General features: G+C 47.1%; 2 protein-coding genes and 1 long non-coding RNA gene across 3 annotated transcripts in view; 1 reads left to right on the top strand and 2 right to left on the bottom strand.

Moving 5' to 3' along the window:
* LOC125759851 (uncharacterized) overlaps positions 1 to 420 on the bottom strand; it is a 1,556-nt gene extending 1,136 nt beyond the window's left edge. Inside the window, exon 1 of the long non-coding RNA XR_007417555.1 lies at positions 196 to 420. This is a non-coding gene — a long non-coding RNA (uncharacterized LOC125759851). The remainder of the gene's footprint in view (positions 1 to 195) is intronic.
* A 16,784-nt stretch (positions 421 to 17,204) lies between these two features.
* Positions 17,205 to 42,307, top strand: LOC119405937 (peroxynitrite isomerase THAP4). The gene is made up of 4 exons (XM_037672762.2): positions 17,205 to 17,403; positions 19,789 to 19,882; positions 39,476 to 39,598; positions 40,721 to 42,307. Exons 1-4 carry the CDS (start codon positions 17,251 to 17,253, stop codon positions 40,774 to 40,776), a joined length of 426 nt encoding a protein of 141 aa, XP_037528690.1. The 5' UTR covers positions 17,205 to 17,250; the 3' UTR covers positions 40,777 to 42,307.
* Positions 42,308 to 49,378: 7,071 nt separating this feature from the next.
* Positions 49,379 to 72,089, bottom strand: part of LOC119405672 (cytochrome P450 3A6) — a 34,105-nt gene continuing 11,394 nt past the window's right edge. Inside the window, exons 3-8 of the mRNA XM_037672515.1 lie at positions 72,051 to 72,089; positions 71,052 to 71,260; positions 65,825 to 65,976; positions 61,317 to 61,443; positions 56,929 to 57,126; positions 49,379 to 50,118 (exon numbers count right to left, since the gene is read on the bottom strand). The exon at positions 72,051 to 72,089 is cut by the window's right edge and continues 151 nt beyond it. Coding sequence (XP_037528443.1) covers positions 49,609 to 50,118; positions 56,929 to 57,126; positions 61,317 to 61,443; positions 65,825 to 65,976; positions 71,052 to 71,260; positions 72,051 to 72,089 — 1,235 coding nt within the window. The 3' untranslated portion in view covers positions 49,379 to 49,608. The remainder of the gene's footprint in view (positions 50,119 to 56,928; positions 57,127 to 61,316; positions 61,444 to 65,824; positions 65,977 to 71,051; positions 71,261 to 72,050) is intronic.

Below are 72,089 nucleotides of genomic sequence, written 5' to 3'. Positions count from 1 at the left end.
GTGTGCAATAATTCAACCTCCATTAAAGCGTCTGAACTGAAGCGTCGCTGGTCTCGCTGTCATCAGATACCAGAGACGGAGGACGAGGGACTTGTTTTCCCGATCTTTCTGCTTCGTCCCACGTTTTTAATACAAAAAATAAGGGCAATATCAAACAAAGACTAAATAAGAGTAAATACCATGCACTCAACTCACCGAACAATCGGAGCACATGGGCCTTGACGTAAGCTTGTTGCTCGTCTTGCCATTATTCTTGGTGCCACTTTGTAGAGTCATAATCCAAGACATTTGTGGCTGAGTTCTTATGGTGCACGTTGAACATAGCCTTCACGTTCTCGTCGCGGAAATACACTAAAGCAAACACCGTGTAAGCAGGCTTACGTGTCGAGATTACACAAAGCGTGCGCCGAGTTAACTATTTGGCTTAGCTTGGCAGGCTTGGCCGCAAGCTCGGCTTGTCTTCGTATCGGGCGAGCGCGGATGGCGCGCCGGACGCACGACGTTTGCACCTGGTTTGCACCACATTATTTTCGCCTGTATTTTTATAGCGCTATTTGTCTTGCTTAGCATAAATTGCTGTAAAATTTAAATATTATTCAAAGCTTCTTTTTAAGGTTAGGACATTCTGTAGAAGCAAGGAACGTGAAAAAAAAAAGTTCATAACAATTACCACGCAGCATCTCTGGCGCCACGTCGCGCACCGGTTCACTTTTTTGGTCAATCGGCTGTTTCTATGCCGGTTGCGGTCTCATGGCAGTTTCTATGTTATTATTCTATGGTGTTTAACAACACCTTCGCTATTTAGGCGCTGCTGTGTTGTCGATTAATTCGCAAGCATCGTGCGTTTGCACATTTTCCTTTAGCGTGCTTTACCAGTGCCTGTTTACCGCAGGGCAGGTACGGAGACACTGTACTGTCGTGGTCGACACGCAGTTTTTCTATAACATTATAGCCGCGCAAGTTGCTGACAGCGTACGTTAACGTGATTAGATTATCAAAGTGGCATGATTAGAAAAGCTACGTGCCAACCACGACGGTATTTCCGAACGGTAAAGCGGCGCTGAAAAACCCTTTCGTTGCGCCACGTGTGTCTCGTCACCCTCGCTCGATCATGATCTTCGTTTCAACATGAGAAGCCGATCGAGTGCTCTGCTCAACCGCGGTTAATTTAATGAAGCGGAATCACTGTTTATTTCGAGCCTGGATATCAGGCCCGTAGCCAGGAATCTTTTTTTTTTGGGGGGGGGGGGGGTACTTGGTGAAGGCCTGACTATTCGAGAAAAACACCTATTTTCATTATTTTCGGTAAAAACACCCCCTTAGGCAGCGTACAATTGGGACCACTTGCTTCCAATATAACTGCTTAGGGTTTCGAACTGGGACCAGCTGCTTGCAGTTCAACTGGTCATGGTTCCCATTGGTGGCCAGTTGAGTTGTAACTGGGACAGCTGCTAACTGGAACCAGTTGCAACTGGAATCAACTGGGACCAGTTGAGTTGTAACTGGGACAGCTGCTAACTGGAACCAGTTGCAGCTGGAATCAACTGGAACCAGTTGAGTTGTAACTGGGACCAGCTGCTAACTGGAACCAGTTGCAACTGGAATCAACTGGGACCCATTGGTTTCCAACTGGGGCCAGTTGGACTGCAACTGGGACCATTTGATCCCAGTTAATACCAGTTGAAACCAGTTGGATTCCCAGTTGCACATTTTCACCTGGGTTGGATTTCCAACCGATGAAGACACGCGGAAGGCATGGATACGTGTTAACCCAAAGGATAATTTCAGTTCGACAAAGCATTCAAAGGTAAATACACACCTTCTCTTTTGATTTTCTTGTATTCCGTTTCATGTAGTATGATGGTATTACGTTTCGTTTTTGTCACGTGCTGCGTTTCGCAGTATGTTAGGGTGAACTGCAGAAACGCGAATCGTAAAGTTGTCACTCTCTTATCACTTGCAGGTGTGCGAGAAACACTTCAGTCCGGACGATATTCTACAAGAACTTTGCAATAAACAGGGCACAAAAGCGGAGCGAGATGTGTATGCTTATTTATGTACTTTGAAGCATGCGTTGTTTTTCATTATTAGAACACTTGGCGCGCAAATAACGGGGGTTCCAATCGAATATAAAAGTCGCCACATGTCACGCACTGTGGGAGTTGATGTAATGCGTAGCAGTCGGCAAGGATCTGCATATATCGCATTATTTGTCTGTGAGGCAAATGAAGGCCTTCATGTCATAACAACGGGTTCACTATTGAATGTTTGTCGTGCATTCATGCATGTACATTTCGTTAAATACCATGCTATAGAACTTACATTCTCGTGTATACAATACATGGCTGCTCATTTATATTCGTCACGCACTTATTTCACGTCCTACCGCTTTTGGTATAAATACGGTTAGCGAAACAGCCGGAAGTTTACTTTGACAATGTCATATAATCCACGCCTTAATTGACAAACATGTCATGATTTGCATGCTAAGACCTGTCACTTATGCTCCTCATACAGCCACGTCACGGCATACCAGTTTTTGATACACATCTTGCTAGCCAAACGGTTGCGAGCCCACCATGAGCGTGGCATGCAAGTCATGCCGCACGTGGCATGAATGTCATGATTTTTACGTTACAACCTGTCATTTATGTTCGTCATATAACCATGTAACGCTATGCCAATTTTAGTATACATACATTTAATGAAACGGCAGCGAGCGCTCCAAAAGTGTGTCATGTAAATCAAGCCTTACATGACATGCATGTCATAATTTACATGTTACAGCCTATGAGTCCTGTTCGCAATACACTCCTGTTCCGCCATACCGATTTCGGTGTACATTAAATGAACTAAACGGCCGCTAAAGCACGCATACCGTAGCTCACGCAGGTCGAGCGTCAGCCCAGTAGTGACACGTCACTCGAACAGCTTCCAGGCCTTGACGAAGTTTGTCTAGGTGGCGTTGCTCCTCCGCGACCGCTTGCGCGCTATTGGTTCTCCTCTTAGGGTCACGTGGCTGGGCACGTGAGAGCGTTTACGAACGCACGCACGCACGGAGTAGTGTTTACGGCTGTTCCATCGTACGGAAGCACCCTCCTCCTAGCCACGCCGCAGATCAGCGTTGCCAGATGGTGAAATTCGGCACCAGATTGGGAAAATCTGGTGAAAATTGGGGGCTGCTGGTGTTGAGGTGCCGGAACAGCTACACCAGACAAAATCTGGTGAAAAGTGGTGAAAAATGTTGAGGAATGGCTTGCCACTACAATTATTCGTATTTACACCGCGTTGTTGCCGACGACTTGTTGGCCCTTCATCTGCATCCCACGGTAGCGCCAGTTTCTTGCTGAAACTAGCACTCAAATCTACAAACCATCAAACCAAAGCCAGCCGAGCCATAGAGTTTTCGTGAGCAGCCCGATCGTGTGGCGAAGGTCGCGGGACAGTTCGCGGGCCTGCTGGACGCCACCGTGTCCCTCTCCGCTTGTTCCTCTTGTCTTCAATAAAGTTTATTTTCTCCTTCTCCTTTTTTATGCATATCCACCTTGATGGCTCTAGAAGGCGACGGGCCCTAAGGAGGTTAAAAAAATTCTAGAGTGGAAGCAATCGAAACTTCTAAGGAGCGAATGTGAAGCCAACGTTCGGGCACACTTTACCTGAAAAACATAGCCTTCCCGTCTTATGTCCGACCGTGACGTAAATGCTATAGTTTAGTCATTGGTCGGTTACTATCCCGAGGAAAGTAATATATCCGAATGAGTACGTATGTGATATGTCTAATAAAGCTTGCCAAGACATTGATAAGGAAGCCAGTAACACAGAGGCTCATTGGGAAGTATCTGTCCGGAACAATTAGCCATCGAATGTCCGTATTCAAAACCAACCTTTTCTTTACCTCTTATTTTCTGTATAGCTTTTGGGCCCTTAACACGCGCGGATAAAAACAGTAAACAGGGCTAAATGACTGAAGTCGGTTTGTGGACACTGGCTTCATCATACGAAGAGAAAACGAGAGCTAAGGGCACGGTGTAAGATATATGTAGAGTATATATCTTACACCGTGGGTAAGGGTAAGGTAATTGGTTTTAAACTAAGAGCACATGTGACAGCTGACTTGCTACTTTTTCTTAGCCGACGTTTTATCGTTCGGCTTTTCCACTCCAGCATCTTTTTAACATCCTTGGTGGCCACCCAAAAACCTCCTTGCCTGTTTCTAGGAGTGCGCGAATTAATATTCGATTCGGCATTCGAATCGAACAGTGCATATCCGAAATACCGAATATTTTTCCACTATACACTATTCAGCATGGACGGAAAACCCCGAAGTAACGATACGTTGGAGCATTGAGGGATCATTTTTGTACACGCTTACATGTCTAACAACAGACCCAACCACGGCGGGCTCGTTTGTAATTTATAGCTTCCAAAGGCATAGCGCATCCAAGACGGGACAAGGCGAATGACACGTAGACAGGCATACACATCAGGGGGTTAGCAGGGGGGGGGGGGGGCCAAGGGCGTAGCCAGAAATTTTTTTCGGGGGGGTTCAACCATGCTTTATGTATGTTCGTGCGTGCGTTTGTATGTGTGCGTGTATATATACGCAAGCAAAATTGAAAAATTTCGGGGGGGGGGTTGAACCCCCCAACCCCCCCCCTTGGCTACGCCCCTGGGGGGGAGGTTGGGAGTGTTCAACCCCCCCCCCTGAAAATGGACAATTTTGCTCACGTATCCATACACGCACATATACAAAGGCACGCACGAACATAAGTAGGTTGACCCCCCCCCCCCCCCCCCCCGAAAAAATTTCTGGCTTCTCTCCTAGCTGATACACATCGCTACATACACAGTGATGTGTGTTTATGCGTCATTCGCCTTGTCCCGTCTTGGATGCGCTATACCTCTGGATGCAAGTGTTATCGTGATGTAAATTTCTTGCAAATGCAGTTTTCAACAATTATATTTATCTGTTTCTGGCGCTAAAGCCCATTACGTGATAAATGGTTGGTTTATCTGTCTCAATAAATGTTTAGCTCGATGTGCGGTGTTCGGTTAAAGAGTGCTTAATTCTTATGCATCAATTTTATTTAAAGGCTGGTGACAAAGAGCCACCTTGAATACCCTCGTCACTGCAAAATAACCCGAATGCTCCAGTCGCTGATGCGTACGCCTACCTCAGTCTACATAATTGTAGTAGTTTTTGTCGATTAAAAGTAATCGTAATGTTCCTTTGTTAAAATTAGTGAATATTTCTTGCAAAGGAAGTGTTATGGAGTCCTGGAGCTGTTCCGAAAATGGTTACCTAACTATTCGTGCGTCACTTCGCGACGGTGGATGCTCCTGTTGAGCGCCACCGTCACGTGCAGACGCGTCTTCGTTTGCGCGCACCCGCCGCGCCGAGGAATTGTGTGCCCCCCTCCCCTCTTCCCCCCTCGCACACACACGTACAAGAGATAGCTACCCCCCCCCTCCTCCCCTCGCTGTTCTCCCCATCTGTACATAGCCCATTTCATCCGTCTTCGGCGTTTGTTTCTTTGCCTGGGGCTCGGAAGAGCCACCTACGGACTATGCAACTATAATGCAACTTCAATGGCGCACCATCCACCCTCTTCTTCCCGTGGTTTCTTTTTTTTTTTCTTCGAGAAGATAACCCTGCTCCCTCTGCCGCCCTCCGTTCACACCACCGTCCCGTTTCTTCTATTTTTATATATCTCGTTTTTCTTCCGTTCTCGTATTTCACTCCGCGGCGCCTCGTTTGTTCGTTCCCGCTCTTTTCGCTGCCCAGAAGTTTGCCCGATACGGGATGTTGTGGGAAGCGCACGCCTGCCTTTTTCAATGGCAGCGGAGGGGCCTTTCGCGAAACAAGCATCGACAAGGGTACTTGAAACGAATGCGTGGCTGAAGCTAATTGCTGCTGCAGTACACACAAAGGATCCACTGAAGAATGCACCGAACGTTGCCGAGTCGGCTGGACTATTCCGGCACCCACAGGTCAGGCGACGCTCCGAAAATCTTTGTTTTTTTGATATACGAATGCGCACAATTTAAAAGTGCAGCAATATCCAAATCACTCTCCTTTGTAATAAGATCATTATAAACAACAAAAATATTTTCTCTGGGGCAGGGCTTTTGCAAAATAAAACGCTAAAAAGAAAAAAAGTGACGTCACAGTCGCCATATTGAAGTGTTGGTGAAATCTGGTGAAATTTTGTTCTAGGGTTGGTGTCGGAGCCCTTTTCCAATCTGGCAACGCTGCCGCAGATTCGCGCCACGCACATGGCGGACGCTCAAGTACGCGCGCCTGTTCCGAGTTGCGCTTGCCCATCTCGCGTTGAGCGGGTTTCAATAAACGTGCTTCCGAGTGACATGTTGGACACGAGTACGCCTACGTGCGAAATAAACGCCAGATCTCATAGCCCATGTAACATCGAGCAGGTTTCGATGACCACGCGGACGTTCACGCGTGAGTTAGATGCAAGTTCTAACTGCCGATCAAACGTGAAGTGCCTTCGCGTCGACCTGTGCACGGACGGCGACGCACACGAGTGGATCGCAAGCTACAGTAGGAAAACGAACACGACATGGATCGTCGACAGGGAAACCCGAAATCCAAAGAGGTAAGTTCACGTGTTCGTTTCTTCTACAAGTGGTGAATAGGCCAGTCTAATAATAACATTTGATGGTATCGACGCCAATTGCGAATATGCTAAATGCGAAAGCGCTGAATGCTCGCTCATCGTATCCTACTGTAGCTGGCGATCCATTCGTGTGCGTCGCCGTCCGTGCACAGGTCGACGCGGAGGCACTTCACGTTGACACTCGGAACCACGTTGCTCATCGGAACTATCGAAACCCGCTTGCAGGCGCCCTCGGCGCGCGTATCTGCGGCGTCTCGGCGTGGCGAGGGGTGCTTCCGAACGATGGAACAGCCGTAAACACTCCGTGCGTGCGGAAACGTGCTCGCCAGCCCAGCCACGTGACCCCGCGAGAAGAACCAATTGGCCGCGAGATCGATCGGAGTCGCCACCTGGCGGCTACTGACTGGAGCGCGTCTAGTGTGGATTGCTCCCTGCGTCGTCTGCTAGCCACGTCGTGTTTGCATGTGCGCGTACGTCCTGCACGTTCTCAAAGGGCGGTTTGTTCTATTATGTTAGCGCGAGTTTAACTTCTCGTACGTATACCTAACATGGTTTACAGAAGCAAATGAACTTGCTGGGCTGCATGCGCATTGTAGTAAGATCGGTATGTCCGACTTTCGAGAGGGCTGTGTATTGGTGACGTACCCTTCGTTCGCCAGAATAATTTCAGTGTTGGTACCGCTCTCTGGTTCAAGCACACCCTAAAGTGCACTTGGCATAGTCCTAAACATGAGGAACATTGAATAGTGTGTGAATGCAGCATTTCAGCGACTCGGTGGTAAACAAAAACGAGGCTCATTCACTTTCGCGTTGTTGTTAGGTGTATAACCGCGGCACTCCAGTTCATGATGGGCTTTAGTTGTGCTTAAGATGCCCTTTTATTGTACGGTCGTGGTCCCGCTACAGCGAAATATTTCCATCAAGTGAAGTGTGAGGCTTCGGTACTCAAACTGTCCCTAAAAAGAAAAGATACAACAGACAGTGGAATGACACGGCAGTGATAAAACGGAGTTGCCGCGCGCAATTTTAACTTGGGGCGACATTTATGCAGAACCACCCGTGTGCTTAGATTTAGGTACGCTTTGAAGGACCCAGATGTTCAAAATTAATCCCGACGGCGTGCCTTACATTTATGTCGTATAATTTCACGTAAAACCTCATCCTTTCTTTTTACATTATCTTGAGCGTTTGTGTGCAGTTGTTATAAATTAATGGAAGGCGGCGGACATTATTAGTTTGAAAGAAAAAGACACTTGTTCCATAAAATAAACGGACCTTTGTTGCATCATTGTCGTGCACGTAATCAATCGATGAAAGCTCTGTGCTAAACTCTTACCTGTGTATATATGCGTATTCGCGTGAACAGTGCTCTTGAACTCATTGCACAGGAATATGGGCTGGTATACAAATGAACAAGAAGTAAACACTTGAGTTGTTCAGCCGTGCTACTGCAGTACGCAAACGCAAGCTAAACACGTACAGAGAAAACAACAAAAAACGTCATGTAGTGCGTAAGCGCAGATTGTCATCCAGGGCAAGCATCCCTTTCATCGGCAGATTGCGCTTCTCTCACTAGTAATAGTAACGTTGGATGATCTTCGTGCATCGATTCAACAATGAAGAGCGTATACATTACCAATAAGCTGCAATCAACGCATTTTATTCGCCGACAATCGGCTCAAACCACTCACAACGAAGCGCCGCTGTGTGCATTTGTATCCGCGCCTCCGACCACCTCTCCACACTAACGCGGCGACGGTGCTGTCACCTGTAGGTCGATCTCGCGGCCAATAGCGCGCAAGCGCTCGTCGAGGGGCCGCTGGCGTCCTCCTCGCTCTCTCTTTTTTCTCTCTCGCGTGCGCTGCCGCGCCAGGAAATCATAATACGCCACCGCGTTGGAGACCTCTGAACCGGCTTCTTGCGTGAAAGGTAGTCACTCGCTCAGTGCAAACTATGTGAAATATCTCGTTAGAGTAGACTGCCTGTATAACCAAACGGAGCATAACAGAAAGAAGCCTCAAGCCAGCGAACGCACGGGTTCGCGACGACTGACGGTGCCTCTGCATGCATGAGCGTCTGCATGTATGTTCATACTGATGGTTTCGCTTTTGCTACGTGCGCGTTTTGGCACCGCGCTGTGAACTTTAGGCCGCAAAATATGAGAATTTGTGAGTAAACAAACAACTACTGTTGCGCGGACGCTATCAGAGCAGTTCAAAAACAATTTCCTTACAACTGCGGCTTCGGTGCGCATGGCAACTTTGTGATCTGCCGTCCCGACGATTCTGTGTTTTTTTATTTTATTTTTCGGTCTAAATTCGGGTACGTTTCAATGTCATTTGACAAGTTGTCTCGCACTGCGTATTGATCGGTCTTCTCAGCGGGCAAATACCGCTGCTTCTGTTTCTTTATTCAACGCATTCGTTTCGTTTGGTGCTCACACAAAACGTGAGCAAATGCGACGCCTTTTTTTAATGCTCCTTAATTATCGTTCCGTTTGCATTCCAGTGAACTTGCCGCTCTCTGCCATCAACAAATTCATAGACTAAAGCTTCACCACTTCGAGATTGCTGGTGGAAGGAGAACCATTCTTCGACACCGAGCATGTAGTAGCATGCAACGCCCAGGAAAAGAAAGAAAATACAGTAATGTTTGCCGGACTTGTTCTGCAAACGTCGGCTGTGAACTAGGACCCACATGAACTTGAAATAGCGGTGAATAAAATAGAAGGTATTGCAGCAACCAGCAGCCGCAAAACAGGATAGTAATTATTTAGCGAGTACCCCAGCAATTTTGGCAGCAGTATCGTGTCTAACGCCAAGAGGGTGGCATCTTTCCCACGTAAATAAATGAGGCTCCAAGAAAATACATGGGTTTGGCCGGTGGGCCGATAATCGGTGGGCCGATCACGGATGCAATGCAAAATTTATGTAGCTCATGAAGCAATGCATGCCTCATCAAATGGGAAGATTGCCCGTCAGCGTCCCGCGTCGACGGCGTCAACACGAGTGATGCAAAAAATAATCGTCACGTGATGGTGTCACCATATGACGTCATCATGACGTCACAGATCGCCAAAATATGTAGCGTCATCATGACGTCACATAATGTGGCGTCACATGATGACGTATTCACACGTCATGGTCGCTTTGCATTGCCTCCGTGATCGGTCACGGAGGCCGTGCAAAACCGCTTTAGGTGCAGAACGCTTTTGGAGGGGTGCACGGGAGAATCAGTACATCGACTGACAAGAAGAAGATGGCTTTCGCCTTCTAGTCATCTTTAACGAATGCATAAAGGACCCTGTGCGTTTTTTAATTCAGCATATCTAAACAATGACTTGCGCATCTGCAGCCGATTTTGTGGACGCTGAGCACGGGCTGACGATCAAGAGGTCGCATTGGAGTGTTCTGAGATGGCATCGCACGTGGTAAAAGGTAGCGCTTTTACCATCCTGTGGCAGATAAGCATCATTTGCCGGCGGGAAGCGCGCTACTCACCGAACATTGCAGGCCCGACGCAGTAACGAAAGTCTTCGTCGCGGAAGTGCTTGTTGCACACAAGACTCGTAGCCGACGGCTACTTGCCGGTTCTTAGCTTTACAACCCATGCTTCACGTAGTTTCTTGTCACGCGGTTACCAGTGCAGGCTGCCACTGGGCTTCTTTGCGTAAGCGCGGCAGTGCGGCACCGAGCAGTAGAGCCCCATGTTCGTCGCCTTCGGAGGCAGCCACTCTACTACAATGGTTTCAATTGAGTAGAAAATGACAGAAAACTTCCGAATTTGAACAGACCGCAGCGCATGTGGGACTTGAAACTCGTTTTCAAAGCGCGCGGCAGTGCGCCACAAGCAGCCGACGCGGCCGCTGAGACCACGTGATCCTGCCAAGCACGTCACGCCGACGGTGGCGCCGGCGTTTCCAGTGGTGGGCCTCGAGGCTAATACACGAAAATTGGCACGGAGGGGCACGAATGTACGTATGCCCAACACGACCAATAGGTCATGGCATCACTAACCTGACGTGCTTGCCGTTTGCGTAACGACTGACAATAATAATATGGTGTGTGGCGCGCAAACCCGCTTTCTGTAGCCAGAAATAATTCTGACGATGTGTGGTCTGACGATTTGTTTACGTCAGGTTATGAAAAACGTGGTGGTCACCGATATCGATGTCAACATGTAAGACTTACCCATACATTTTGAAGAACTGACCGCGTAGGTAAAATGTATGAGAAAAAAATTAAATGAAAAAAAAAAAAAAAACCAAAGAAAATGAAACGGTAACAGTGCAACATCGCGTATGCCTCACATTCATGTTACGAGCGATCGCTCGAAAACAAACGTGATTCTCTGTTCAGAGCAGCTGATTGCACGCGTCTGCGAGACAAAAGAGGCTTGCTTTACCCGTCTGGTCATCTCTTTATATTTATTCAAGAGATGAGCAGACTCGCTCTTTAAGTACTCCGGAGCTTCAGCACGAAATTGTGGTGGACGCTATATTGAGGTCATCAGAAAAAAGCGGGAAAGTGCGGTCGGGTGCCCTGTTGGCGCGCACTCAGCTGCCGCGGAAACAATTGTATTTTATGTAACTACTCGTCCACATCTTTTTGTAAAGTCTCTGAACCGGGCGAACGCTAACCTCCGAGAACCGCGAAAACATCTGAAGTTGAGAATGAGTTGTTTGAAACTGTTTTCATTTCGTATGGTGAAGGCTTGAAGTAATGCATGCATCTCGCGCGAACGTTCCTATTAAGGCTATATATATATATATATATATATATATATATATATATATATATATATATATATATATATATATATATATATATATATATATATATATATTGTACTGAATATGAATGACAGACGCTCCGCTGTTACGGAAGACGACGACGACGATCGGTGGCCGTCGTTGTCGCTCGCGCACGCGCTCGCCAGTAGCCAGACCTGCCTGATAAAGAGCCTTTCGCAAAGCAACGTCTGACCTTTTCTTGACGTACAACACCCCTATTTCAAGTGGTGGAGGAGCCGGGGTTCCCGTCAACCTGGAACTTCGCAATCGGACGCTACCATCGCCTTTCACCATGACTGCTCCTGGCCCTTCGCAAGCTGCCGCAACCACGACAGTCTTCTGTACGGGTGTGCCTCGTCAACGCGACCCACCCGTCTTTCGCGGAAACGACGAGCACGACGTGGAGGATTGGATCGTCGAGTATGAAATAGTAAGCGCTTCCAACAAATGGGACGACTGCGACAAGCTCACGAACGTGCGCTTTTACCTCGCTGATGTGGCCAGCCTCTGGTTTAAAAACCATGAGGGTGAAATCACCAACTGGTCGACGTTTAAGACAACCATCGCGGCGGTCTTCGGTCGTCCCGCCGTGCGCCGGCTTCGCGCGGAACAGCGTCTGCGTAGTCGAGTCCAGCGCAGGGACGAGACCTTTACAAGCTACATCGAGGATGTCTTGTCTCTTTGCAAGCGCGTCGACCCATCTCTCGCCGAAATCGACAAAATCAAACACATCATGAAAGGAGTGGACGACGATACGTTCCAGATGCTCGTCGCTCGGAATCCTCAGACTGTCGCCGACGTGGTCCAGCTCTGTCAGTCATATGACGAGTTGCGAAAGCAGCGCGTCTCGACGCGCCGTGCAGCCGAAGATACAGCTGAGGTTTCCGCCCTTGTCAACGACGTCGCCGCTGACCATGCCGTTTTACTGCCGCATATAAAGCAGTTCATCCGCGAGGAAGTGGCGCGTCAACTTTCCCTTGTCACCCGAACACCTGAGCCAGTAACATCATTAGACCCACGTCTACGCCAGGTCATTGAGACACAAGTAGCGCAGGCACTACCGCCATCGCCGCCTACCACTACACCGCTGACGTACGCTGCCGTCGTTTCCAGACCACCAGCCCCACCTGTTTCTGGCACCTACCGGGACACCGGGTACTTCTGCACTACGACGCCGCCCACACGCATGGCACCCCATCCTACCTCGACCACCGGACCTTCTGCCGTTAGCCCATGGCGTACTTTCGACAATCGGCCGATATGTTTTGCGTGCGGTTTTGTGGGGCATATAGCACGCTACTGTCGCCGTCGCAACCTGCAGCCTCAGGATGGTGGGAATTCCACAAATCAAGCTGCTCAGTTTCCCCCACGACCTTCTTCTCCTCTCGCCGACTCGTTTTCCCCACGACGCCCTTTCGACCCCCGCCGGACATCATCGCCCCGTCGCCGATCCGTTTCCCCGATGCATCGCCGCCCTAGCCCCGCACGAGAGGAAAACTGACAGCCGCAGTTCCGGAGGCAAGAACTGCGTTGTCGTCGAACTTTTCAAGACCTCCTCTTTATCCGCCCAACGAAATCGATATAGAAGTAGAAGGTGTCGCCGTACGTGCACTTGTCGACACAGGCGCTGTCGTTTCTGTAATTAGTGAAAAACTGTGCCGCAATTTGAGAAAAGTCACAACGCCTCTTACCAATCTTGCCCTGCGTACGGCGACCTCGCATTACATATCACCGACGGCTCAGTGCACAGCTCGCGTTGTTATTCAAGATGTTTGGTATGCCGTCAAGTTTGTCGTTCTTCCTCGCTCATCCTACGACGTCATACTAGGATGGGATTTCCTTTCTGCCCATCAGGCCCTCGTCGACTGCGCTCGTGCTGAACTGACATTGACGACTCCGTGCCCCGACCTCGACGACCGCAGTGCGCCTAAAGTATTTGCCGCAGCCGACGTCCACATCGCGCCTTTGTATATATATATATATATATATATATATTATATATATATATATATATATATATATATATATATTATATATATATATATATATATATATATATATATATATATATATATATATGTATAATCGCATGTTGCATTTTTTTAAGCTAGGTGCATAAGGGATCTCTGCATTTGAATAATTTTCTGAAGTGATTGAGATATTACACTTCTATTTGTCAATTTCTTAGAGTATTTTCGGTTCAGGCAGCTTGTACAGCAAGAATGGGCGCATTTGTAACTTTGTTCCATGATATCTGGATATTTGTAAAGCATTTTCTATATATTAAGTCTTTTATGCAAAAACTTGTGGAATAAGGTTAGTTTACCTGGCATTGCTTTTCTTTCAAATGCTTGCGCACGGTGAGCCTTGTACGCTACCTCAGAAGCAAAAATAAGCCAACAGCATTGCGGTCGTATGGCCGTCTCTATTCTTTTTTTTTTTTTTTGTTTCCCTTGCGTCTTCCTGGTGTACCAGCTCCGTCCATGATAAAGAGCTAGTGGAGGCTAATTAATCATAGAGCTAATAGTAATGAATTGTCGAATAAAGCGGCGTGCATATGGCTAGCAAACCAGTGGCGACCATGAGTAAAAAGCTCGTAGTGTGAATTAAGTGGTCACTGCGCGCAAGTATTTCAGCTGACTGCGCGTGCAATCTACTTTTTTTTTATTACTCTTAATTCGTGCATGCGTGATGCTATTGCCCGATTACTCGTGCGAATAAGGTTTTTTTTCTTTCTTTGCTTGTGCGTGTCCGTTTTGCGCGTTGTTACACACGCACCAACGTTCTCGAACTCTGTGACCGGAATTAAGCCACGCTGATGCCACTTGACACATGTTTTTTTCCATTCTGTTGTTGCCCCAGCACTAACACAACGCTTAAAGATGGATAAGCTCAATTCCGCACCGCATTATAAAAGTTAAGTAGACTTCAAGTGCCCTGTGTGAAAACTCGGAGCAAAAAAAAGCCGGCAGATCCCACGCATTGTGGGAATCGATGTAATGCGAAGCAGCCAGCAAAGAGCTGCATACATCGTCTTGTATGTCATTCAGGAAAATGCGTGTCATGGTTTTCATGTTAACTCCTATTATTTATGTTCGTCACACAGTAACGTCGCGCAATACCAACTTCGGGGTCGATCAAGCTAAAGAAACGGCCGCCAGCGCCCCATGAGCGTGGCACGCAAGTCATGCTGTACATGACATACGTGTCATGACTTTCATGTTAACTCGTGTTATTTATGTTCCTCACACGGTCACGTCGCAAGATACCAATTTTGGTGTATATCAAGCTAGCGAAACGGCCGCCAGCGCCCCATGAGCGTGGCACGTAAGTCATGCTGTACATGACATGCGTGTCATGATTTTCATATTAACTCGTGTTATTTATGTTCGTTACACAGTCACGTCACAAGATACCAATTTTGGTGTATATAAATGTAGCGAAACCGTCGCCAGCGCCCCATGAGCGTGGCACGTAAGTCATGGTGTGCATGACATGCGAGTCATGATTGTCATGTTAACTCGTGTTATTTATGTTCCTCACACGGTCACGTCGCAAGATACCAATTTTGGTGTATATCAAGCTAGCGAAACGGCCGCCAGCGCCCCATGAGCGTGGCACGTAAGTCATGCTGTACATGACATGCGTGTCATGATTTTCATATTAACTCGTGTTATTTATGTTCGTTACACAGTCACGTCACAAGATACCAATTTTGGTGTATATAAATGTAGCGAAACCGTCGCCAGCGCCCCATGAGCGTGGCACGTAAGTCATGGTGTGCATGACATGCGAGTCATGATTGTCATGTTAACTCGTGTTTTTATGTTCGTCACACGGTCACGTCACAAGATACCATTTTTGGTGTATATAAATCTAGCGAAACCGCCGCCAGCGCCCCATGAGCGTGGCACGTAAGTCATGCTGTACATGACATGCGTGTCATGATTGTCATGTTAACTCGTGTTTTTATGTTCGTCACACAGTCACGTCGCGCAATACCAATTTCGTGGTAGATCAAGCTAGCGAAACCGCCGCCAGCGCTCCATGAGCGTGGCACGGAAGTCATGCTGTACATGACATGCGTGTCATGATTTTCATGTTAACTCGAGTTTTTATGTTCGTGACACAGTCACGTCGCGCAATACCAATTTCGTGGTAGATCAAGCTAGCGAAACTGCCGCCAGCGCTCCATGAGTGTGGCACGTAAGTCATGCTGTACATGACATGCGTGTCATGATTTTCATGTTAACTCGAGTTTTTATGTTCGTCATACAGTCACGTCGCGCAATACCAATTTCGTGGTAGATCAAGCTAGCGAAACTGCCGCCAGCGCTCCATGAGCGTGGCACGTAAGTCATGCTGTACATGACATGCGTGTCATGATTTTCATGTTAACTCGTGTTATTTGTGTTCGTTACACAGTCACGTCACGCAATACCAATTTCGGGGTATATCAAGCTAGCGAAACGGCCGCCAGCACCCCATGAGCGTGGCACGTAAGTCATGCTGTACATGACATGCGTGTCATGATTTTCATGTTAATTCGTGTTATTCATGTTCGTTACACAGTCACGTCACAAGATACCAATTTTGGTGTATATAAATCTAGCGAAACCGCCGCCAGCGCCCCATGAGCGTGGCACGTAAGTCATGCTGTACATGACATGCGTGTCATGATTGTCATGTTAACTCGTGTTTTTATGTTCGTCACACAGTCACGTCGCGCAATACCAATTTCGTGGTAGATCAAGCTAGCGAAACCGCCGCCAGCGCTCCATGAGCGGTGCACGGGAAGTCATGCTGTACATGACATGCGTGTCATGATTTTCATGTTAACTCGAGTTTTTATGTTCGTGACACAGTCACGTCGCGCAATACCAATTTCGTGGTAGATCAAGCTAGCGAAACTGCCGCCAGCGCTCCATGAGTGTGGCACGTAAGTCATGCTGTACATGACATGCGTGTCATGATTTTCATGTTAACTCGAGTTTTATGTTCGTCATACAGTCACGTCGCGCAATACCAATTCGTGGTAGATCAAGCTAGCGAAACTGCCGCCAGCGCTCCATGAGCGTGGCACGTAAGTCATGCTGTACATGACATGCGTGTCATGATTTTCATGTTAACTCTTGTTATTTATGTTCATTACACAGTCACGTCACAAGATACCAATTCTGGTGTATATCAAGCTAGCGAAACGGCCGCCAGCGCACCATGAGCGTGGCACGTAAGTCATGCTGTGCATGACATGCGTGTCATGATTTTCATGTTAACTCGTGTTATTTATGTTCGTCACACAGTCACGTCGCAAGATACCAATTTTGGTGTATATCAAACTAGCGAAACGGCCGCCAGCGCACCATGAGCGTAGCATGTAAATCATGCTGTACATGACATGCGTGTCATGATTTTCATGTTATGACTTGTCATTTATGTTCGTCATACAGTCATGTTACGCCATACCAATTTTGGTGCACATTCGATGAACCAAGCGACCAGGAGAGCACAAAGTCTTAGGCGGCTAGATAGATAGATAGATAGATAGATACGGTCAAAGTCGTCAAAGTCGCAGAAGTTCGCTAAGAAATGCTTCGCATTTAAAACTACAGCGCGTAGCAGACGCCCCTCGCTTTCCGCGCGCTTTCCGAGCGCGGAAAGCCCACGGGTCCTATAGCGGCGCGGCGTGGGAGTTCACGGCAAAAGGCCCACGCGGGAGCCGGCGCTTTGGACACACCCCGTATTCTAGGTCACTCTAACGGTGCTGTAAATGCTGTAAACACGACGTTCTTGACGTTTGAGATCAGTTCTTTGGCCGCTATGACAGGCTGCTGTGTGCCACGATGTACTAGTTCGCACGCGAGAGGCCAGCGGATGTTTCGCTTCCCTCGCAACTGCCAGCGAAGAAAAAAATGGGAAGCACAAGTGAAACGCGATTGCTGGCATCCGACCGACAGCACCAAGATATGCGAGGTTAGTTGTTGTCCCGCATGTGGCCGTGCATTTTTTATCGCTGGCGGTGAGCATGCTGTTAAAGAAATCCTTAATCATTGCGTGAAGCTGCTTTTACAAAGAGGATGTTAAGCTTTGCGTTAAGCCGTGCGGAGTGATAGATGCTTCGGCTACCTTGCCGATAAGCTTAGATAAGCTTGGTCAAGACAAGTTAATCATGCTCGTAGCTCATGCTAAATAAGTATAGTCAAAACAATCAATAGTAATCGATACAAATCAATACTGACTGATACTCAGTGATACCAATTAAGCCGCCGGATTAAACCAGGGTAAGCTTAGAAAAAGCCTATTTAAGCCAGCATATCGCAGCCTAATTGAGTTTGGACAAGCCAATTTAACGCTAGTCGATACCATTCGATACTGATAAATACCTATCAAGTGGGATTAGGCAAGATTAGGGATTATGTTGGATCACGATAATTCGGTCCAAGATGAGATGGCATAGCCGTGAGGTAGGTTAGACCCGACTAGGCTATGCTCTTTCGGATTAAGCATGACTAAATCAATCCGGGTTAATTAATCCTCAACAAGTCAATGTTGAGTGAATTGAGAATGACTAGCCGTTTTGGTGACTGCGTATGGTCACAGTAGGCCAGTAGGCCGATCCCACTAAATTCGATTAAGCTGGATTTAAGGTAGTCCGAATCTTCAACCACACAATTATGAGTAAGTTGAGATTGCCTAGCCAGTTGGATGACAGCGTATGGCCACAATAAGGCAATGTGGATTAAGCCGGATTAAGCTAATCCGGACTAATGTAATCCCAAACCAGCCAATTTCAATAAATTCAGTTTGTCTAGTCATTTTGGTGATAGAGCATGGCCACAAAACAGTGTAGATTAAGCCGGATTAAGCTAATGCGAAGTGAATTTGGAGTGAGATTGTTTTGTCTGCTGGATGGCCTGAGCGTGACCACGTTAAGCCAGCCCGGATTAAACTAATCCTAAGGAAATCTGTTTTGAGTAAGTTGAGATTGCCTATCCATTGGATGACTGAGTATGGCCACAATAAGACAGTAGAGATTAAGCCGGATTAATCTAGCCCGGATTAAGCCGGATTAAGCTAATCCGGACTAATGTAATCCCGAACCAGCCATTTTGAGTAAATTCAGTTTGTCTAGTCATTTGGATGATAGAGCATGGGCACAAAACAGTGTGGATTAAGCCAGATTAAGCTAATCTGCATTAAGCTAGTCACAAGCGCGTGAATTTGGAGTGAGATTCCCTTGCTTGTTGGATGTCTGAGCATGGCCACGTTAAGCCAGCCCGGATTAAGCCGGATTAAGCTAATCCGAATTAGGCCAATTCTAAAGAAATCTATTTTGTGTAAGTTGAGGTTGCCTAGCCAGTTGGATGACTGAGTATGACCACAATAAGACAGTAGGGATTAAGCCGGATTAGGCTATTCGGCATTATGCTGGTCACGAGCAAGTGAATTTCGAGTGAATTTAGATTGTCTAGCCTGTTGGATGCCCGAGCATGGCCACGTTAAGCAATCTGTATTAAGCCAGTTTAATTTAATCCAAAATAAACCAATCCTGAACAAGTCCATTTGGAGTAAGTTGAAAGGGCCTAGCCATTTAGACGACCGAGTATGGCCACAATAAGACAATATGAATAAAGCCTGATAAAGCTATCATGGATTAAACTAATCCTGATCAAGGCAATTTTGAGTAAGTTGAGCTGGCCCAGCTAGATTTATGACCGTGTATGGCAAGATTAAGTCTATTCGGATTAGCGCGGATTAAGCTAGTTCGAATTGACCCGACCAAAGCATCACTAACAAACTCTTGTGAAGTTACACACTTAACCGTTCCCGCCAAAACTACTCAAAGCTCAGATATTCTATCGCGGAGCTAACCATGAGACCAGGTCGCGCCAAAACTTCCCGCCAAAAGTCTTCGGCACTGAGCCAAGTGGGTCACGTCAACACTTCGTGCAGCTGAAACTCTCTACACCCCAGCCATCTCCTCACAACACGTGCAGTGACCGGAGTGACTCGTGTGTAGAGATTGAGTGAAATCACTTTATTGAAGGTCTGGCGGGGACGCGAACACGATGTCTACCCCGACGTATAACACGTGTGAAGTGCGGCAGCCGTTTAGCTACAACTTTGCCAATCTGGGCCTAGCCAGAAGACCACCAGCTGCGTTGTGACCCTTGCGCGACTTCATGCAAGCTGCCCGCATTTTTTTGATGGGCGCTTATACTGAACAGCTTCACAACGATGAACTTACACTCTGAGAAATTTACAAACAGGGCTGCACAGAACAGGAAAATTACCATCCCTGTTCAATGTTTTGCAGTACAGATTTAATGGACTGCTTAATGTGCCACTCAATTTCAGCTCCATTTCGAGGACAGCCAGTTCGAGGCAAATCGTCAGGATGGGCGCCGGTTGTTGAAGTGTACAGCCATACCTACACTTTTTGATTTCATGCGTAAGTAGCTGTTCTTTGTGATTCCATGACAGATGTGTTTGCCGCAGCTATTGAGCAGGTGGTGCGATGAGCTTTAGTACACACGACTGAAGACCGTTGGTGCGGCTGTTCACATGAGTACGGACATGTCGATCGAGAAACCAGGCCTATCCACAATTGTAATGAATGCGATGAGCTGTTCTTTCAGTAATGTTGCTGTGTGTAGCGAAACATCATTTTTAACAGCGGAGTTGTTTAAGTTTATTGAAGCTCCGGGATGGTCCGCACAAAACTGGGCGGGTATGCACCACAGAAAGCGGATATGTGCCATGCAGCTCCTTGCTAAGCATAGTGCATAGCAAAGGGGCCGTAAAGGAAGGGAGGTGAGAAGGACTTGTGTGAGAATGAGGAAGGAAGGAAAGGAGGAGGACTGAGGGTAAAGCATTGCATAGCCTTGTGTATTACAATTTAGCGAAGTGCTGGGAAAGGGAAGTAAGGGTGTGGAGAGGTGATATTAGGGCACGGAAGAGGAAACGGAGGTGTTGAGAGGGCAAACCATAGCATAACGGTGCATAGTATAGTACAGGAAAGGGGTGGAAGTGAAGGTGAGGAGTAATGTGAGGGGAAAGAGGAGAGAATATAGGAAGGTAAAGTGTAAAGCATGGCATAGCCATGCCTAGTATAGTAATGGATTTAGCGTGAAAGGTAAAATGAGGTTGAGGAGGAGAGATGTGAGGGTAAGGAGGCCAAGGCCACCATCTCCGATGTGTCCTCATTCTATGCACAATTTCTTTCTTTTTCGATTCTTAGCCTTTCTGTTCACTTAACATTTAGAGCTAATGTGTACAGCCATAATGAAAGAGAAGGGCATTCGTCTTTTTGGTAAAGTCGTGTTTACTCCATCTTAACCAGACAGAACATCGAACTGGCTCACGCACTGCACCGGATGTGGCGTGACTGATAGAGGAAGAATTAGTAGAGAGCAGTGCAATATACATTGCAGGCCTAGAGTAAATGAAGGCAATAAATATTTTGAAAGGAAGGAAGGAAAACGGAGCTCGTGGTCTAGCTAGGTTTGGCACCGACCAGGGGCCCGCGTCTGCGGGACGTCCCGTGCAGTTGTTTATGCCTCTTTATGCCACGGAGGTGGGACACCCTTGCCGCATCACTACAAGTGTGACATCTTTGCTCTTTGAAGATTTACTTTTTTATATACGATATCAATTATATGGGCACTCTGATGGGGTTTGTGCCGTCGGCGTCGCCGTCATGCTACGTATGAACTCCCGATTGATAAGTGCGCGGTTGCTTCCCTAGCGACGTAGACATGGCGGGCTCATTTTATACCTGCTTCAGTCGCGTTTGCCGGCACCGCATGCGTGCTCTTACCCACACAGAACATACGACGCACGAGTCGTTATATGATAGCGACGGCAAAAACAAAAAAGCTTTATTTTTTTGTGTTTACTTTGCAGCTCGGCCAAAGGTCCGGAAACTTCCCTCAAAGAGAACAGCTCCTACAGTAAACACAGCTGATGCCTGTGAAAGCTCTCTATTGGCCTCGAGATCTTGGAGTGGCGCCCTCTCGCGTGTGACGTCAGAGCGGGGACTCCGCTCTCAACCGCGCTGCAGCAGCCGCTGCTCCTGTATGCGGATCGTCTGCTTCAGGCGCGAACTTTGTCGAACGAACAGCCTAGCGACGGTCAACTAACGCCTGCAACGAATGTTTTAGAGTGTAATCATGAACTTGTTTTAGTTGCGGCTCAATTGACAGGGCCAAAAAATCCCCCGGATGGCCGATGAGTGCGCTGATGCCACCGACCGCATTGCTGGTAAGAAAGTGAAACTATGTGTGAGTGTTCTCGCTCGTTATCGTGTTTCCGCCGTACGATACTAATTAGTTTGGATGGTTCTTTCGATATTTCAGTAAGCGTGCCGTTCTCCAGCATCTACAAGTATGCAGATAAAGCTTGTGAAAGGTCGCGGTGCCTCATCGAGGGCGAGGCGGTCTACGACGGAGGCCACGTTGTTGAATGCGCGGTCGAGGCCGTCAACGGAGATCGCATCACCGTCGCAGCTCTCGTCCTGCAAACCATAGGCGTGCGCAGGCGTGCCCCCCCCCCCCCTGCCCCCCCTGTGCGCACGCCTATGCTGCAAACAAGTGCGCAAGTGCCGCCTTGTTGCACAACCCCCTGCCGATGCCCATGATCGCAGTTTGTCCCGTAATGTTGGTTCAGTGACAACGATATTACGTTGTAGTTCATATTAACACCGCACATGGCCGTCACATGGGTATTAGAATATAGCAAATAGTTAATCGCTGATTATACCACGCACAGGGCCACAGAGATTAACGTGGCAAAGGCAAGCTGGGTCGAGTTTCACGCCATGCAGCCTTACAAAAAGCTTAAAGAGCTCCGTTTTTAAAAAAGTGTCTGCACTGCCTCAGGTGAAAACTTTGAGAGAATATGCACTAAACAGCGGCAACAGGTTTCGCTTATGAATTTATGATAAGCAGTCCGCTAGGCGTGCGCTTGCCTTTATAAGTAAAATACGTATGTACACCATCCAAATGCAGCCGTAGTCTCAAATATCCTGTGCCGCTCAGCTGAGCTCACGAGGCGCGCTTTCCTGCGAGGCGATTCGGAGGCCGCGTCGTCAGCTCCTTGTCTAGGGGCCTTCGCGGCAGGTTGTGGGACGGCACCGCGCCTGGTGTAAGTCGCCTATGCTTAGAGCCTGCGTGCAATAAACGGCTTAAGTATTGGCGAGGCGCTTAAACGTGGTTACAAGCTTACCTAAGAGTGTCGCGTACGGTGGGTAGCAGAAGTCACTGTCCGCGAAGTGCTTGCTGCACACGGTCGATGAAGGTGTGGGGCGCTTACCCATTCTGAGCTTGACTATCCACTTCTTCAGCTTTGGGTCCTTAGGATAGTTGTGAAAGCTATTCACGAGTGGAAGAAGTACACTGAGGCACAGAGCAGTACTTCACTAGAGTTACTGTATATGCTACCTTACAGTAACGCTATACTTCACCATTGCGCAGCACTCCCCGCGGAGACAAGCGGCCGCAGTTCTAACAAAAAAAGAGCTGTAGTTCTAAATGAACGTTAAAAGCAGACCCGCGGTTGTTCGAAGAGCGTCAGTAGACACCATCCGCAAGATAATGAACTGAACTGCTTTTTTGTTGAGATTTACCACAACGGTGGTTTCAACACGGCGCTGGGCCGATGTAGCAGACGAAAGCGCACGAATCCCCGCTCTGACGTCATACAGGCGCCGTTCGCAGCGCCGCCATCGGTCGCACACCAGGCCACTCGACAGCGGACAAAGATGGTATAGCTGATAGTGACCTGGACGAGAGCAACCCTGGTATGAATGCTAGCGATCTTATGCAACTGGGAGATACAACCAGCTCGGACGAAGTGCCAGTTGATCTGCGTTCACTTTCATCAAGCGAAGTGCTCAAAGTTTTGCAAGACTTGCAGAAGAAGCATGCATTACTGCAAGAAAGGTTCACTGACACTAAGAAAAAAATGCAAGCAGAAACAAAGAGAACAACGCGCCTCGAGCGCCGCATGGCAGCCCTCACATCAAACCTCAAATTTCTGAACGAGGACCAAAAAGCTGCCCTCCAGAAAAAGGAACCATAAAGGCTGTCATTGGAGCACTCAAACAGTTAGGAAGGCACTCCAGCTGAAATTTGGCTGTGGATTGACAGGTTATGACTTATTGCTGGAACAGGGTATCCCATTGCGGTCAAGGAGAACATTGTGCAGAAAACTTCAGCACTTGCCTTTCCAGCCAGGTGTGCTGACCGAAATTTATTTCACGAAGACAAAAGTTGCCACGATGAGCGACGTAGAAAAGGACTGCATCTTGTTTTTAGACGAAATGGAAATCCGAAGTGGCGTTGAGCTTGACCATGGCTGCGACTCTTTTCTTGGAATGACAACACTACCTGAGAGCAACCAACTGGCCAACCATGCGCTGGTCTTTATGGTTGGTGGTATCAACAGCCGCTGGAAACAGGTTATCGCGTATCACTTCGCAGGGGCTTTATGTACCTGGCGATGTTTTAAAGGACCTCGTTTTCAAGCTCGCCAAGCTCTGTCAGGAAATTTCTCTTCGTGTGTGGTGTGTCACAGTGTGACATGGGCTCGTCTAATCGCGCAATGTGGCGAGCATTGAACTTGTCGAACTCGCGCAACTCTGTGACTGTGTGCAGTGTGCCTCACCCTTGTGACAAGGAGAAGGAGTTGTTCTTCTTAACCGGACCCTGCTCACGTGCTTAAAAATATACGAGGGCACCTTGTAAGGAATGACGTCATGCAGTTCGATGAGGAGACTCTCTCAAAACATAATTTGCCGTGTGCCCAAATTTCAATCAGCCATGTCCAAGAAATAATTCGCTTGCAGGGCGAAGAACAACTTCAAGTGGCCCCAGGTCTAAGTGCTGCTCATGTGTCGGATGGGCACTTCACGAAAATGAAAGTGGGCATAGCAGTTCAAATGGTCAGAGAGTCCCCTGCAGCCACCAGGTATTTCATAGAAAAAAAAGAAGCTCCCAGCTGACGCAGAAACAACTGCCTAGTTTTTTGAGCTTGTTTTCAAGTGGTATAGGGTGATGACAGCCTGGCATCCTGTGGTTGCATTGAGCTTCTTGGATATGCAGAAATACAAGGAGGCCATCTCTGCTTTGGACCTCGCATCCGAAGTGTTTAGGGGATTGTGCATAGGAGTTCGGAAAGTTTGGAAGCCGTGCCAATCAGGGGTTCTCATGTCTACGGATGTTGTCATGAAGCTCCATGTATTACTACTTCACGAATGTGGCTACAAGTTTGTGCTCACTGGCAGGCTTGCACAGGACTGTTTAGAGAACCTTTTTTCAGTCATTAGAATGAAGAAACCAGTTCCGAGCTCATATGACTTAAATCGTCTCAGTGAGCCAGTTCTTGAAGGTGCCGAAGACTTCTGGCTACGACATCGATGAAAGTGCATATTTGGTAGACTTCTTGTCCGGGGAAATACAGCAAGTGAAAAGCACTGGCGAGCCGGAAGACAGTGAAGATCGCAACGACGAAAATGTGGACTTGCAGCCAGTTTCTTCTATAGAGGGAGACATTCTAGCACACCTGGCTGGTTTCTTACTGAAGCCAATAGTCTCTGCTGTTGAGAAATGTGGAGATTGCACTGAAATGCTGCTGGCTAAACGATCAAAAAACGAGCACGGACTTACTCAGTTGAAAGAGTATGTTAAAGGTGGTAATAACTTAATATATGCAAGTCGACATGTTCTCGACGTTGTCGTTCAATGTGAAAGTGTATTTAAGCACATCTGTGACACTGAAAAACTTAGCCTTTTAAAGCAGCCAATGAAGACGTTGAAAGCAGCTGTAAGCAAACATGTCGATGTGCCACAAATTTCCTGTGCCAGGCATCCAGATGTAACCGAAAAGCTGCTAAGCCACTTTGTTTCGGGTCGACTTCGCATTTATACGCGCTGGTTGAACACGCCGGAGCAGCCGGACAAGTCGTATGGCAGCAAGACGGTTTCAGGTGCAAACCTTGAGTGATAGTACCGTATATACTCGAATGTAACGCGAATTGTTTTTCCAGATTTTTGCTACCTAAAGTCGACCCTCGCGTTACAATCGAATACCAAAATAACTATATCTTCTTCCTAGACGCAACGAAAAGTCATCCCTCGCGTTACAATCGTGGTCGCGCTACAATCAAGTAAATACGGTACCATGCTTTTTTTTTGGTGTTGCTGATGGCGTGCTGCGATTCAAAGAGCTGAAATATGTGCTTTTTTTTTAACAGTGATGTTGTTCTGGTGTAAATAGTAGAGGTGTTCCAAATGTATTCGTTTGTGATCGTCAACGTGTTTCCCTTTTTTATTGTGTTCGTTGGCATTACAACATGTTGTTCATACAGGTAAACTTGTTCCCTCTAACTAGTTTATTTCACCTTTATTTTTCTTTAGTCCATATCATTGTTGCGAAACTGCGACCAATTAAATGCGACTCAATTGGTGCAATAAAACCATATATGAGTGCTTCAACGTTCTCTGATTTTCTCAATTTCTGCCAAAGATACAAATATCTTGTTTAGAGCATCATAAGTATAACATTAGCAGCGTCAGACCTAAATGATGTGATTTAGCTGTATTTTTTTTCATACGCTATCTTGCGGGTACTGCTTAGAAGCGTTAGGTAGATAACTGCAATAATGAAACATAGGGTTAGTAATTACTCATTTGGATCATGCTTTTTGTTTGTGGAAGAATCCCTCAGGAATGAAACACCGCACAGGAGAATCAGCAAATTTTCACATGATAATTTATGCAAATGATGAAAGTCCAAGTTGAAGGTAAAGATAGATAACTGTAAGAGCAGTTCAGTGCACATGTACAAGAATCAATTGAAGCTGAGTTGGAGCAGGAATTTCGGCGACAACGTTTATACTTGCGGAGGAAGAAAAAAAACACTCCGAACTGAAAACAAAACTCAAAACCATGATACCGCGAAAACGTTTTGTGACCTATGACATGTACGTGATGGGTATCCATTGTGAGCGAAGCGCACAAAACGTAGACGGAAAAGAGGAGAACGACACAAGACAGGCGCTAGATAGCGCCTGTCTTGTGTGAAGAGGAAGAAGAAGCCGATTCGTTCGTGGAAGAAGAATCTCTGCTTCCTCCTCGAATGCTGCTGGGCCTGGGTCGGGCGGCAGGATCCTGCTAAGTAGAGAGCTTGGATTGTTTTTATTTCATAGTTCTTTTTGGGGGGGTGGTATAGATTTTCTCTGAGTGCAAGCGAGTCAGACTATCTTGATGTCTGTTTCTTCGCCTGGTCAAGGGCAATCCCCTTAGCTAGCCTCTATACCGGCCAAGGGTTGCCCGATTGATTCCTTTGTATGCAGTGGAGTCAAGAATGTCCCTGTGGCTATGGTACCGACCGATGGAGGTACTATTCCGATGAAGAATCCGAAGGCGATTCAAGTGGAACTTCGCAAAGCCTCTTCTCACTTTCAGAAGATCACCGAGGTCTGTAAATTTGGTCGAGGTGGTATCCTTTGCTGCTCTCCAGATCAGGATTGTGTCCGAGAGCTTCTGAATTGTTCTGAGTTCACAACACATCCGGTGAGCCCGTTTATTCCAGCACATCTCGCATGTATGAAAGGAATAGTCCGCGGGGTAGATACAAGCCTGACACCTGCAGAAATTCTGGATTTATTTTCAGTAGCAGGCGCAGTCTCCGTCTATAGGTGCACCCGACTGATCGATAATCGGAAATCACCGACCGAATCGGTGATAGTGACTTTTGCAGGTACAGTAAGACCATCAGAGATTAATGCCTGGCCCTTTATATACAAGGTCGAGTCACTATCCCCGGGACCACTACAATGTTTCAAGTGCTGGCGCTATGGCCACAGCGTAAAAGGGTGTAGGTCAGGTGCTAGATGCCGTTGGTGCGGAGAAAGTCATGACAGCCGCGACTGCAATTCTGAGGAAGAGAAGTGCTGCTTGTGTAATGGAATGCACCCGGCAGACTCTTCAGATTGTGTGGCAAAAGAACGAGAACTGAGTATACTAGAAATTGTGGAGCGCAGGCGTTGCTGCCGGAGGGAAGCAGTTGCGGAACTTCATGAAAGGTCGAAAGGCTATGCAGGCGTAAGAGCTCGTCATGTCGCTACTATGGGTGCATCATTTGGAAATGTTATTGCAGAGGCCATAGAGAGTGCTACAGAAAAGGCAATGGAACGTCTCGTGAACAATCTTGTTGAAGCCTTAGCACAAATGTTTTCAAATCAGGTGGCACTAATGCTCAGTACAGTGTATATGAAATGTCAGGATTCTCATGATTTCTTGGTTTCAAAGAGTACAGAAATAGAAAAACCGACAACTCAGCAGCGATCTATGTCTCCACAAGCTGGACCTGCCAAGAAGGTAGCGCAGGCTGATCCAGAACCTATAATAGATTATTCTGACGACTTTGCAGATATGGACACGGAATCTCAAAAGTCGCTGAAGCGCACCAGATCCCCCCCTTCAAAAATGTCTCCCCAAAAGTCGAAATCGAAAAAGTACCAGTCAAAAAAGGACTTTTTTGAGAACCTCTCGAAACAAGACTTGTTGAAAAACGATATCTTGGATCAAGCAATTTCTGCTACGGTTCTAGCGTCAAAATAGGCTCACTAAAAATCTTGCAGTGGAATTGCCGATCGATTTGGTCGGCAACCACAGATTTATCATATATTTCTTCGCAATTTTCCCCAGACATAATTGCTATTCAAGAAACCTGGCTTACAGATGGTCAAAAATTTTACCTAGGAAATTACCGAGTATTTCGTTTGGATCGACCTGGCAGAGGTGGTGGACTGGCCTTCTTAATATCAAATAAATTTAGTCACAGAGCCAAGATAGCTTATCAGTGTATGGCTAATAATTACGAAATTTTGGTGTTAGACGTAACATTGCCGAACTGCTCTCCTTTTTCTTTTGTTAATGCATACTTCCCGGCAGGCGTACAAGACACGAGATGTCTAGATGTCATGGTAGCCTCCTGTAGAAAGGATATACTACTGACTGGTGACTTCAATCCCCACCATGTGTCTTGGGGATTTAGAACAGATATAAGTGGAAGACGCTTGTGGCAATGGACTCTAGACAATAATTTATCTTGTATGAATACAGGAGTTGTTACATTTGTCAGAGGTCAATCTAAGCCGGCTAGAGACTTGACTTTTTCCAGCTCCTCCTTAAGTATATCCTCGTGGAATACTTTAGACTGCGCTTCAAACAGTGACCACCTTCCTATTAGTTTCGAAATTAACTTCCCGAATATATTTCGAACTGGAAAAATTGGTTCATTCGTAAGTTATGTTAAATTAAAAAAAGACCTAAAGGCAACTTTGATTCCTCGCAAGGACATGCAGGAAGATATTAGGGCTATGAGCCTGTGTGCGGTATTAAAAAGATCATTAAAAATTCAACTTTTGCATTGAACTCGAACACAGAAGGATCATTTAGCCCTTGGTGGAATGCGGAATGTATGAGAGGTTATAGAAAACGAAAAGCAGCGTGGAAACAACTTCTACTCAAACAGTCCCCCGAAAATTGGTGTGATTACAAATACATGGCAGCAGATTTTAAGCGCACTGTACGCAAAGCAAAAGATGACCGTGATATTAACAAAGCTAATTACCTTTCTAAGTCAAAAAACAACAAGGCGCTTTTTAGATTTTTACGCTCTAGAAAAATGATACCACCATCAGCAAATATTGATTCTACAATTCTCTCTCCTCGTGAACTCTCTGAATTATTAGAAAATATCGCTAAAGGATTAGAAGATAGGTTCATGTCAATTATGCCTATGCACATTATAAATCCAATGGCAGGTGAGGAATTCAGTGAGGTTACATTAACAGAACTGGCGGATGTAGTGAGGCATTTACCTCCTGCAGCACCAGGGCCGGATGGGGTGTCCGCTACAATAATAAAAGTGTTGTACGAAATTTCCCCTCATGAAATCCATAACATGGTTAATTATTCGTTGAAAAATTCTTGGATACCTGCAGACTGGAAGCTTTCCAAAATAATTCCGATACTGAAAAAACAGGGAGTTGGGTTTGCGCTTGACAATATAAGGCCAATTTTGACAATATAAGGCCAATTTCTCTCACGTCTAACCTGATCAAGTTGATAGAAAGAGTTTTGAATGCATGAATAATCAAATATATTGATGAGAACTCAATCCTAAACCCGAGTCAAATTGGCTTCCGATCTGGGTGCTCCATATGGTGTGCGCACGTGGACTTGGAGAGTCGCATACAGCTGGATCGGCGCCGACGAGAATATTGTGCGCTAGTGACCCTAGATTTAGCGAAGGCGTACGATAAGGTGGAGCATACAATTCTAATACAACAGATGATACATTACCAATTTCCAACCTACATAACCGCATGGGTTGCACAGTTTTTAAGGGAAAGAGAATTTTATTGCTTCCAAGGAGGTTGTTCTTCTAACAGATATAAGCAGAAACGCGGTGTGCCACAAGGGGCAGTGGTATCGCCTGTTTTGTTCAATATTTTCATGAGCTCCATTCCAACCCATCGCGATATTCAATTATATGTGTAAGTGGACGACATTGCATTCTTCGCAACGAATAGTGACTTGCACTCTCTTTACCAGACATTACAAAATTATATCAATATGTTAGAAGCATGGCTTCAAGATATTCATATGTCGTTAAATGTCAACAAAAGCGCGCTTCTCGCGTTTTCGTTTAGGGACCCGGTCAACATCTCACTAATGTATGGTCAAGAAATCATTCCCCAAGTTGATTCCCTTAAGTGCTTAGGCATCATATATAACGGAACATTAAATTGGAGGAATCACATTGAACAAGTTGGCTCTAAGGCAACACGCGCCATGTGGTGGCTGCGTAAGCTTGCAAACAGGAAAACGGGGTTGCAAAGAAATACATTGATAATGATTTATAAAATGTATGTGCGGCCTATTATGGAATTCGGGTGTGTATTATTTTCTGGAAGCGCGAATTATAAAATGAACCCTTAATATACTACTAGAAAGGGAAGCTTTGCGCTTGTGCCTTGGTCTTCCCAAGTTTGTGGCAAATAATGTGTTGTATATCGAAGCGCGAATACCATATTTGATGAATAGACTCAAAATCCTTACAGTTCAAACCTTTTCAAACATATATAATTCGCCTCAGAATCAGTTATTTTACGTTTTTATGAAAGATCCAAGCCTATTTTTTGAAAAACATTGGTCGCGCTTACACCCCCCCCCCCCCAAATTATATTCGTTCAGGCGCTGCTAGAACCATTGAAAGTTAAAATTAAACATATTGGCTCGACACTTACAAATCATTCAAAACTTGACATAGATTTTGATAATATTTTTCCTTCGACTACGAAACAAATGCCATTACGGTATTTAAATTATCAGTTGTAAGATTACATTGCGCACCTGACAACTAACAATATAATTACGACTGATGCATCCGTAGCAAACGAAAAGGCTGGGGTAGGCATCTTCTCTCCTTCTCTTGACTGGTCTTTTCCTGTTAGACTTCCAGATTACACACCTATCTTCATTGCAGAATTATTTGCTATTGTTCTGGCTCTACAAAAGCTTCCTTCAAGCGAATCAGAAGCAGTTATAATTACAGATGCTCTTTCAGTATGTTCGGCGCTCTCTTCGGCGACAAACTTACCGCTCATTAATATGTTTCATCATTTAGTACCGGCAAACTTGCGAAAAATTCAGCTGTTATGGGTACCAGGCCACTGCGGAATGTATTTAAATGAGATGGCGGACACATTAGCCACAATATCTTTAAGGGGACCCATTACACCGATTATACCCGATACTGCTTACGCGACAGCAGTAAGATATTGAAATGCGTGTCTGCTTAATGAAATAGGCAAATTTTCATGGGATAAATTCAGCGACTTCGCACATCTAAGATTTTGCTGGAATAAGCAGTGGTGTGTATCACGGCAAGTAGGAGTTACTGTCACCAGACTACGCTGCAGAATTCCGAAGCTGAATTATTATTTACACAAAGCTGGACTCAGCGCGTCTCCGTTATGTCAGTTTTGTGGTGAAATAGAGACAATAGAGCATTTCTTTTTATTCTATCAGCGGTATTCTAATCAGAGAAAAAGATGCCTCATCGCTCCCCTTCAAAAGTTAGGATTACAAATCAATGTTCCGCAAATTTTATCATTTGGTGGCATTACATTAGGTTATAGCCACAGGGAGGTCCACTATGCAGTGTTTAATTACATACAGGAAACAAAAAGATTACCATGCTAGTTTATATTGGCTTATTTTCATTATTACTTCCAACCGTTGTTACATCCGTCAAACATCACACCTGATAGGCTGACTGTGTGCCCTGAAGAATTTTCAAGTATTAGCTATGTTTTTTTTTCTCTCTCTTTTAGTCTAAAATTACAACGTTTATCTTTAGCCTAATAAGTATTTACCTCAAAGATCCTGCCGCCCGGTTCTTGGCCCATCCCCCTTTGTGGGTGAGCGCCACTAGTAAGAGGTCATCATCATCATCATCATCTTGTGTCGTTCTCCTCTTTTCCGTCTACGTTTTTTGCGCTTCGCCCATAATGAATCCTCACCATATAGCTCAATTTGCAGTTTTGTTAAACGTGACGGGTATGTCATCTAAATTTGTTTAACAAGATGGCCACGAGAGCACCACGACCGTCTCATGTGCATCATGACGTACATAACAGCATCTACATGTCATGAATTCACGTTTGTCATACACATACCGTGTCATGCTAAATTCCGAAACCACCAAGACCGCGTCATGTATGTTATGACGTACATGACATTTATTACATGATTCTCGTGTAGAGATCAGTCATTTGTGTTCGTCAGACACTTGTCACGCCATGCCAATTCCGTTATATATCAATTAATAAAACCGGCGCTAAAGTACCATGACCGGCTCATGTATGTCATGATGTATATGACATGATTTTCATGTTGCGACCAGTCATTTATGTTAGTCATGCGCTCTTGTCATGCCGTGCCAATTTTGTTATGCATCATGGATAACAAGGTACGAAGATTACGCCTTTGCTGCCGGACTCAACACAGCCATCGACGAGGTGCAAGCGCGAACACTCTTATATTGCATGGGTTCTCAAGCACGTAGCGTCTTGTCGTCGCTAGGACTGTCTGCTCCAGAAAACCTCCCGTTTGCGGAAATCAAGGCTAAGCTCCCCTCGCATTTTGTTCACCCTGTCAATGAGATTTACGAGAGCCGTCGATTTCACTGCCGAGTACAACAACAAGGGGAGCCAGTGGACGAATTCTTTACAGCACTTCGGAATCTTGTCAAACGTTGTGGGTACAACAACGCCGAGGTCGAAGACCGACTTGTGCGAGACAAGTTTGTCGTTGGATTGCGGAACGAGACGCTGTCGGATCAAATGTGCCGATGTACTAAACTTTCGGCAGAGGAAGCGTTGTGCCAATTGCATATTCATGAAGCAGCCGAAAAAGAGTGTCAATCCCGCGCAAGTCTCAGCAAGAGCGGGGCCTTCGACAGCTTAAACGTGGACGCGGCGCAACGCGCGAAGAACGCGTCACCGCGTCGCAGGAAGTCTGTGCAGCCAACTCGGTCTACTTGCGATTACTGCGGCCGTGGTCAACACTGTCGAAAAGAATGCCCAGCTCGCAAGGCCACTTGCAATTTCTGCAAGAAGCAAGGTCACTTTATTGCTGTTTGCCGGGCCAAGCATCGGAAGGAGCTGTTAGGTTCAGTTGAACTTCACGTGCTTAGTACGCGTCGGGCACGATATGCCGACATTCATGTGAATGGTCACCTCGCACACTTCAAGATAGACTCGGGAGCAGAAGTAACGGTGGTATCGCCTTCTTTTCCTAGATTACCGGCTGTTTTGGATAAAGTGGATGCCGAGGTGTCTGGTCCTGGAAATCAGATTGTGCGTTCTGGGAACTTTCACTGCTAATTTGCAGTGGCATAACAAGGTCTCTGTGCAAAGACTGTATGTCATTAAGAACCAGACGACACACCTTCTGGGATTACCGGCAATTGTAGACTTGGGCATCGTTCAGTTTTTGGACTCTGTAGAAGGTATTCCGTCACCCCAAGCTAGAATTTTTCGTGGCCTCGGGGAAGTGCAAGAAGAATACCATATTCACGTTGCTCTAGACGCTCGCCCCTTTTTCATTGAGTGTTCCTCGACGAATACTTCTACCACTACTCGAGCAGGTGAAGAAGGAATTGGATGAAATGGAAACCCAAGGAGTCATTCGCAAGGTTGACACGCCTACCGCATGGTGTTCAGGCCTCGTCGTTGTGCCGAAGCCATCGGGCGGGTACAGGCTGTGTGTCGACTTGACGAAGCTTAACAAGGTCATCCAGCGGGAACGCTACATTCTGCCAACAGTTGAAGACACCTTAGGCCAGCTTGGTGGGGCACGAATTTTTTCAAAGCTCAATGTAAGATCTAGCTTCCACCAGATCAAACTAACTCGTGAGAGCGAAGAACTGACAACATTCATCACACCTTTTGGCCGCTATTTCTACAAGCGTCTTCCCTTTGGCATTGCGACAGCGCCCGAGTATTTCCAACGCTTCATGTCGAGATTGCTCAAAGGCATCACTGGAGTCGTCAACATGATAGACGACATACTCGTCTTCGGTAGGAACCGTCAAGAGCACGACCAGCGTCTAGCTGACATCTTGGCACGTTTAACTCAAGCGGGCGTCACTTTTAACGAAAAGAAGTGTCAATTCAGAGTCTCTTCTGTCAAATTCTTAGGAGTTGTCGTCAGCCCGTAGAGAATTAGTCCAGACCCGGACAAAGTCAAGGCTATCATGGATCGTCCACCACCAATCGATGTCAGTGGTGTTCGCCGATTACCTTGAATGGTAAACCATGTGGCTAGATTCATTCCAAACCTGTCTGAGATCTCTGCACCTATTCGTGCTCTCCTTAACAAGAACAACGCATGGAGTTGGAGTTACAACCAAGAGCAAGCGTTCAAGAACATCAAGTCTGCTCAGCTCCGACGTATATATGGCTATGTACAATCCACATTACCCAACTGTAGTATCGGCTGACGCAAGCTCTCATGGCCTCGGAGCCGTCTTACTCCAGGATTAATCTTCGGGAATTCGACGTGCCGTCGCCTATGCTTCCAGATCTCTCACTGCTACAGAGGGACGCTACAGTCAAACGGAAAAAGAGTCTCTGGCTGTCACATGGGCTGTCACCCGGTTCGGACAAATACCTACGTGGACTAAGCTTTGAGGTCGAATCTGATCATCTTCCGCTTGTGGCCCTCCTTTCAAGTAAAGATCTGGACGTCTTGCCACCTCGAATTCAACGTATGCAGATCAACTGATGCGCTATCAGTTCTCTGTCAAGTATGTTCCTGGAAAGCTGCTAGCTACAGCCGATACACAATCACGAGCGCCTTGCGACTTGCCAACTTCCAAAGTGGTCAGCAGCTTGGAAATCTATGTAGGGGAAGTTCTTAAGGATCTATCACCACAACTGGCAGGTCAGCTTGATGAGATCCGTCATCTTCAAGCTCAAGATAGTGAATGCTCTTCGATTATTACTTATTGTGATCCATTTAGCACCATACTGGAAGGAGCGAGAAAGACTGAGTGTGTACGATGGGTTACTCTTACTGGATCGCCGCATTGCCATCCCGTCGCCTCAACGCAAGGACATCCTCTCACTGCTGCACGAAGGTCATCAAGGTGTCCACCGCTGTCAAGAGCGCGCCCGAGAGTGCGTTTAGTGGCCCCATTGCAATCAGCATATCGAAGACCTTGTGACTCAATGTGCTAAGTGTGCTGAGACTCGAGCCGTGTGTTCTGAGCAACTGATACCAACGCCAACACCGGAAAGACCATGGCAACGCCTGGGAATCTACTTGTTCCACTTGGAAGGACACGACTACGTCCTGATTGACGACTACTCCAGATTTCCCGAAGTAGTCACATTGAGAACTTCGTCAGCAAAAGCGGTCCTTGCTGAAATCAAGAGTAGTTTTGCTCGCTTTGGGATACCAGACGCTGCGCGGACGGACAACGGACCTCAGTTCGCTGTCCCAGGAGTTCGCCAACTCTGCACAAGCGTATGGATTCTGCCACGAGACCAGCAGCCCTCGATACACTCAGAGTAATGGGGAGGCAGAGCGCATGGTGCGCACTAGTGAAGGATATGCTGAAGAAAAGCTCGGATCCGTACCTCGCCCTGCTCGCATACCGAGACACACCTGGAGTTTCGGGCGTCTCTCCAGCTCAGTTACTTATGGGGAGGAGACTGCAAACTCGTCTTCCGGTTCTGCCTGAACGACTTCTTCCGGCCTTACCTAATCACGAGGAATTTCAAGCACAGAATACTGCTGCGAAGTTGCAACAGGCGCTGGACTACAATCGCCGTCACGGTGCCACTCCTCTGATTCCTCTCAATATAGGGGAGGAAGTGTGGATAAAAGATATAGGTTGCAGCGGTCGTGTTCTCAGCCCAGCTCAGCGACCAAGGTCGTATGTGGTTGAGACTCCCAGTGCTGTTGACCAGAGGAATCGTTGCCATCTGGTGCCGTTCGTGGGTGACCAGGATGTCCAAGGACAAACATCTATGGCTTCATCACCAACGCATGGAACCTTAGCTTCAAGTCCACTGAGAGCACCAGCCTCAAGGTCATCGCCGGAAGCATCGTCACCAAGTGCTTCATGCGCATCACCTGTGCCGCCTGGAGAGATGCCTCCCTCGCCTGATGTGGAAACTTTACCTGTGCAAGCAAGTGTGCCTCAGTGTGGTGAACCTAAGCGTACGCGTTGTGGCCGTACCGTGAAACCGCCGCGCAGGTTGAACCTGTAACTATCCCGGGAGGGAAGATGTAGTGGACGCTGAGTGCTTTGTATAGTCGCTAATGGATGGCGCTGTGGGCACGGGAGCGGTAGGGAGCGGCCCCTGACATCGGATACATAGGAGGGGTGCGGATCGAATAAACGGCATTCTTGTGGCTACGAGCCGCGCTCGTGTCTTTACTGGGCGTCTCCGAACACATCACACCCGACGTGGACATGACAGAGCAATGTACAAGTGCAGGTAAGTGCACCTACACAATGGCGTAGCCAGGGGGTGGCACACCGGGCCCGTGCCCCCGCCCCCCCCCTCCCCCGAAATGTTTTCCCCCATGGGATACAGAGCACAAAATGACACTCGACCACACTTATCTGCCCAGACCCCATGTCGGATCAAGGAACCCCCGAAAAAAATTTCTGCCTACGCCACTGCATCCGCATAAAATGTAAATGATCGCTTAGGGCTAGCAGTTTAATTACAAGTAAAAATTCGCATGCCTCATGATGTAATGCCTGCTGGCTTATTCTGAAATGTATCGCACGAGTGCGTTGACACAAATCCTGTTTTCGACAGCTGTGACGGCATCACTCAGTGAGTTCTTGTGCGAACGGAAGATCGCGGTGCGCGGTTGCAGCCTCCGTGTCGACGCCTTCGTCGCGTTTGGCCAATTACCTGCTTTACGAAAGCGCACGTACCGATGGCGTTGGCTAGAGTGGCATTTTCTGTTCAGACAGCGGCCCCTAATCCCGATACAGTACACACAAGGGCGTCCACAGAACTTTTACCACGAAAGTGTTTTATGCCGAGGTCCACCAAGACTTCAGTGACGTATTTCCGTCACGGAAATGACGTCGAAAAAATATACACAATCAGATGGCAAAGAAAAAAGGTACCGTCAACGGGCATCGAACCCACGACCGCTCGGTCCGCAACAACAGATGCCGGGCACGCTATCCACTGCGCCACGGTCACTTTTTTTTTTTTTTTTTTTTCTTCATGGTATTTATCACACTTAATATTACAGTGCACAATAATAGCACAAATAAAGCAAGCAAAGGTACAATCACATAGCGACAATATGCGCTCAAGCGTTACTAAGTGCACACTCGATGGCTAACACAACGTGCAGTAGAACGGTGAGAGTTCTTCACATCGTGTTATACTAGAAATGTGGTGAGGCCGAGCACCTCACCAAGAGGGGGTACCAGTCCGGTCTAAAGTCCAGGTCATCATAAATGTCCTTTAGCTGAATAGTCATGCGAATGAAGTGCATGCTTGAAGAAATGGTGGGTTCTGCGTTACGGTCCTGCATACGTGTCTTCCATAAGCTATGCATACCCATGAGGAAAAACATATCATATGGCACTTCATCAAGCGATGTTGGTATAAGATAACGTATGGTGTGAGAATTGACGACAAAACGTTTCTTCAGTGCTCTCTGAAGGACATCCCAGAACAGAATAGCGTCTTTGCAGCTAATAAAGCAATGTTCTATTGTTTCCGGCACATCACATAGACGGCAGTTAACAGAAGAGACAAAAATACCTTTTCTTTTCAACCATGTGCTTACCGGAAGTGTTTCAGAGTGGAGTTTATAGAAAAATGTTTTTGAATTAGGAGGAATATACATTTTGCGCACACGTTTCAACACATCGTGGCCTGAAAGATCGGAGTACAATGAACGGTACAACGGAGGCGGGAAGAGCATAGTTAGTAAATCCTTATATAGTACCTTGCGCGAGGCTGTGTACAGGTATTCCATGGAAAAGCGAGCTTTAAGGAACCGAACTGCGAGGTAAACTTCCTGCATGAATCCCCACAAACACGGGCGTTCGGAGAAGTTTGATGAAACAACTAAGTCTGGCAAGCAATCAACAAGTGTAACCTGCAAGAATGAACGGATTACGGGGTGGGAATTGTCTCGAAAAAAGAAGAACCACGGTCACAGACAGTGGAGGCTTTACGAACGCGCCATTTATATCTACCATTCTCCCGGTCGGCGGGGTGGTGTTGACCTCTGGGAGCGGTAAGGTAAAGTAAGTCGTCATTGCTGTGGCCTCCGCGACTAGCACGTGCAACGCGTTACGCGTCCGTCCCATTCGGCGCGTTTTCAATAGAAGTTGAATTTTGTCAATGCCTTAACACACCGCGAGGTGGCGACCTTTGCCCAAGCGTCGTAAAAGCGTCGGCCTCGCTCAGCATCACGCCAATACAAACCAAAAATAGCTCTGCGACGCGCACCTGCCTCACCTGGCTGTAACACCGCGTTCCATGCTCACGCGCTCGCCTCGAGAAAAATCGCGGCCGGGCTACCGGGGCGGCACGACGCGCTTTGCGTTTCCCTCTAGTCCGGCCGTGGTGTTCAATCACATTTTAGCATGCCGCGGGATGGCGACCAAGTTCTACGTCCAATATGCGACGCTCTTCTGGCTATCACACCTCGTTCTCTGATTACGCTTTCACCGTTAACTACTACAGCTACCACAAGGGTTTGTTCAATCATTTAACATGGACGTTAGTCGTCGGGATTGAGATGTACCACCAAGTCATCAAAGTGGGTGCATAGACGTTAAACGGCGCCATTAGCTGCCAGACATCAATATACATTGTGCAAACTCTCTTATATCAATGTACAGTAAGCATTCGGTTACTTCTGTAAGGGCACGCTTTACTTTCAGTGTTATTCCGATTCCTATGACGGAGGGATCAACCGTGTTTTTTTTTTCAGGGGGGGTGCATCTGCAAAGGGGGGGGGGGAGTCATCTAGCACTGGCAGCCTTTCTTTCACTGCCGTGACATGATATAGGCAAAATAGTGGGTGGTTTATTACGTGCGAAATTGAATGGCAATCTTGAAGGCGAGTATCTGAGTGTGCCAATCAAGCTGTATAGCTTATTGCTACTGCATAGAAAAATATCCGAAATTCCAAGAAGGGGCAGCCACCCCCCACTCCCCCCCTTGCACCCCCTCCGGATGCCCATGAGTACACACACGGATGGGCCTCCTGCATTTTTAACTACATCGCGCGAGCGTCAACAGGTCACTGTCAACACATACGCATGCTCATATGCAAACACACACGCAAACGAAAAGTGAAACCTTCAGTATTGTAATGAGCTTTAGGTACTCACTGGATGCATTTTTTGGTACCGAAAGATCAACTATGTCACTTAAATCAAGTTCGGCTTTTTTTCACAGTGGGAAGAAAAGATGTGCAAACGCAGTGCGCTGTGCATATGGACATCAAAACAACCCAAGCGAATATCAGGCCCCATACAAGAAGCACATGTATCCAAACGAAGGCGCTAATGAAAGACGTGGGTGAGTAATCAAGCTTTCTGTGTTATCATCAGGCACTTGTCATTACCATTTTGCCTTGGTCATGTGAAAAATCCCTCAAGCATGCTATGTTGATCACATATGTAGATATATCACGCCCAGTAAAGCAGCGACCAAGTTTAGCATATAAAATAGGCATGAAAGGGATGTTGTATTCCAATCTACATAGATCTTGCACTTTCATTTTACTTGCAAGGCAATATCACTGAGCAAGCTGATCTGGCATTCTGAAAATTGAAGTACTGATATAAATTTATAGAAATGTTGGTTTATTGTGAACTTGACGAAATAGCTGAAGAATGAGGACTAATGAAAAGAACAGAGAGAACGAGCGCTGTCAGCAAGTCTGTAAGACACAATGAAGTATCTGTACGGTGCCAAAGAATGAGGACAGATGAAAAGGACAGGCAGGCTGAGTGCTTCTCTCGTCTGTTCCTTGTTTTTGTGTCTTTGGCACTGCACAGTTATTTGATGTCTGAAAAATCCGCCAATACTTTCATCCATTTATTAGTGTAAACTTTTCACAGCAAACCTTAAAGTGGAGAGCATGAATTAAGGCATAATTTATAGTGAACTGCCTGTGAGATGTGTTACTGACTCTTTTGATGATGTCAAATGAAGTCCCAACTCTTAAGATTGTTTTGAAGCATTCGCCTCAACTTTAATTAGGGCTGTATTGCAGACCATGCCTGGAAATATTATGTTGTTTAATGTATGGCACAGTTGATCAGCCATGTAAAAAAAAAAAACTACCAGTTACAACTTGATAATCCGTGACCTCAGCACAAGAATGATTATTTATATAAACGAAGGAAAGAAGTGTTAATTTCTAAGGGCTCGTTTTCTTTGTTATACACAATATTAATGAGCACTAACAGACAATAATGCCAAGGCATTAATGCCAAGGCAATAATGCCTTGGCATTATTGTCTGTTAGTGCTCATTAATATTATTTATATAAACATGCTTCTAGGAGGCAGCTTTATAGATTAGACTTCACTCTTCTAGTATGCTGTTGCACATGGTGTGCTTCAGTAAAGCTTTAGTTTTTTGTGCCATTAACGACCACTCGGAATTTGCTGTATGCCTTATTGGTCCTTGCAGAATGTCAGACAAACTTGGAGCTGCCTGATATTTTACTGATGGAGGAGGTGCAGTAACGTTGCTCAATGCCATTGCCATCTCAGCCGTCTTTCACATATGAAGATGACCATTGTGATAAATCATATGAGCCTGCGCTGAACAGCACAGCTGCGTGACAATGTGTTTGTTGCTTTATATGAGTTTATATTAGAAGAAACTTGTTATGGAATGGCTGTGAGATTGGCATTCATTGGTTCACGGACATCGTGCATCTATCTTTAGTGTGAGCAGTAGCATTATCCCAGCATGCACCAGCATTACCAATGCAATTATAACAGAAAAAAATACCCAAATGATGGACAGTTGTACACAATCATCATGCTTTGCTCAACAAATGTTTATATGAATGGCTTGCGGTAGCATCGTGAAGGCTTTTTTTTGTGGCTTCTTGTAGCATTTTTTTCTGCTAGAAGTTGCGTGAACATAGTGTACTATAATGTAATAGAACACCTCACTAATGTACAGGGAATGCCAGACCATGTATAGAAAAAATGTGGTGTAAGCAGCATGGCCTTCATTATTGCCATATTATTGCAAATGCATTGGCCACATATCGTCACATATCTATATCTGGGCTTTGCCACTATAAAAGAAAGACACTGAACACCAGGACATACAAACCACATTTTGTTTTTGCTCACTTCTTTCTCATTTTCCTCAGTTTGTCAAATGAAGTTTGCACTTTGGATTCATGGCATGTGTGTACATGTTTGTGACTCAAAAATGTTTGCATCTAACGCTTCAATTACAGTTGAAACTCGATTTAACGAAGTGATGACCGCGCTGAAATTATTTCGTTAAATCGGGAAGTTCATAAAATCGAGAAAGCAATGCTTCGGCCCTTCGAATTCTAAAATGGTAACGTAGCGACACCCAAAAGGTACCGTGGAATTTTATTGGCCACAAACGCGTGCTTGTGCGTGTGAAAAGTTCGCGGAGGCAGCCCGGACATGGAGCCTTCAGCATCATTCGAACATAAAGCCTCCCATACCCAAGCGATAAGGCAAGGTAGGCGGTCACATCAAGCTATGATAGGCTCTCAATATTCAAAGACGGTAAGAACGAATGCACTTAGCAGGCAGAGCAAGTAACTTGCAAGGAGACGATTTGTGCCATTTGTTACATATAAACCATTAAAGAGTGAAAGGAAGCACTGTGCTCCTGAGGAAGCATTTACCGGGCCAAGAAACCACCACTGCCTCTAGTGCCATTTTGTGGGCTCTAGCTGTGTGGCAGCCCCCCCCCCCCCATGACTTTTTTTCTGCCATTGGATAGAGAGCACCGCTCGACCACACTTACTTGTTTGAGACGAGTTTCATGTTTGTAATAAAGACTTCGTTCCTGAGTTTGTGTTGCTTGTCATAAAACACTGTAGCAAGATACTTTGCACTCTTTCCAATCATGGTTCTGTGGATCACGTGGGTTGCTGAAAAGGTTAGTTTCTAGGTGCGAAGGGTGTCAATGGTGTAAGAAAAAGGAAGTCAACTGAAATAAAGAGATGCCTACAAAAACTTGCTCATGCAGTAGCCAATGAAAAGATTATTGGGATAATGACAATAACCGACAACCGTGAAATGGCCACTCTAAGGGTATATGGCGAAGTCGTTACTCTTGCAAACAATTTTTATAATTACGTTAGCTTCAAGGCAACTAATGTCATAAAAGACAGTGACGTCTAGTTAGGTTCAATCAGCAATCGGTAATGGCCAGCATGCAGTACACTCAGCTGTGTGCGCTGATTGTCCCTAATACTGGCGCTTACATGCGAGGAATGTGACAGCACTAGATGCTCATAACATATATGATTATATATATATTATAGAGAGAGATAGAGAGAGATCGAAAGCAATGACTACGTCAAAGAGATCGCCTGTAACAATTTACAATAAGGGCAAATGTTTTACGAAAATCTAGTGCACACAGCATACACGTTGCAGTCATCCTTCGCGCAGAGAAAAAAAAAACAAACAAATAATGAGAGCGAGACAAGCGGCAACAAAAGGGGTCATGAACCACTTTTCCAAGTAATGATCTAATGGCCTCAGTATCGGAGTGTACTGCCTCCCGAATCGATTGCCGCAAAAATTTCTCGAATCCGTCAAGAATCAGCGGAGTTACGGGGGTTTGGCGCACGCTCCCAGCGCTTTCTCTCTTTTCTCGTGCCGACGAGCGCACTGGAAGCTAGACAGGGAGGGATGGCATGGGGGAAAGAAGTTACGCCAGCGCGCGTCATGAAACGCGATCGCTCTCCCGCTGTGATTCGCTTGCGCGAGTGCGGCTACCGTGTACTGAGGAGTGCGGCGCCGGCAAGTGGTGGCACCCCGCGGCAAGAAGCGCATCTGATCCGAACGCCGCTCTCGATTTACGTCGGCTATCGGCCAATAAGCATGCTATGTCTCTTGCTACGTACAGCGGACAGACGCCCCGCCCACCGACGAGAGTGAGAACCGGCCTCTGTTTGAAAAGAGGGTGCCTGGGGAAACGGCAACTTCGCGCTCCGCCTGTGGCCATTACGCGGCGCGCACGACTGTAATATTTGGCAGAGCAGTTCATAGCCGTGTCAGCTTTCCGCAGGATGTGTTTTTTCAATCAGCCCAAGGGGTGCTTCATGACCCCTAACAAACGCTCGTTTCGCCTCTCTCCAACACGCAGAAGCGCCCGCTCCGTACGTGTAATAAGATCTAGCGCAACCACATCACATGGAATGAACACAGACGTACACGAGGCAGTGAAACGCTGCCACTTTCATGATACACGACTAGCGCGTGAGAATATTAACCGTACTTCAGTGGTCCGTGTGTCCGATCCACGGGTCGCGCCAGTGTTGAGCTAGCTATCTCTGCTTCCATCGTCGCTTTTCGACAGGCTGCTTTACAAAGTATCGAAGCGAAAATCGTTCTGCGCGTATAACTTTGCGGCGGCTCCGTGGCTCACGGAAATCGCCTCTGTTGAACGACGACGACAACAAAATCGCGGCCGCCAGCAAGATTCGCGAGGAGACTCCAGCTTTATCTAACATATTTGTACTCTTCCCGGCTACTTCGCCAGTCGCCGCAACAGACAAGTGCCGTAGTTTGACGATTGATGAAACATGCATTCGAAACGCCGCAACACAGCAGACGAAACAGCAGCGCTGACAACATAGCAGAAGCTGGCCAGTGACGTTACTGGCTCTTGCGGTCACGTGGTAGTATTTGTGAACAAGTAGGCCGACTACGTCACGGGGCCGCCACCGAGTGCTCTTCGAAACCGAAACTGCCTCTCGTCGTAACCTACTAGCATATGATTAAACACGTGTCTCGCGCTGGGGCAAATGAGTGTCGTTGCCGCTATTACCGAGTAGCCGCAAAAAACAGAGGTTCACAAATTTTCTGTCACCACTCCTTAAAGCCTGATGAAACACGGAGGAATTCTTGATCTGTCTGGTAAGGTTGCAAGAGACGTTTTTTTGTTATTAATCTGCCTGACAGGCAACTTTTTCTTTTTTGTTTTTCCTTGTTTCTTTCTATCCTCTCCACGGAAGCATGCTTTTCCTCAAAAGCCGGCTTTAATTAATTAAAGGGAGATTGCGATATATAGATATCGGAACATAACTTTACTTAAAATAAGGAACAAGTAACTGTCAGGATAATTAACGAACATTGATTTATTGAGTTCATTGAAAAATTGTGAGCAGCTGGGATCGTTGCGGCACCTGCCGTAGCAAATCTGAACCACGCGCTTCTTTCTACGTGGCCTCCAAGATCCGCTTAAACAAGCGCGCGAAACACAAACTGTCATAAACGCAAGGAGTACACCAGGGCACACGAACGCCGACGTGCGGGTGCTACTACCAGGCACCTAACACACCTAAGGATTAGCGTCGCCTCCAGATTTTTGTCTTACAACGTTTTCCACCTGTAGGGTGTGCGCAAATGTTAGATTACGGGAGCACCAGAGGAAATGCGAAAAGATTGACTGATTATCAAGCTTGGTAGCTCATCGCACACAGCATCAATGCAAACCACTGTTAAACAAGACGGAAGTGATAGATAGGCACAGTAACATGAACAAAATACTTATCCTAGAGACGTACCACATTAACAAATATAGGGAGCAGTGTATCAGCCAGCCTTCTATCACCTTAAGTGATAAAGAAGTTCAATTCCTGAAAGTCATGCACAGACGGTAAATAGATTGAGGTTCTTGTTTTTTCCTTTCTTTTGCTCACAATTATTTTCTTTGCGCATGTGTGTTATATGCAATAAACCTCAGTTGAGAGTCAGCGCTGTCCGTGTGTGCTTCTTCAAGTGTTTCGTCCTGCATTCCGCGCTGTGCAATTCCATGTATACGTTATGAATCTCCACCCATGGCCACTTACTTGCGTTTCCTTTCTCGAAAACTTAGCTCTCGCCACTTCATATCAAGAACGCCATGTCATGCTCATAGGCGTGCGCAGGGCTCCCCATCGGGGAGGAGGGGGTCGAAGATTCATCGCCCCCCCTTACGAAGTCAATGTATGAGGCAGACTTTGCCCCTCCCCCCTCCCTTCCCTGCACACGCCTATGGTCATGCTGATAGCGCCGAGGCCGTCCTGCCATGTTCCGGCGATTAGCCGAAACCGATGCGCCGAAGAGCCCAAATGCTAATCCCGATGCCCAGATAGCACTGATTGCAAAGTTCTGCTGTTCTGCATTTGTTACCAACCTGCGCAATGAGTGCTGCCATGGCAAGCGCAGACCGCACACCCACGAAGCGAAGTAGATGGGTAGGTGGGCGGTTGATCTTCGACACTCGCTCCTTTGCTGGGCATCTCAACACAGCACGGCAGTTGCGCTCTTCGCCGTTCCACTTTCGGTTTCGCTCTGGCGAAATTGGTCGGATTTCGTCAATGCGCAGAAATGACCAGCGGCAGCTTTTTGGCCATCTCAAAGCGGCATTAAACTCTTCGCCGGAAGGGCTTCAGTTCTTCATTTGACCAGACGTCTGTCTCCTCCGATAAAGAGGTTATAATTTAATTTCTGCCGTAATTATTGAATCGTGCCCCCTTTAGATGTCCGTCGCAGAAAAAAATAATGCCGAAGGTAGCGAGCAAATACCGCAATTCGATCACTTTGAGGATTTTAGGGTGAATAGGTCCAGGATGTGGATAGTCCAGACATCGATAGTTTTGTCGCGCAGATCTCGGCGACACAAAGATCTTCGCGAGGGGACCTCAACTACGGCTACGGGGCAAGAGAGGATGCAAGGGAGCGGTCGGATACATACCTTAGCAGCCTCAATTAGCAGCCGGATTTCGTTGCAGAAGTACACTTCTAGGATGCACCTTGCATGAATACACCACAAGTTTTCGGCACAACAACAACGGATCGGGATTTCACAATTGCCCTTTCCTGGAATATGGGAAACATACGCGTTTTTGCCTGCGCACTGTCCAGTAGTAATTGCAGTAAATGCGCTGCAGGACATCCTTTAACGGCCAATTACGACGACAACATCTACTCCTCGCGTAATCACCTTCGGGGGGGGGGGGGTTCTAAAAATTTAAACTGCTGAAAATATACGCCTAAGATTAATTAAATGGCGCATTACAGATTATCTTCAATGGCAGTTATGTACATCGAAAACAGGCGGTAACCGAATCGCAAGTGACAAATATCCCACGTGCCCATTTTTTATTTATTTGTTTATTTATTGATTGATGTGTCAGCAGTCGCGGGCTGGGACTCTCAGGTACTGGCACTGCAGTTGCCAGGTGTCTATATATTGCACATGCACTGAGTCTGCACTCTTCCAAGCGTTGCCAACCTTCCTGCCAACACGAGCGATGCGTTGCTTTGCAAGTATCGCACTGCGTCTTCATGCCGATTTTAAGAAGAACTGGAGGAGTATATGAGAACAACTTTAACTCCAGAAAGAAAATCATGAGGGTAAATACATGGCTCCCTAGGCTGTGCCTGAGGGCCACCGCCTCCTCATAGACCGTACTATATATAGTCGAAATTAACAAGTCCGGAGAGGCCCCACCTAAAGTTCCTAGATTTTTCCCTTTTTGCCTATGTACTGATAACTGCCTCCTTTCCCAGCCCTCTCTCACGCGCAGCCGGCATCTGCCGCCATGTTCTTCCTAACTTGGAAGATTTACAAAGCCACGTACGTCTAAGTATACATTATAGCCACGCATCTTTCAGCTGACAATATGAGAACGCGACGCGCCTTTCTCCTCCCGCTAGTCCCCCGTGATTAGTGAGCGGGGGGCTCGTTTCACCAGGTGCCGAAAAAGCGTTAGGAAGAACATGGCGACCGAAAACGAGCGTTAGCCAATGAGATTCGTAGGTGACACTTCAGTGGTTGTGGGTACTTAGCAAGGAAGAGAAAAAAGATCTACGGACTTTAGCCCCACCTAGACGGCTGAAGCGTGGCAGCCGATTACCTCCGCGAATGAAGACTGAAGAAATAGTCCCGCTCATGCACATCGGCATTGTTCTCCGAAAGCGGGGTCACCGGCCGTACGGCTCATGACGTCAGTCCGGAGTGCGCGCCCATTGGGGTAGGCTTATGCCGCAGACTTCTACAGTTCTACGCTATCTACCCTATCGACGACCTGGATCCGGACAATCGACGACCTGGATCCGCACAGCTACGTAGGCAATTAAGTGGCGGTTAGTATCTCCTCCCACGCCGCAGATAAGGGAGGGGCCAGGAGTTTATGTGGGGGAGGGTCTTCCCTTCAGTCAGCTGGTTCCGGGCTAGTCGGTTCATATTACTTGTGTTGACCGCACAAGACATCGAACGGTTCGTATCAGTTCATTGTTGATATGACGTTTTGTCAGCCTTTAGCCACCATGGAATCGGGCTAGTGTTTACTCATGAGCTGCAGTCCTCTAATTGCCTGCAGTTTTTAGACAGCAACATCACACGGACGGATCATGCCTGCTGGAATTACTCGCCGCAGGCAAAGAAGGGATTGTTGCCGTACGGGCCAGCACATTAAAAAACAGTCAAGACTCAAGAGAGCTACAGCATCTCGCTGCCTTGAGTCTGCTCTCGTAAGGTCGTTTCATCACACAGTGCAGGCAAGTTTTTCTCGACAATTAATTGGATCGCCTGTGTTTAGCTGGGTTTCCTCGCTCGCTCACAATTTCTGCTGCCGCGAGTCGCTGCGGAAGATGAAGCGTGGAAAGCCAATGAAAGGGGCTGAGCTAACGGAGAGAACCACAAGGCCTGAGGTTGTGCCATACATACACCGCGTGTGTCCCACTTCCTGAAAATGTGGCTAGCAGGCACGGGGTACCCCTCTTGTTTTCGGCACCGCGCAAGCTCGCCCAGTTGTGTCCGCGCATCTGATAGTAGCAAGAAGCGTGGTTGTTAAAAAAGAAAGAACACTGCAAGTCATATGCAAAATGTTCTGCAGGTGTAGCATATATGTTTCCGGTATCATGCGGCGTGGCATATATGTCGGCCAGACCGGACGCTGCGTAAAGGGCGAGACAGACGGTATGCTTTTCCATGTGATGTGCCGGCCAACGCGGAGGTGGGGGAGAGGGAATGGCGGCTGTACGATGCTATGAAAGGTCGCTATTCCGGTTCCCCACCGCCATGTCGGACGTCGCATCGCATGTAAAATCATACCGTCTGTCGAGACAGGCGGCACGATTTTACATGCGATGTGACGTCCGACACGGCGGTGGGGAAACCGGAATAGCGACCTTTCATAGCATCGTACAGCCACCATTCCCTCTCCCCCACCGCCGCGTCGGCCGGCACATCGCATGGAAAATCGTACCGTCTGTCTCGCGCTTAAATGAGCGGGCGAGGAACATGAGCTATCTTTAGAGGGTGAAGATGGAGCGCATTTGGCTGCGAATTGCCATGCACATCAGTTTGAGCCACGGCTAGACAATATTAGGATACTTGGCAGAAGCAAAGCTAGCCACACGAGAATTGTTGCAAGGTTTTCATATCAGGAAACTGGGGATTCGTGTTTCAGCAACACATCTATTTCCCTCTTTCATGCGGAAAGTCGCTTTTTCGATAGTGTGTTGACGGTGTTGTGATGCGTGAAGGTATGTATGTTGTTTGGCACTTTGCACAAGAACATAATTGTTATATAGCCTGTGTACCTTCTACACGCACAAACACTCAGAGAAGTTCACAACTGCTTTAATAATTTGTGTGAGCGTATGTTTTTTCTAATGTTCCCAAGGAAAAGAGAAAAACTCAAATCTTTCGACATGTACTTTTATTCATATGAAAAACTGCAAATAACTAGTTCCAAAGCCATACCTGTAATAAGATTGGCCCCTGGAACCACGATGACTACATGGCTTATTTTCGGCTCCGAGCTTACATTCAATTTTCGTTGTACATGGGTATCGCCGCGATCACTTGCCATCCTTATCGCTTTGCTTGTGGCGCACCTAACTAGTGTGTATCTGCGCTCCATCATGAACGCGTGATCCGTCAGCTTATCTCCGTGCCGCGTTTTATCGGGAAGCGCCCCTCGCCGTTAAAGTGAATGCAGCCGTGGGCGCCGGGGTACTTCGCCATCCGTACTGCGGTTCACTTGTTTCTTTCGGGCGCAGGTCAGTCCAATGAAATAAAGATCTTGTCGTGCACGTCCCTTCATCGTCGCGACTGTGTCACGATATGTGATCGAAGGCTTTTCGGGAGTCAGAAATTAAAAGCGTTCATAGTGCCAAAGAGGACAGTCGTTCCACTGTAGGTAAGTACTGATATAGGAGCAGCTTAAGTCATCCTAATTCTGATTCATTCGATGGGCAGGGGGAAGCGTGCAGTATCGGAACAGTTGACGATAGTAGAGTACGGTTTTCTGTGGTCAGCATTGGGGACTTGTCGCAAGCCGCTGCTTACATCCTTCGCCGCAGCTTGACCTGTATTGGTACCTTAGGACGAATAATCATCGTCTGCACGATGAGTTCTATAGGTTCCTCCATTCGCGAGCAGGATAACACTTCGTAGGTCCTTAAGAACTTGCAGAGTGCTGCCTTCAACTCGAGTAAGGCAAACCGGTTCGCGATGCAAGATTTAGGCCCGATGCCGAACGGCATAAAGGCACCAGGATGAATACCCTTCGCCACTTCGGGACTGAATCGCTCCGGATTGAAGCGAAATGGCTCGGGCCAAAGCTGAGGGTCGTGGTGCACGTGCCACACCGGCGCAAGCACCTCACAGCCTGCCGGGAAGAATTGTCCGAGAATGGTTGCGTCGGCGCGACAGTGGCGCGACACCAGCATCGTGACAGGAGGATACAGCCTCAGCGCTTCCTTCACGAGCATATCCAGCCGCTCGAGTTGTTGTAGCTGGCCGTAGTCGAGGTCATCGTCCACCGGATACATCCGCAGGAGTTCCTCGCGCACCTGCGATGAACACGCCAGTTTACGTGAAAACACTAGCTCCTTCAGAACAATGTAGGAATTTACAATTAATTTTCAAAGTCAAGGAATCGCTCGCTCTTCTCTTGACAAATGATGCCATATATACCCGAAATGACCGCGTTATAAACCCAAAGTCCGCGGTCATTGGCTGATTTGAGCATCGTGAGCCGCATAGTTACCGCGATAATATAGAAACTTGAGCGAGTTGGTACATCTTCATCATGCGTAAAGTGCAGCGCGCACGCGCGACGACGGACGAAAGAGTAGAAGCAAACAGTGGAGCGTCAGCGCTATAGTCCTGTTTGCTTTTACTCTTTCGTCCGTCGTTTCCCGTGCGCGCTGCACTTTACGCATGATGAGTGTAGTTACCGCGGCCGCCACGGAGGGCCGGGACGAAGTTCTCACACCCGCTCTGTCTCCTACAGTTCGAGTGGCCGACGGCAGCCGAACATCAGTTCTTGGTATTTGCACTGCCCGCGTCACTGTTGCCGGCCACTACACTTCAGTTCTCTTCGCAGTTCTCGACGCTTGCCCACACGATGTCATTCTTGGCATTGATTTCTTGACCGCGCATTCGGCCCTCATCGATTGTTCCGCCGGCACTTTACGGCTCGAGTTGCCTTTGTGCTCTGATGTCGCTTCTGCAAACCGCACACGGCTGCAGTCCGTGGAGTGTCTACGGCTACCGCCTCAGGCTGCTATGTGCGTCCCTATGTCGCCGTCCCCGCCAGTTCCTGATGGCGACTATCTGGCAGCTCCCCTCATTGACGTGACCCTTTCCCATAATAATATCGCTAATAATATCACTTTCTCATAATATCGTGCGTGTTGCCAACAACAGGACGCTTCTCCCTATTCTGAACTTCTCTATGTAGACCCAGGTCTTTCCTCAAGGCATTGCCTTAGCAGAACTCTCAACTCTCAACTCTCAACTTTCACCCCTGACACCAAGACCGTAGCCGGACCTGTCATAACCGCGCACAATAGGCATTCCTGGACAAAATGATGTCCAGTAACCTGCGATCTTCCCAAGTTAAAGCGCTCCGCAGTATTCTCTTTTCTTATCTGGACATTTTTGACATCGACGACAGTCCCCTGGGCCGCATGCACTCGTCGTAGCCCACCGAATCGATACCGGCGACGCCAATCCCCTCACAAACGCCATTACCGTGTGTCTCACTCAGAGCGCCAAATTATACAGAAGGAGGTAGAGAAAATCCTCGACAAAGACGTCATAGAGCCTTCGTCCAGTCTCTGGGCATCACCTGTGGTGCTTGTTAAAAAGACGGACAACAGCTGGCGGTTCTCCGTCGACTATCGCCATCTCATACGAATCACCAAGAATATACGTCTATCCTCTACCTCGAATTGATGATGCGCTCGACTGCCTCCATGGTGCCAAGTATTTCCCATCGCTTGACCTTCAATCTGGATACTGGCAAATTTCTGTCGATGACCGCGACTGCGAGAAGACAACATTAATCACACCCGACGGCCTTCACCAATCTAAGGTCATGCCTTTTGGGCTGTGCAATGCTCCTGCAACTTTTCAACGCATGATGGACTCTTTCTTACGCCGTTTTAAATGGCCGACGTGCCTTTGCTATCTGGACGATGTCATTGTTTTCTCGCCCACCTTTGAAAGCCACCTTCTACGTCTGTCGGCCATCCTTGACGTTTTTCGCTGTGCTGGCCTCCAACTTAATGCGTCAAAGTGCACCTTTGGACGCCGTCAGATTAAACTACTTGGTCACCTTAGTGACGCTGCTGGTGTCCAATCCGACCCTGACAAAGACCCCGCTGTCCACGAATTCCCGGTTCCACGTTCCACACGAGAAGTCCGCGGCTTTCTGAGGCTCTGCTCGTACTTCTGTCGTTTTGTCATAAACTTCGTGGAAATTGCTCGGCCCCTCACGGATCTCCTCAGAAAGAACGTGGCTTTTTCCTGGGGTGAGGACCAAAAACATTACTTTGCGTCGCTGATTTCCGCGCTCACATGACCACCTGTGTTGGCCCATTTTGACCCGGCCGCTCGAACAGAGCTTCGCACCGACGCAAGTGACCATGGCGTCGGTGCTATACTCGCTCAGATACAGAATGGCACAGACCGTGTGATAGCCTACGCTAGCCGACTTCGGTCACAGTATGAACCGAGCGGGAGTGCCTAGCTCTCGTCTGGGCTATTGTGAAATTCCATCCGTACCTATATGGATGCCCGCTCCAAGTCATCACACACCATCATGCGCTCTGCTCTGTCAACACTTAAGAACCCTACAGGAAGACTGGACAGATGGGCATTACGATTGTACACGTTCTCGGTAGTGTACAAATCTGGCAAGTTGCACAGCGACGCCGACTGCTTATCACGACACCCCGTTGATCCACCCAACTCCACCGAGGTGGAAGCCGATGCCTGCATCTCAGCCATCACTGACTTTCTGCACGTGGCTGATGAACAACGCCGCGATCCATCGCTGCTCTCCATCATTGACCGTCTTCAATCCGACAATACCGACCCTTCACTGAGCACGTTCTTGCTTCAAGACAACGTTTTGTACCGCCGCAACTTATATCCCGATAGCGCGGAACTTTTACTCGTCGTCCCACGTCATCTGCGCAAGGACGACCTGCAAGAACTTCACGACGCTCCAACTTCTGGACATTTAGGCCTATCCAGAACCTATGACCGTGTTCGACGACGGGTATTCTGGAAGGGCTTTTATCGTTCCGTTCGCAGCTACGTTGCAGCTTGTGACCTGTGCCAGTGCCGAAAGAAACCTACAATTCTCCCTGCCAGTCGCCTTCAACCTATTGAAGTCCCAGCAGAGCCGTTTTACGAGTGGGGTTGGACTTGCTAGGTCCCTTCCCAACATCGGCAACAGCAAATAAGTGGATCGCAGTAGCCACGGATTATGCCACTCGGTATGCAATTACTCGGGCGCTACCGACCAGCTGCGCGACGGACGTTGCAGATTTCCTTCTCTACATCATTCTCCAGCATGGCGCTCCTTGTCACTTACTCACAGACCGTGGTCGCTGCTTATTGTCTCTGGTTTACGACCTACTTCGATCTTGTGCTACTCGACACAACTTTACGACTTCTTACCACCCGCAGACTAACGGGCTTACCGAACGCCTCAACCGCACACTGACGGACATGTTTCCATGTATGTTTCAGACGACCACAGTGATTGGGACATTCGACCAGAGCGATTGGGACAACCGAAAAACAATTGATATGAAAGTCTAGCAAATGATTTGTGCATACGAAAGTATTCACCTATACCGGCTAAAGCAGGTTGGCGGTCTAGTTGGTATGCATCCATGAAGAGTGAGTAAGCGCGACTAGACAGGGACGAAGAAAAAAAAGCCAGACAAGGACGCACCGTTATGTCCTTGTCTGTTTTCTTTCTTCGTCCCTGTCTAGTCGCGCTTACTCGCTCTTCATGGACCTGTACCGGAGTAAGTGCCATCGAGTTATTCCAGACCCTTATCAGATAGTGCAACCGAGATCTAATGAAAGCCGTCGCTTCACTTCGCGGCCTGACGATGGCTTTGCTATCATCACGCAACGAAATGAAGGCGAGTTCCTATTGTTCCGCGTCGCGGTTCGTTCGCCAGCCCTGAAATTTTATGGTAGAAGGGCTAATGTGAGTGCGCTACGTATTACAGAAAACGTGGAAACGAATAAAATAAATTCGTGCACTCTAGAATGAAATAAGCTAGCTGCTAAGTTTGCATTTCTTTTGTAGCGTTAGCTACACTGGCCTAGCCGAGCCAGTTTCGCGCGCCTCCTCAAGAGCCATGCTGCGCATGCGCGAGGATCATAGATGTCACACAGCTGGCGCACCGGAGCCGGCACCTACCGCGCACTCCGCCGCCGCCGCCGCGCGCGACTCGCCGCCGCCGGTCTGCGCTTTCCAGAGGAGTGACGTCTTAGGCAGACGTACTGGCGCCGGCGCGCGCGCAGCTATTCGCCTTCGCGTTGCAGTCGTCGTCTGACACTGCGCTGGAGCCGCTTGATAGCGCCTCTGACTGGCGCTTGCCAGTGTGGTATTGGCCTCGAGGAGTTACGGAGTCGCCCTCTGTCGGACGCGCCTCGATTGCGTGCTAGGCAGGATACCGCCGGCGCGCTCCCCATAGGTTTTGCTGTCGGCGCTCTACAAAAACACCTCGCGGAAGCCCTCCAGGGCATTTCTGTCAGTACTCTCGAAATGAACTGTGTTCTTTACTGTCAAAATAATCATTTTCGACGAACTGAAAGCACAAGATAGTGTACAGTCGCTGTCTCTTTGCAGAAAACCGAGCACCCGCTTCACGCTGTCACCGCGTTGGAGACCCCTGAACCGGCTTCTTGCGTGAAAGGTAGTCACTCGCTGAGTGCAAACTATGTGAAATATCTCGTTAGAGTAGACTGCCTGTATAAACAAACGGAGCATAACAAAAAGAAGCCGCGAGCTAGCGATCGCACGGGTTCGCGATGACTGACGGTGCCTCTGCATGTATGAGCGTCTGCATGTATGTTCGTACTGATGGTTTCGCTTTTGCTACGAGCGCGTTTTGGCACCGTGCTGTGAACTTTAGGCCGCAAAATATGAGAATTTGTGAGTAAACAAACAACTACTATCAGAGAAGTTCAAAAACAATTTCCTTACAACTGCGGCTTCGGTGCGCATGGCAACGTTGTGATCTGCCGTCCCGACGATTCAGTGTTTTTTTTTCTTTTTCGGTCTAAATTTGGGTACGTTTCAATGTCATTTGACAAGTTGTCTCGCACTGCGTATTGATCGGTCTTCTCAGCGGGCAAATGCCGCTGCTTCTGTTTCTTTATTCAACGCATTCGTTCCGTTTGGTGCTCACACAAAACGTGAGCAAATGCGACGCCTTTTTTTAATGCTCCTTAATTATCGTTCCGTTTGCATTCCAGTGAACTTGCCGCTCTCTGTCATCAACAAATTCATAGACCAAAGCTTCGCCACTTCCGAGATTGCTGGTGGAAGGAGAACCAGTCTACGAGACCGAGCATGTAGTAGCATGCGACGCCTAGGAAAAGAAAGAAAATACAGTAACGTTTGCCGGACTTGTTCTGCAAACGTCGGCTGTGAACTAGGACCCACATGAACTTGAAATAGCGGCGAATAAAATAGAAGGTATTGCAGCAACCAGCAGCCGCAAAACAGGATAGTAATTATTTGGCGTGTACCCCAGCAATTTTGGCAGCACTGTCGTGTCTAACGCCAACAGGGTGGCATCTTTCCCACGTAAATAAATGAGGCTCCAAGAAAACACATGGGGTTGGCCGGTGGGCCGATCACGGAGGCAATGCAAAATTTATGTAGCCTTTGAAGCAATGCATGCCTCATCAAATGGGAAGGTTGCCCGTCGGCGTCCCGCGTCGGCGGCGTCAACACGAGTGATGCAAAAAATCATCACGTGATGGTGTCACCAATGACGTCATCATGACGTCACAGATCGCCATAGTGTGTAGCGTCATTATGACGTCACATAATGTGACGTCACATGATGACGTATTCACACGTCATGGTCGATTTGCATTGCCTCCGTGATCGGTCACGGAAGCCGTGCAAAACCGCCTTAGGTGCAGAACGCTTTTTGAGGGGGGCGCGGGAGAATCAGTACATCGACTGACAAGAAGATGGCTTTCGCCTTCTAGTCATCTTTAACGAATGCATAAGGGATCCTGCACGTTTTTTATTCAACGTATCTAAACAATGACTTGCGCATCTGCAGCCGATTTTGTGGACGCTGAGCACGGGGCCGACGATCAAGAGGTCGCATTGGAGGGTTCTGATATGGCATCGCACGTGGTAAAAGGTAGCGCTTTTACCATCCTGTGGCAGATAAGCATCATTTGCCGGCGGGAAGCGCGCGCGAGCCATCATCTCAGTGCGCGCTGTCTGCTACTCACCGAACATCGCAGGCCCGACGCAGTAACAAAAGTCTTCGCCGCCGAAGTGCTTGTTGCACACAAGACTCGTAGGGGATTGCTACTTGCCGGTTCTTAGCTTTACAACCCATGCTTCACGCTGTTTCTTGTCCCGCGGTTACTAGTGCAGGCTGACACTGGGCTCCTTTGCGTAAGCGCAGCACTGCGGCACCGAGCGGAAGAGCCCCATGTTCGCCGCCTTCGGAGGCAGCCACTCTATTACAATGGTTTCAATTGAGTAGAAAATGAGAGAAAACTTCCGAATTTGAACGGACCGCAGCGCATGTGGGACTTGAAAATCGTTTTTCAAAGCACGCGGCAGTGCGCCACAAGCAGCCTACGCGGCCGCTGAGACCACGTGATCCTGCCAAGCACGTCACGCCGACGGTGGCGCCGGCGTTTGCAGTGGTGGGCCTCGAGGCCAATAGCCATGGAGAAAGAGAGCGCAAATGCTGCTCAACGGCGCAGAAGAGCGGAGGAGATTAACTCATCGGATCCCGAAGTAGTTGCCTGGCAAAATAAAATATACATGAGCCACATAATACGTATACCGTGTGTGTGTCATTGGAGCAGCAGTAAGCATGATAATGAAGCTAATCAGGAAAGCTAAGAATAATCAGCTGAACCTTTGCTAACGCTACGTTATCCTGGTATAGCCGCTGCAACATTTTTTAAACGACAATGAGGAACAAAAGCTAACCAACCACTTATATCAGACAGTCTTACATCCTATTACACGCGATTGAAGCAAACAGACGCATGACAATCATGTTATAGAAGTGAAACGAATGAGCGCGCAGAATTTATACCGCCGCTTGCCGAGACAGTTAGCATGTCGCTCTTGCCTTGTCCTGCTCCTCTGGATGCTGAGCCATGAGATGCAGGATGAATGACAGGGCGCTTGCCGTGGTCTCGAAACCGGCCATCAGGAATAGCAGGCTGTTCGCCAGCAAAGTATCGTCATCAATGGGCTCGAAGAGGCCTCCTGGCTGATTGGCTGTCCCTCTTGAGGCGTCGGCAGCCTTGCGTGCTTTAGCCACCTCCTGTTAAAAGACTATAGTAAATAGACATCCGCAAATATGCAAATAGATCTTTCCGTCCGCTATGCAAATAGCAAAAGTAATTGTGCTTTACAAAAAGGGTGATAAAAATGACTTTGGCAACTATAGGCTAATTAGGATCCTTCCTGTCTTTTCTAAATCTCTGGAAAAAATCATACTGAAACGGATCGACAAATTTTTACAGGCCCATAATATAATCACTGATTCTCAGTTTGGATTCAGAAAAAGCCGTTCTACGGAAATTGCTCTGCTTCATCAAAAAGAATACATTCTGGATAAATTAGAAAAGAATAAGTTCGTCTTAGGAATTTTTGTAGACTTTACAAAAGCATTTGACTGCATAGTACACAGCATATTATTTAGAAAGTTAGATTTGTATGGTATTAGAGGACATGCTTTAGCTTTAATAAAGTCATATTTATCCCATCGGAAACAGTATGTTCAAATTAGTAATTTTCAGTCAAGAACTCGTGACATCATAGCTGGTGTACCCCAGGGCAGCATACTTGGGCCTCTTCTCTTCAACATTTACATTAATGATATCACAAAGATGATATCAGTCCAGATCCATTATTTATGCGGATGACACTACAATACTTCTGTCAGCAGATACACATAATGAGCTATCTTTGTGCGGTAATAATGTATTAGGTAAGCTTGAACTCTGGACAAACGAAAATGCACTGTCAGTCAATGTAAATAAAACCAAAGCTATAATTTTTAATTCTAGAAATAAGAAACCTGATACTAAAGTAAGTTTGCAGTATAAATCCCAGGCAGTCGAAATTGTTAATTCAATGAAAACGCTAGGAGTTTATTTTACTCAGCACAAGCAATGGAATGACCATATAAACAGTATTTTATTAAAGGCATCCAAAGCGGTTGGTATAGTTTGGCGTCATAAATCTGTTTTACCTTTAAAAGCAAAACTTTCTATATACAATGCTTTATTTCTTTCACATCGAAACTACTGCATGTTAGTATGGGGCACGACGACTAAAACAAATTTACGGAAGATTTTACCTCTACATAATAAAATCCTTCGTCTAATTTACAACCTTCCTTACAGACATACAACGCAACATTTGTTCAATGAACACGAAATCATGAATGTTTTCAACCTCTACAGTTACAGGCTCTTACGCAACTATAAGATCGAACAAAAAAGACCTTTATCCACTATTACACAGTTAGCTTCCATGATGCGTTATGAACCAAAATACCCCCACCGTTATCAACCACACTGGATCCTTCCACGTACGAGAACTAATTGTGGAGAACAAAAAATTACCTATAAGCTACCGTTACATTTAAACAGACTACATTCCTCAGGTATTGACGTAGCAGACATCACCTTTTCTCAACTACGCCAATATCTCATTACCTCATCTGACATTGAAAACTTCTTGAAATAACGTGTCTAAACTAAAAATAAGGAAATAACCAACACTGTTACGCGTAAATTTTGTGTTTAGTGTATGTGTAGTTTATGTACTGACATCTGATCTATGCTTGTATATATGTTTATTGCATTGTGTTCTCTTTTTTTTTTCTGCCAGCACCGCAGCCTGCTGTTTCGAATTTGTGTTATTGCTAGATTCTAGAATGTTGTGTATATCCTCGTCAGATCTTGTGTTCTGTTGCGGCCACCGCCTCTGTCTGATGTATAGGGGGGTGAGAACGTAGTCAAGCGGACAGTCGCTTTTATTCTCACCCCCTCCATAAACTTTGTATTGGTGGAAATAAACGTTATTATTATTATTAAATATCAATTATGCCTAGACGCACAACAGGCACTACAAGGAATGTTTCTCTTAGATATTTTCTTGTTGTCTTCAGCACTGCATCCCGCGACTGCGTGAAGTACTGAAGCCGACTGAAAGCAAAGAGCCTAACACAGCGCCTGTTCAACGATTGCATTGGACAAGTTCTCGGAAGCACACGATCAGATGTCGTTGAGTAAATTCGTCAGCGCCAGATAATGTTTCATGTTACACGGTGAAACTGGCTTAGTCGGCCATGTGCTGGCGTTGGCGGCGTAGGCTTTCGCTAGTCACGTGATCTGAAGGGCGAGAGCGAGGCTCGCTCCGAGGGGGAGAGGGTGAGGAGCTTTTCAGTTGGCTCCGTTCCAGGGGCGTAGCCAAGAGGGGGGGGGGTTTGGGGGGTTGCGGGGGGGTTCAAACCCCCCCGAAAATTTTCAGGTTTGCTTGCGCATATATACACGCACACATACAAACGCACGCACGAACGTACATAAAGTTTGGTTGAACCCCCCCCCCCCCCCCGAAAAAAATTTCTGGCTACGCCCCTGCTCCGTTCCGTCCCGTTTTCACGAAATGTATTTCGCGACCCAACCAAGTGTCAATGCCATGATTACTTGTTCATGCGCTTGAATTGGGGAAGGTGAGTCTTGAAGGTGAGCCACCTAAATTGGGAAGCTCGCCCAACCAGATTTCGGGAGTGGGCCAGGTCGCTTTTATTCGACATTAAAACGTGACGCCATCGCTTGGCTCCTTCAGATGTTAACGTCAGACGGACACAGGGTTTTCCACTTTACGGGATGTATAATGCCCTCGTATTAATGTGGTGGCGGCGATGGTTATCTTGCACTTCAAACTCTCTACGCAGGAACCACGAAGTTTGGTTGTACGTGGGAACTCCCCGAGATCTGGCGATGCCTCAAGACGAAAGAACTAATGCATCAAGACAGAATTCATGCATCGGCAAAAGACTTGTACACGTTACAGAAAATAAATATCCGATTACAATTACAATTACTTCTTCAAAAATATAATTGATTGCAGTGGTCAATAACAGCCCTAGAAAAGTAACTCAGTAATTACAGAAATTCCCTTCAAAATTTTATTGCCGTAACACAGTAGCACAAGTTTGCTCAAACTACAACGAACTATTGTGGCTTGCATGGTAAAGCGAAGGCTGAGGCTTGCGTGAAAGCTGGGAGGCTTACTGTGGCTTCTGTGATATAATGCTATACGTTGTTAACGTTCAACAGGAATTGTTTTTCGAAGTTGTCCTCGCCGATTCTTCCAGAGCTGCTACATTGGACACTCTCTCTATGTATGCACTGGAGAAAGGGTTGTATTATAACGTAGTAACACCTTGCGCACCAGCTCGTAGTTGCGCAATGCTCCGATGCTATAGTGTCAATGTCCTCTATAAAGCGTCGCGCTTTGCTGTTGCTGGCACTCGGGTAACGCATTGCAGGTAAGGCCAAAGAACAGGTGAAAAAATAGACTCTGTAGGGACCCCCGTTTGACAGGAACGGGGTTACCTACAGAAGTGTCGCATATTTTTCTGGACGATAGCTGCTGCACAAGACTGGTATACAGCTTGAATTCGGAAAAGTGTAACTGATTACCGGTAGTCAATTACTTCCCCTTCCCGGCACCCCATCACGCTCCTTCACCCTATCGAAGACAGCCGGATCGTTTCCTCTCTGATTGAGGAGCCATCGAGTGCAGGCCTCGCACGCGGGATGTTATCTCTTGCACGCTTCATGCGACGGAGATAGCCGGCTCGTTTCATCTCTGTTACAGCCGCATTCGTCCCCAGAGCTTGCGTGGTTTTACTCGCCCATAGAACATGCGATGCACGGGGTGATGTTATAAATTTGGATTATATACGCAACACTACGGCGACGCCGACGCCGAAGGTGGCGGAGAAAACCCGCCGACAGTGTCCACCTAATTGCTATCGCAATAAAGGTCCTCGCGCGTCTAGTGATTGTGCTTAGATTGCGCTGCACAACGCACACGACTTGTAAGATAACGCGACAGTACAAAAATGTCGCAGTTTCGCCGTAATCACGGAACGGTTAGCAACAAATTGCAACAAATTGATATGTTATACCATGGTATGGTATGAAAAAGGTTGGGAATGGAAAGTGAGGGTGAGGAGGAGTTATGTGTAGGTGAGGCGGAGAGAAAGGAGGGATAGGGCTAAGTATAAAGCCATGTATGCTGGAGCCGACGTTTCGGCAAGCGGGCTCGTCTTCTTCAAGGCTGCAACTGCTTTCCTCAGCGCTAGAGTGTACATGCCTCTCCAGCCAAAAAAGAGGGAACAGGAGGAGGGTAAGGCCACCAGCTGCACTGTTTTCTCAATGTTGGCACCACTAGTGCCCCATTTTCTTATTGGTGGAGAGCATTAATTACTTGATCTTCCAAGAGCAACTGAAGGATGTCCACCCGACGGGTGCTGCTGCCCACGGACCCGGTCTTCTGGGAGCGTCGTCGTTCCTCGACCACGCGACGAACGTTCTCGATGATCTGCCATGTGCGCCTGCGCCAAAAATAGTGGCCTAAGTAGAGGTTTGTCTATTATTGTTTAGTTTTGTAATTCTGTCACAGAAATAAAGAAAACAGTTCAAAGGTGTCTATATATACACTGAAGCGTATGCAACGTGAAAACATGCATGGGATATTACCATACTGAAAGACTACGTGACTCAGCTCACATGACTTGTGCTAGCTATCGTCAGCTGTTTGTTGTAATCTAATGAGAGAGATAATAACCTTTAAATCCCGGAGAGGTTAGCCTGGTTTGTCGCCTGGCTTGCTACTCCCGGTGTCGGGTGATGACTGTGGTATGTACAGTGAATCACATATGCACACAAACGGTACGTACAGTCACATACGCACAAAGTCACATACACAGAATATAGTCATTCACGATCTTTGGTTAAGTCCAGATGATGCTCAACTGCTGCCTACCTGATGCGACGTCTGTTCTTGCTGCTACTTCGTAGAGTCATAGGTATAGATTTTATACACATACACACCATCCTTTTAGATTTAGGGCGGAGCTCAATCTGGTGGTGGTGGTGGTGGTGGTGTGCGGCGTGACCACCCTTACTGCGCATGCGCATACCCTCTCCACACACCTCCTCTCCACTCCCCCTCACCATTCCCCCTGCCCTCTACCCCTCCCCTTTCCCCTCTCCACTCACCCTCTCTCCCATTCCCTCTCCTATTCCCCTCTCCACTTTCCCTCTCCCGCCCCCTCTCCACTTCCCCTCTCCCCTCCCCCTTTCCACTCTTCCTCTGAAACGTGGGCTAGACATGCCGAAATTGTCTCCCGCGCAACGCCGCGATGAGCTCGAGCGCATGCGCGTCCTCTACCTTTCTCTCTCCTCCAACGCTGCCCCCTCTCGCCCGCCTGTCGACCGCGTTCCCCGCTCGCCGTGTGAGAATTAACGGCCAGGCTGGATAGAAGATACGACGCGCGTAGCGTCCTTCTTCGCGTTCCACGACGCGAGATCGGTAGCATGCCCAACGAACGCCAACGGAACGCGATCGTGCAAGTGCTCCGGCTTCGCATCGCCTCATGCTCCCCTTTAGCGGGAGATGGTGTATTTTTCCCATTCAGCTGCCTTGGCACGCAGTTTACCACACACTGACGGTTACCTATCGCTATTGAACAGGCGTGCACACATGTGAACCGCAGCTATTGTTTATTGCAGTTTTGGAGCTGTGCAGAGCGGAGCAGCTGAGAGTATATCTCCAATCGATCGTACTCGGAGCACGCTCGTGCAGAAACCGCCGCTCCTCTTATCACGTGGCCCTCAGCACCATATCCACCCGCCGTGGTGGCGGAAGTGTTCGGGTGCTCGAGGTCGTGGGTTCGATTACTGGCCACCGTCGCCTAAGGAGAAAATCGAAAGATGTCCGCGTAATTAGATGTAGATGTGCGCGAAGGAAAACCTGGTCGTCGAAATAAATAGCGCGCCATTCATTGCGGCGTGTCTCTAAATCATGTCGTGACTTTGGCACACAAACCCCTAGAATGTACTTTCATTTTTAGCATCCTATCATTGCGCTGTGTATCCTTTTCCCATGCGCCGCTGTGAGCAAGCCGAAGGCGCTTCTCCATCGAATGCACAATTCCCTAACTCAATCTCCATTCTTATGTCTATAATGCTGTCGTACTAAAAGGTTAAACGGGACACCAGTTGAGACATCTCAATTCTACTGATATCCGTGCGTATTTATAGTTACAACATTCAAGTAACTGACGATTATGAATTAATTATCCGACAATCTACAATAAACTACTAAATTAACTTCATTGTTCGATAAACCGCTAAGCTTTAGAATTTAGCACGTTACTTTAAGAGTGTGATGCTGGTTGTACGTGAATAACCTGAAAATATAAAATTCACTACACAATTTTATAGGGAACGCGCATTGAGCCAGTGGCGCCGCGGAGCGGGAGTGAACGAAAGCGACTCGCGTGCTCCGCGCAGCAGCCGAACCATGAGCGGAGCCGTGTCAGGTTGTTAGCGGTGCTTTGCATTGTCGCGCGTATGAATTGATGTGCCAAAAGCTGTACGAAATACCCACCTGGAACAAATGTGTTTCCGTTTTCTGCCGTGACCATGCTTGACCACGCTGGATTCACAGCGTACGCCGCGTAAAGCAAGTCATCCCGGGCATGTTTATGAAGTACGTGCTGGGGCTAGTTCGCCGTGAATTTACGCTTTAAGCGCAAGTTAACTGGTATTTTTACAGTGCTGACAGAATCGAGTGGCAGCCGGCAAAGTGATCACGAGTCTGTAGCATACATTTCGTTGGCGGAAAACCATCGACAGATCCAGCAGTTCTCCCTCCTACGCACCTACTTGTTTTTCCGCCGTCCCGAAGTTCGTCGAGCGGCACAGTTCGTAAACGGGAACAGTAAGGAAGAAGCCCCGGACACGTGGCAAAATGCCTCGGGGACCGCGATTTATTCCCGTTGTACTGCATTTGTCCCTTCAGAGCACTGTGCGTGCAGGCGAGGCTACGTGACGGCTAAGATATCACGTGCAAAGCTGACACATGACAAAGTTACTCAAGCACTGATGCAGCCCAAACAACGTCTAGAAGCAGAGCTGAACTACAGCACAGAAAAATTCGCGGAACTGCTACGGCATTACTAAACGCAACGCGTGCGGTTCGGCGATCGTACGTTTTACTTCCGTCCACCGCAATGTGTTTTCCAACACATGTACGGCACAAGTGTCATCGTTTACTCAACAATAAGCCGGCAAAATGACAAGAAAGAATGCATACAAGCAGCGATGGTGACGGCCTATGTTTCCAGGTCTACGCTGGCCTGCCTCACGAATCGCCCTTTTGAAACACTCTGTCGCACGTCCGTGCTTTCTGTCCCATCGAAAACATGATTGATTCCATATAATTTATGTCCTTTCTCTTTGTATGAGGCCCTAAAAGAATCCTGGACTGCTAACTATCTGAAAGCCTACCAGTTTTATCATGCCTGTCACCTTCGCGTTCACGCACTTGCATACAACGCCGGCGTAGCAGACGGAGAGATGACAATTCGTAGTACACGAGTAGAAACTGACGTGGCCGCAAGTGCCTGCTCGCGGCACTGGCGGCACTGGCGGCGCGCTGGCGCAGCGGACTTTCACGCCACTTTGATAAGACTTTAATGTCATGAATATGATAGCTGTGTTCTGGGTTCCATAAAGTTGACGCGTACTAAACCATAGGACGAGTTATTGTAACGTACGCCAGTTTCCTGATCAGCGTCGAAGCCTGCCCTAGATTAGGCTTTATGAGGCCATGCAAGGATGCTTTCTACGAGGCTGTTCAACGTCAGATCACTGCAGAAACGCCTTCCTACACACTTGAACGAAAGAAGGGGGATTTTCAAGGCTCGTTTTTTCTTTGCTAGACGCAACATTAATCAGAACTAACAGACAAGAAATCCAATGAAAGTATAGCGGATATTATTTGCAGTAATTAGTGTGTAAATCTGAAGAAAGTGAAGTCGACGAAAAGATAACTTGCCGCTGGCAGGGACCGCCGCCTTAGCTCAGTGGTAGAGCACCGGACGCTTAAAAAAATTCGAAGGTCGCAGGTTCGGTCCCTGCCGGCGGCAAGTTATCTTTTCTTCCACTTTACTTTGTTCACATTTACTATAGTTACTACAAATAACATCCCCTGCACATTCCTTGGCTTTCTCGTCTGTTTGTTCTAATTAATGTAGTGTCCTACATACTCGTAGATCAAAGTAAATTCGACCTTAGCGTTGTTTGGAAGTTATATCGTTTAGAATAAAAAATCTCGATTACTAAACGGCACAAGGTTACTTTCCCAGAAAGGTAATGCTATCCACAAGTCTCACATAAGTCGCCTCCAGCATTAAGATCAGACTATAGAGCTTGTTAATTCATTGTGCAGAAAACAGTTCAATAAAGTACTGCGTGATCTGTGAGAACTCTGATTCTGGAAGACATGCTATCTTGTAAACTATTAATAAAACAAGAAAAAGTAGTGGTCGAGCTTACTGCCTTGCCGCACAATAGACTTTACTTCATATCATGAGTTAAAATACTTAAGTGATGTTTACTTCATCCTGCAAGGTAAAAAGTATATATTCCAGGTCAGGAAGAGGGACGAAAGTTATACCTTGCCAGCTTTGTTGGAACACGATAGTGAGTAACATCGCCTTAGCGTAGCTCAGTGCCGCATCTGAAGCACACGTGAATGTTTATTGTAGACGATTATCACCTTTAAGGAGATCGCTCTCACTTTTCTACAGGATCACTCTACTGTAGGCCTCGAACTAAACCGGTGACATTGATGTGCTCATAGCAGTGCAGGCGACTCTGTTTTGTACACATCAGCTTCGTTCTTGGCACAACAGTGAGGCCTACCTGTAATGCACGGTGCCGGCGTACGACCATGTGGCGCACTTCCCCAGGAAAGGAAACGCCACGACGCTCATGGTCAAGGAAGTCTCCGCCTCGTACAGGATTCCACGTAGCAGCTGCGCCAGCGGATTGTCCGGCTTTTTTTGGCCGTCCAGCTGCGTGGAACGCGCGTGAAAGCAGATATGACTCGACTCGATCGTGCTGTGCACACGCGTCTGCAATCAGCGTGCAAGATACCCCTGCGCATGCGTATTCTCTTAAACTAGAAGCCAAATTCATCAATGTTCTCATTAGCAAGTGTCAAGGTGGCAAGCACGCGTGTTTTTGCTTTCTCTTTTGCCATATGAAACAGAGTCCTGGGTACCACGCTTTCGTGTGATAATGGAGGAAGCAAACACGTGTGGTGGTCTTAGTTATCTTTCATATTGTAGGAGGCTCTGATGAAAACCCGTATTTACCTAATCCCTTCTTCATTTCTCACGAGCTTTGGGTGACAGCACTGATCAGCTCGAGAGTCCGAATTCGTTTCTCTTGAGGGTCATAGAAGCAGGAATGCCTCGAGGTGTCTCCTCCACATTGCTTTTTTGTGATAAAAAACGTGTACTTGCGCACTTTACCAACTGCAGGGGATTGGCCAAGCAAGTGGCAGTTAAAAATAGGACACAGAACTGAAAGACGGAGAGTAGAGACGATGCAAGATAAGATCACTTTGAATAATTGGGAAATAGACCAAGTTCACTTACAGCTATTCTTTGAAATGTTATAATTATAAACATGCAACTGCATTAAAATTATTTCGAACGAACCATCGTTAATGTGGTCAATTACCCAATTACTTATTCATAAAGGTTTACATCGTAACAGGCCAGTCAGTCTCGCCGTGGTTCTGTGGTCTCCCAAGATAACGGTAAAAAATCCCGCTGTGGAGATTATAATTGTGCAGTGATTGAGCAAACGATTAATATCCGTGGAATTACAAAAAGCTTACAGGTATACGAACAACAGATCTGTTTTAAGGCACAATTATAACTGCAAGAGCACCGAAAGAAAATAAATAATTCGGATTATTTCGGGGCAGAGACGTGTCAAAAGTTCGGTATGCAAATACCAGAAATACAGAACATGAACGAGACAGGGGTACAGTATACGAAACAGTCATTAAGACAGTAAGGTATTAAGGCGTTCCACTTATTGCATCGCATAGGTAAGTATATATCGATGACGGGAACGTTCCCGTAGCTGAAGCCCATTACTCAGTCCCCAAGACGGACTACCACAAACAGAACCTGAGAGCATTATAAAAGGTGCAAATACAAAAAACGTGCACACTTGAAGCTACAACTGAAGCGATAAATGTTGTGGCATGTGAGGAAGGTGAGAAAACATTTGCTGCGCAAGCTAAAGCAGTGTTTATCGTAGTGGGTAGATTAGGCAACTGCTGCACACTTGCAAGCTCTAGTTTTCAGTGTTTCATTGCTTCTTAAACGTTCGGTTTACAGGCACCAGCAGCGTTTGACGAGCATATATTAGTCGTGACGAACTGACGTCATTGATATGAATGGTAAATTGTGATAAATTGAACAACTTTCATTCCAGATTGCCCGAGGTAACTTTAGTTCAAGGTAACCGATCAAACCTATATGACAGAAGGTGAGATAGATAGCCTACACGTGCGCTCTATTCGGCCATCGTACTTGTCAGCAAGAAAGGCCTCAAAGGGACACTAAAGAGCAAAACTATTTTTCTCATATTAGTAAAGTACTCTTTCACGACACCAAAAACACCACGCTTGCTGCGAGAAGACGCTTAGTAAACGAGAAAACACGCAAAAACAAAATGTTGGTGGCGACGCCACCTTGAAGTTTCCGCACCATGCGCCGTGACGTCACATGTTTTGACGGCGCCTATTAGGGACTACGTAGTTCCTAATCGGTAAAAATGAAGTACATTGTCCTCTGAGGGGGCCATAGACTTGACATTCCAAGTTTGGGGTAATTTGGCTGAGCCAATGGCGCCAAAATACGATAAATACACTTTGAAATCTGTGACGTCACGCGGGGAGATTTAGGCGCGAAATTTAAAAATGAGACTTTGAAATTGATTTTCTCCTCTCTTAATAAACCTATCATGGCAAAATTAACGACATTAGAGTTCACAAAGCATAATTTATTGATCTAGGCCGATTCATTGTTTCTCTCTAGTGTCCCTTTAATTATACCACCAGTTTATTATGCAAAATTATATCGTATGACTAGAAAAAAAGGAATGTCGGTGATGTACCCACCAATATTTTGTTCCGTAGCAGAGAGCGGGTAATCTAAATTAATTTAATTGTATATCAATTGTAACTGTATATCTCACTTCAAAATTAGACGTTTTCGCACTGTATTAATAGTATTACCTTTTCAATTACTGTGTGCCTGAATTGTGACTGTATCTTTCACTTCCAATTAATCCCCCCCCCCTATGTAATGCCCACCGGGCCCTTAGGGTATCCAAATAAATAAATAAATTTATCCACACAAAGCTACGCTGTCGCAACTGGGAGAGCGAAAACAGCAACAGATGACAGCGGGGCGCATTCTTCAAAGCACCGAATCACTTCTGAAAAAGCACGCCATGAGGCCAAGTTCACAGAACTTGTCATATTCGTGATCTGCCGCTATCCTTCGCTAATAAATGTCTACAACGTAAGCATTGTCTCTGATTGCCGCTTGGGAGTAAGTCCTCGTAATAAATTTTACGAAAATGGATCTAGATTAGTTTGTCATAACAGCCCTGTGGTAATAAAAAGCGCCGTCCAGAACTACAGACTTGCAAGTTACCGCTAGTATTTTCCATTCACAGTTCAACTCGCCGGCTTCAGCGATGGCGCTCCCTCTTCCCTGGCGTCGCCTACCTCGAGGTGGCCATTTCCTCCATAAACGGCCTTTCCTCTTTCTTCGTATCACTTAGTCTTCATCATCATCAGCCTGTCTACGCCCACTGCAGGGCAAAGGCCTCTCCCATGTTCCGCCAATCAACTCGGTCCTGTGCTTTCTGCTGCCACGTTATACCTGCAAACTTCTTAATATCGTCTACCCACCTAATTTTTTGTCTCCCCCTCACGCGTTTGTCATCTCTTGGAATCCAGTCAGTTACCTTTAATGACCACCGGTTATCCTGCCGACGTGCTACGTGGCCGGCCCATATCCATTTCTTCTTCTTAATTTCAACTATGATATCCTTAACCCCCGTTTGTTCCCTGACCCACTCTGCTCTCTTCCTGTCTCTTAAGGTTACACCTATCATTTTCCTTTCCATCGCTCGCTGCGTCGTCCTCAATTTAAGTTGAACCCTCTTTGTAAGTCTCCAGGTTTCTGCTCCGTAGGTAAGTACCGGTAAGATGCAGCTGTTATATACCTTCCTCTTGAGAGATAGTGGTAGACTACCATTCATGATTTGATGGTGCTTGCCGAATGAGCCCCATCCCATCCTTATTCTCCTAGTTATTTCACTCTCATGATTCGGCTCCGCGGTTACTACCTGTCCTAAGTAGACGTACTCCTTTACAACTTCCAGCGTCTCGCCACCTATCGCAAAGCGCTGTTCTCTGCCAAGATTGTTCCACATTACTTTAGTTTTATGCATATTAATTTTCAGACCTACTCTTCTACTTTCCGTATCCAGTTCAGTAATCATGAGCTGTAATTCGTCTCCCGCGTTACTCATCAATGCAATGTCATCAGCGAATCGCAGGTTACTGAGATACTCTCCATTAACTCTTATCCCTAATTCTTCCCAATCTAGGGCCCTGAAAACCTCCTGTAAACACGCGGTGGATAGCATTGGAGCATCACTTAGTCTTAACCACGTATAGTACCTCGGTATGTATGCTCGACGCAACCTGGGAATGCAGTTGCTTCGTCACCGTGATTGCCGCCACATCGGCGTCGTGGGCACCCTGCTGTCAGCACGCAGAATTCAGATAACGTTAACTTATTGTGCATACCTGGCACCAAGCCAGACGAGAAAGGATAATGTATGTGTGCATGCGTGGAAAGGACTCCTCACCGGGACTAATCGGCAGATAAGTGGACCGAACGAAACACATTACTCCGGTGAAGCTCGGTGCATGACACTGCCATTATTGATTGATTGATTGATTGATTGATTGATTGATTGATTGATTGATTGATTGATTGATTGATTGAAGGACGGCCGGACTACAGCACACGCGTGGCGCCCACGACAGGTGAAGAAACTAAACAAACATCCAGCAGAAAACACGTTAATGAACAACTTCTGGTCCCTGACTAAGTCAGAATGAAAAAAAGACGCAGAATCGTTCCGGGATCTTAAAACAGGATTGTTTCTTTCTTTTCTTTGAATTCGGTGTCTTCCCGCGGCACTTCTAGGTGCCTTGCGCGTAGATCACAACGTTATCTAAGTGGTGGGCGTGTTCACTTAGGACGTGTTCGAAACTCTAGAGGTAGTTCAGGGGCCCTTGAATAGCTACGGGTGACCGTGAGCTACAGTCTGTGGTGGCGAGCGCTTTGTACTCATTGGGCTGTGGTTTAAATACTGGGTAGGATAGTTTGTTTCAACGGCTGAGCTGTTTTGGGGCTCGACCTGGCGACAAACGGGTGTCCGCGTCGCATGCCTCGCTCCGGTTCCCAGATACCCCCATAGATGGCGTAACTGCCTCGGCCGCGGGCGAAACGGTGGCCGCACAGTTGAATGGGGAAGGGCGACTCGAGCGTGAATAGGGCCTAAAGTCACTGTAGCAGTGGCGGCTGTGGAAGGGGTTGCCACACTGCCCTTTCCCGTGCCTCTCTACTCTACAAATATGGCGTAATCACAGGCACCCGCGCAAAATCACAAAACATCACAGAAAATCGCAAGGGAAACTGCCGCTCCACTGTTTCTGCATATTTCACGCCGGGTCGAACTTGGGTATGGTTTTCTTCAAGTAAGCGCGTTGTGTTTGCAATCACTTCTTGTGTACGCGTGTTGCGTTACATTTCATTACAGTTTAGTGTTGACTGTCGAACAAACCTGAATAGCCGCACTAAACTTTGAAATGTGTTGCGTGTAACAAGCACGTGCATGTGGGCATTTGAATAGAAAGTTGTTGCTAGCAGCAAACTTTATTGCATTCGAAGCAGGCCGATAGCTTCCCAGACAGCTTGCACTTACAGCACATGCTTCACAAAAGGGGTTGCGTGCTCTCCACATGCCCGTTTCTTACCTGCCAAGCCAGCGCGCAATTTGCGATCACATCCAGCGACAGCCCCTGCGAGACTTGCATGACATCCAACTTTTCGCCTGTCTCAGCTTTCTCCTTGAGCACGTCCATGAAGTCGTGCACGCACCGACTTATGATTGGCGTCATCAGCTTCATCTTGGCTGCACTGAAGCTCGGGTTCAGCACTGTCCTCACATGCTTCCAGTCCTTCCCTGTGCATGGTGCATTCAAGCAGAAGTACATTTTCTGTGCAAGGAATTGCCTATAGTGTGAGCGGAAGGCATTTTCAGGCATTCGAATATGTCTCAAGGCGTCGTTACTCATAGTTGAAGCCGACATCAGCTGACAAGGTGCGCGTTAAAGAACCCCAGCTGGACGAAATCTCCGGAGCCCTCCACTACGGCGGCCCTCGTAATCATATCGTGCTTTTGGGACGTTAGAACAGATATTACATTATCAGTTGGCACGATGCAGTTGCGTGACGGAAGCAGCGAAATGACAGTCTTACTTGTCCCATCATATCAACGTAAGGCTGACAGTAATGCTGAAGATGAGTAGGTAGGACCATAGGTCGGCATTAAAAGGCGGAGCTCACTCAGACTCACTGAAGAAATATATTTTGCGCTTAGGGCTCACATGGACTCAAACTCACCAATATTATCCTCAACCGGACTCACTTGTACTGAGACTCACTAAAAATTTCCTCGACCGGACTCACTCGGACTCAAATTCACCAAATTACTTCTCACACGGACTCAGTAAGACTCAGACTCACAGGCTCATCTGAGTTTGAGTGAGTCTGAGTAGACTCATGAGTGAGTTTGCCGATCTATGGTCAGCATACGAAAACTGCTACAGCGTACATCTTTTGTTGAAAATGTAACTCGGATCCTCTACGTAAAAATGATTTTTACTTACCGTAACTTTAAGGTGTAGCTACCAGGAGTTTTTGTTATTCTACGTCATCAGGCATGTTTATTATGGTAGTTTAAGTTCACGCACCTCGTAAGAAGAGCAGCGTCTTGCTGTAGGGTTTCACTT

The sequence above is a fragment of the Rhipicephalus sanguineus genome, chromosome 9, assembly GCF_013339695.2.
Source record: "Rhipicephalus sanguineus isolate Rsan-2018 chromosome 9, BIME_Rsan_1.4, whole genome shotgun sequence".
Taxonomy (NCBI): domain Eukaryota; kingdom Metazoa; phylum Arthropoda; class Arachnida; order Ixodida; family Ixodidae; genus Rhipicephalus; species Rhipicephalus sanguineus.
Note: the sequence above shows the minus strand (reverse complement) of the source record. Positions and strands in the feature narration are given on the sequence as shown.

Coding starts and splice junctions, on each gene's coding strand:
- LOC119405937 (XM_037672762.2), top strand. CDS start 17,251: ATGACAGGCTGCTGTGTGCCACGATGTACTAGTTCGCACGCGAGAGGC. Junction 19,883..39,475: donor TACACTTTTTGATTTCATGC/GTAAGTAGCTGT, acceptor TTTTTTTCACAG/TGGGAAGAAAAGATGTGCAA. Junction 39,599..40,720: donor GGCGCTAATGAAAGACGTGG/GTGAGTAATCAA, acceptor TGGTCCTTGCAG/AATGTCAGACAAACTTGGAG.